General features: G+C 42.6%; 1 protein-coding gene across 1 annotated transcript; it reads left to right on the top strand.

Moving 5' to 3' along the window:
* Nucleotides 1–17,546: 17,546 nt before the first annotated feature.
* CASR (calcium sensing receptor) lies at nt 17,547–51,989 on the top strand. The gene is made up of 7 exons (XM_082839395.1): nt 17,547–17,619; nt 23,191–23,614; nt 25,951–26,257; nt 30,268–31,152; nt 44,333–44,563; nt 48,975–49,098; nt 50,412–51,989. The coding sequence occupies exons 2-7, from the start codon at nt 23,430–23,432 to the stop codon at nt 51,923–51,925; spliced, it is 3,246 nt and encodes a 1,081-aa protein (XP_082695521.1). The 5' UTR covers nt 17,547–17,619; nt 23,191–23,429; the 3' UTR covers nt 51,926–51,989.
* Nucleotides 51,990–72,089: the final 20,100 nt, after the last annotated feature.

Here is a 72,089-nt window from a genome sequence, read left to right on the forward strand (position 1 = left end):
GATCTCCTGATGAATTGGATGGTAGGAAAGGGGAGGGTGAATAGTCTGTTCATTCAGCAAATATTTATTGCACCCGTATTAAATTCCAACATATGCTAAGTACTGAAGATTCAGCTATGAACAAGACAGGCAGGTCCCTGCCCTCAGGGGGTTACAATCTAGGTTTGGAGCTTAGAGAGTTGATAATAAGTAAGTAAACAGATAAACAATTACATACTTGCCTTTGCAAATTACAATTCCGTGTTACAGAGTGTGTGACTACAGATAAGTGCTACGAATTTAAAATATACAGGGATGTCAGAGACTAGGTGAGGGCAACTTTTGATATATTAGTCAGGAAAGACATGTGAGGTCAGACCTGAAGGATGAGAAGGAGGCAGACAGAAGAAGAGCATTTCAGGTAGAGGTAACAGCAAGGCCAAAGAGCTTGGTGTGTTCCAGGAACAGGTAAGAGTCTAGGATGGCTGAATATAATGAGTAAAGGGAGAATTGTACAAAATGGAGCTGGAGAAGCAGGTCATTTAGATTTAGATCGTTTAGGAGTGGCAGATCCGTCGGTATTTAAAAGATTACTCTAATTGCTATGTGAAAAATGGGGGGTGGGGAATGGCTTATTTAGAAGGAAGCGTGAGAGCAGGGAGACCAGTTAGGAAGCTGTCATTCAGGAGATGGAAGATGATGGCTTGGACTAGGTGGGGTGTTGGTGAATCAGAGAGGTAGACGGATATGAGGTGGATAGTTGTGTTTCGTAGATAAATCTAACTGGCTTCACTTAAGATCCAAATGGCCCCTAAAGCAGTGGTGACATGATTCATTTGCAGATTTGCAGAGGTTGACAGCCTGGTGTAACCTACCTATAGAAACAATATAGGGCTCATTTCCTGAGTCCAGGCAAGGATGGGGCTGCAATAGTCCAAGCTCCAGAAGAGCAGGTTGTTGGCATTAGGGAAACCCAGCCTGGATCAGGGATCAGAGACTCAAACCTGGCACCAGGGTAACTGGGAGCAGAGTTCACCAAGACTGGGGTCGCCAAAGTCACACAGTGAAGGGGAAATCTGTTGAGCTAGGTCTCAACAGGAAGAGCTGCCTTCCTGGCACGAGAAGTGGCAAGTGGTTCAAAACCTGGGTCAGGGCTGGGCCAACCATGGAGGTTAGAGTGGCAAAGCTGCCAGTTAAAGGTTAGAAGGATGGAGACGTGCCGCCTATCACACCAGTTTGATGAGACATTTGGAGGATGAGTCAGACATTTGAGATCTATTGTAGAATAGCACATAGTGTGATCTCAATGTTCTTTATTTCTTTGTGCTTTAGACAGGAGGAGTCCCTGCCTCCTAGTCTTGGTTTGATCTAGAGCATAAGACCTTTTGGAACCCTTGCTGGGAACATAATTGGCTTCATGATTCCATTCTGTTTCTCTGCCATTTCAACAGCATTTTGCACATAAGGTAAAATATTCAGAATTCTGTGACAAGTTTCATTCCAGTGCTCCCATGCTGGTATATCTGCCCGCACATAGGTGTATACACACGTTGTGTCAACCATGATGAACACATGTGGCAGCTGGGGTGTGAGTAATGGCTACACTAAGGTGCATTAACCTGCAGGGTAACAAGCATCACCATGCTCTGAGTTACATATGAAGTTAAAGATAAGCAAAACTAATCTCAAGTAATAGAAAACAGAACAGTAGTTGGGGATGTAATTGACTAGGAGGGGGGATGAGGGAGTCTTCCGGGGTGCTGGGAATGCTCTATGTCTTGATCTGATTGGTGGTTACATGGATGTTATACATTTGTAAAAGTTCATCAAGTTGTACTTTTATGATTTGTGAACTTTGTTGTATGTTAGTTTTACTTCAGTAAAAATGCTTTTATAAAAGAAAGAAAAGTGACACCTGATTCCAAGGCAGACGACAAATAAGGATGGTCCATTCTGGTGTCAATCACAAGGATCAGCAATTACCTCCTCCCAGAGCTTGGCTGCATCTGACCACTCCTTCCTGTTCTTCTCCCAATCTCAATCCCAGCCAACGTTAAATACCAAACAACACACAGAAAGTTTGGCAACTTACGACAATAAGCCAGAAGCCAGTGACATGTCAGATAGTACTGATTATTTCAAACTAATCCAGTGTGACATAGACTGAAAATTTCTAGAGAAACACAGAGCAGCATCCCTGTTCATCATCATCAGGGAATCACAGTTAACCACAAATGAATTAAATAAATCATAGAACATCAAGGACTTACAGCACTTTGAACTTGAGATCCAGGGAAGAGAAAGAATAAGAAGAAAATTAACAAAATGACATTAGTTTGTCTTAACTTTCAACTTTATTTACTATGTCCTTTTCTTGGAGATTATACGATGCACATTAGACTGTGTATAAATCCTGCAGTAAAGAGACATGTTTACTTTTATTTGACACTGTGTTTCCATATATATTTGACCAAGAACACTTTGCGAAATTCCACCTTAAGGCTATCGTTCATTTTCTTTTCCCCTTACTGCCTTCCTTGGAGAATCATCACCCCTCACCATTTGGTGCTAAAGTCTTTCTTGTCCCAGCCCCAGCCCCAGCCTCTCCCTGCCCATAGCAGATCTTCACCTGGATGGTCCACAATGGGGTAGAGTAAGGATCTACAGAGGTTTGGAGGAAGCTCTGAATTTATTAATCTTTCATTCAACAGATATTAAGAATGAACCTAATTGGTATGGAAGAGGCTCTAATTCTGCAGTTTTTATTAAGCCATTTAAACTCAAATCTTTTATTAAAGTTGTAGACTCTTTACTGATCTATTACAGCTAGAAAGACTGTAACAATAAAAACAACAACAAAAATCTCCAGTACACCAGTGAAGTCTTCTGGGAACAATCCACCCTAGGTTTAAATTCTTTCTCCATCATTTATTACAGTGTGACTTGGCCACATTACTTCACATATCTGAGTGTCACAAAATTCATCCTGTGAGCGGGGAAAACATCTGTGGAGATCGTTGGGAGGGTTTAATGAACAGCTATGGCAGATACCTTTTACCTTTTACTCACGTCTCTCTTATTTGTCTATTAGCTCTCATCTTCTCCTACTTCCTTTGAGATCCCATTAAGCTAGCACATTCTCCACACAAAATACCTGCATCCACATCTATTAAGCCCCTTCCTCCTGACCCAGGCACATCAACTAAGAATTCTACCAGAAAAGGAGAACTTTCTTTCAGGTTTGAGGTGGGGTTGGTCTTCTTCTGGGATAGCCTCTAAAAGACAACAGCATTATTTCAGAGTAGATTCTACAAAGTGAGATAATGGAGACTGGAAGAGGCCCTCAGGAGTGTCCATTCCCAGCTGGGGGTAAAGACAATTCACTTTGTCTTGACCCTTCATGTTCTCATTTGCTAAGTATTTCCCAGGGTCCCCTCCAGCTCTGATAGCCTAGGGGCAGAGAGTGTGTGCATAACGTGCCTGGCAGCTTGCCCACACGACTTGCCGATGAGCGATTCAGGAAGCAGGGAGGATGTCTTTCTAAAGGCATCTGAATGACCCTGTGACCGTGTCAGTATGGCTACGGTAAAGTAACATGTCCTTCCTGAAATGTTATACCTATGAGGGACACCAGCAATCTGGAGGAATGGCTTAGAATGGTCCAGTGGAAGAACATTGAAAGAGGAATGCGAAATCTGGCTCCAGCTGAGGCTTTGTCAGTTACCAGTTATGTAATATTGGGCAAATAAGTTGCTTAATCCCCGTGAACCTCAAGTAATTTTGCTTTTGCTGTTGTTTGTTTTCAGCATCATGGGACCAACACTAGTAATCTCTTCCCTATTTAGCTCACAGGGATGTTAATATTCCTCCATCTTTTCTTCCTTTGTCTATTCGTATTTTCAGAACAAATTAGTTTCACTGTACATTCTGTTCTGTAAATTTGTTTTTTAAATTTATTTAACAGCATATCATAAGTATTGTCCCATGTCTTTAGGTAGTTTTACCGTGTGTTTTTTAGGACTGCACAGTCTTCTGTTGTGAGACTGTACCATCTTTGCATGCCAGTCCTCACTTGTTGGGCATGGAATTCCATTATTTGCTGTTATGAATAGTGTTGCCAGATGCAGAGAAAAGGAAGGAATCTGAGCTCCTCAGATTGAGGTCACACCTCTTGTGCTCTACTTACATAGACCCCTCTGTCTCTGGCTGGAATCAAGACCCTGAAAACCCGAGGGACTGAAGGGCTGGTAACTTTGAAGAGGGGAAGGGTCTGAGTAGAACAGAGCCAGAGCTGTGTCTGTTTATTGGGGACTAACACTTTTACGTGTGCTAAAACAGCAACACTGTGAGGTAAAGGTTATCCCCTAAGAACAGAACCACCACTGTGCCACCCCCTCCTGTGCTTCCTGTCCCCACCTTCCATCCCCCAACACCCCACTCCTTTCAAATACATCCCTCAGATACTCGCTGATTTATCTTTTCTGCGATTCTTAACCGCATATTTAGCATTTTATTATGAATGACTTAACCCTCAGATTCTTAGGGTTACCACAGTTGATTTACACAGCCCTGCCTGCGTGCAATCACGTCCCTACAAGATAGACAAACTCCTTGAGCTTAAATTTTCGTGATCCCACAACACTATAAAGATACTCTATACTAAGTGTATATTTTATGGTAAACAGTCTTAAATTTTAAATGTACATTTTTAAGTCTGCTAAACACTTCTTACCAGTCTCCATACTTTTCCCTCCCACTCCACCCTACCCTCAAAATCAGGACACACACTAGAAGCAAACTTTTTTCCTTTCTTACTCGATTGTGTGTATGGATTTTATTTGCATTTCTATTAAGATGAGTTTCCTTATTTAATAACAGCTGGAGCAGTGGCAGGGTCTGTGGGAGTCTCTGCTCTTCTCTGCCACTAAGCAGTCCATGACTGAAGTGAGGGAACGAGCCAGAAGACCTCCAATATCCTTTCCAAATTTAAAATTCCGTATCATTTGGACACAATATGTAAATGTTCCAGTGGGATGGATCTTTCTGTCGACAAAAACAAATTAGCCAACAGTCAATCTAAGAAAGAAATAGAAAATTTTATTCAAGCCAAACTGAGGATTATAACCTGGGAGTCAGTCTCTCAGAGGGCTCTGAGAACTGTTCTGAAGAAGTAAGGGTGGGGGGTCAGAATATATGTGCTTTTGATGAGGAGGGTATGTGCAACCAAGCATACGTCTTGGTAGAAGGTTGCTGCTGGTCATGAGGAACAGACATCTTAGTTAACGGTTTTAGTGCTTTTCTAAGTATGGGAAGATGCAAGAATCCAGGCTCATAAAAAATTTCTCCTGAAAATATCTATCTGAGAGCCAGTTCTGTAAGTTTTCCCAGGGCACAGTCCCTCATCCTGATCTTTTGCTCTGAGTTCCTTTTAGGATGTATTGTAGGTCAGCGACTGCAGTGGCGAATGACTTGATTCGTATAGAACAAGAAGTCAGGCAACATTACTTTATAATCCCTTCCCTTTCAGACTTAATTTCGACCAAGATTTGGGAGGCATTTCGCGACCAATTTGTTCCAGGGCACTAGGAATGCTCATTCCCAGGTCAGGTGAGGATTTTGTTGTTAGGCCACTCAATGTGCTGTTATTGGACTAGGCCCCGTTAACAGTAGCCAGAAGCCTCTGGATTGCCTGTCTTATTAGTCTCTCATGGTCCAGGAAATGCTTCCCTCTTATTGCTTCTTCCCATATCTGGAGTTACACTGTTAAAATCATTGATCTTATAGGACTATATATTTGGTCAATTGTTTGTTGTTAATTTTATCGGAGGCTCAGTCACACATTTGGTAATGCAAGAAACAGCAATCTTATAAAATAGGCAGAATACAAGTAATATAACTAGTAACATTAATAAGGTCATAAATAAGTATTTAAGCTAAGAACTTCCATTAGGTGCGGCCCAGTATCTTCCCAGGTCAGCTGACCAGTCTGTACCAACTGATACCTTTAAGGAGATAATACGTTGGCATTTGTGCATAACGTTCACCAAAGATGTCTGCACATGCAAGTCATTGTGACGTTACATTGTGACCTGTAAGGTCAGCCTTACGGGATTGAGAAAGGAATGTTATCTTCTGGGGAGCTACAGGGCTGGCACCAGAAGAAGAAAACTTAACTTTTATAGCTGAGCAGGTATTTCTGCCATTGGGGAGGTCTAGTTAAGACGTAATGCACAATAGAGAGGAGGGGGGAGGCCAAAATGGGCAGAGAAAATTTTTATGTTTACATTTTTCTTGTCATGCCTTAAAATATGAATTATTTCATCATTTCCATTGTTTTATTTTCTTTTGTAAAAAGTTTGTACACTAAAAAATTTTGAAAACCTTCCATTCCTTACCTAAGTAAGCTCTATGGAGTGAGAGACATTCACATCCTACTCCTAGCACTGCTAGAGGCTGGCCATGTGACCTTGGCAAGCTGCCTCCCCTCTCTGAGCCTCAGTTTACCCTTTTGTAAATGGGAGATTTAAGCTAAAAGTATTCCGAGATGACTTCTGGCCCAGGCATTACTGGATTCTAATTACGTATTCATTCTGCTTAGAGTATGTCGCTGATCTTAAGTTATCAATAACCCCTGGAGGAGCTAGGACCCTGGGCCGGGATGCTCCGAGCCCAGTAGAGGCACGCAGGGGCGGCCCTTCGGAGGAATGGCCTGCCTGGACCAGGAAGGCTCAAAGGCAGCATCCCCGCGCCGTGGAGCCGGCGCCCAAGGCCAGAGGGCCCCTCCTCTAGCCCCATGCATCACAAGTCAAAACAATCTCTCTTCCCTGCTGACGCCACGGCCGGGTTGGGGCTGAAAATCGATCTTCAATCTTTCTGCTCCAGCACAGCCAGCCCCGCGGCGGATGTGGGCATGGACGCACAGGCGGAAAGGCCGGCTGGCTGCTGACGGCGGAGAAAGCAGCCCGCGTCCGGGGAGAGCCCTTCTCTCCCCACACGGCGCCCCTAGCCGCAGGACGGTGGCTGAGCCCCCAGGAGATGGGCGGTGGGTAGGAAGGAGGAGGGAGACCCTCTCACCCACGAGCCGAGGGGAGGGGACAGGAAGAGTGGCCACTTCTAAGCCCAGCAGTCACTGAGGCTCCGCCTGCATAGAAGGGTCCTCGCAGGACCCACGAAACCCGCGCTGCTCAACCCCGGCCCACTTACAGATGAAAAGACCAACGCCCAGAAAAGGGCAGCAGCTGGTCCCAAGGGGCAGTGGCAAAGCCGAGCCTAGAACCACGGTCTCCTCCACCAGGTTTCTTCAGCCCGAGGGCTTTCTCTTGGTTTCTTCACTAGCAGGCTTCCAAGTTGTTGCGTTGACCTGTCAGATTGTTGGGTTTGCACGCTGGGAACCTGAAACCCATCCCTCCCTGTGGAATCTACAGCAGTCTTTCCTTGCTTGTTCTGCTTGCCATCAGTTCAGACTTTTTGCAGCTTTCTGAATGTCACCATCTGGCCTGTGTCACCTTAGAGATGTCAGCAAATGTTTTGATCATGATCCCATGTAAGAGTGTGTCACACAGCTAATCTCATCCACCCTGTGGACAGCATGCTAACTGCATCTGGGAGGGTTCCATTTCTCTAATCTAGCTGTCGGGTGACGTGCCTGGCTTTCTGAAGCAGTCCTGTCTCATCGTCATACACTTGCTGTTTGAAGGCAGCCATGCTGCAGGTGAACTAAACCAGGTGTGTTCTAGGACCAGAGGGAGATGGCACACTGACAGTTCTGCTCAATTCAAGTGGGGCATCACTATCCTCATCATATGAAGAACTAAGTTTCTTGAGCATTTACTATGTGCTAGGCTCTCTGCCAAGTTCTTACAAGTATTTTAATATAAGCAAACCTGCTATTGTTCTTCCTGTATTGTTATACAGATGAGGAAACAAAGTCACAGAAATTAAACAACTTGCCCCAAGTCAGCAGCTAGTGGTTGTCGAAGCAGAGATTTGAACCCCAGGTTCATCCAGAGCCCATACCTTCAAAGGTTATGCCCTGTTGCCGCTCGTGATGGGATAAACATTTTGTTGTAAGGGAAAGGATACTACATGAGGAATGAGGAAACAAGCCTTCTAGTCTAGCTCTACCTCTGTGGGCAAGTCACATAACCTTTTTTTCAGGTACATGAAACCCCTGAGACATTTAGAATCATGTGCAGATGTGCATTTTTCTGGGACGAGCCTCCATAGTTCTCATCAGCTGAATCTCAGCTAGATTCATACACCCTCTCTGCCTCCCCCCTGCCCCAGAATACTATATATGTATAAGAACTCTCTGAACTATCTTAGCTTTTATACACTTTTTCATGTCAGTCTTCTCTATATTCTCTTCTAACATTTTAGATAATGATGCAATAGCAGCTTCAGACTCCAGGACCTTTCTCTGGTTTAGGGGTGTGAAGGGCTCCTGGCTGCACTCTGTTCTTTCAAGCACACCCGCATGTCCAGATAGCGATCGCAGGAAAGACGACGTTGGAATAAGCTCATCAAATTAATCCTCCACCTCCTTGCAACACCTCAGCATTTTTACTTTAGCCCGTTGTATTCTTTACTTGCAATCAGACCGTACATTTATATAGAGGCCCCAAGATTTCAGAATCCTTTTTTTACTCTACTATAAAAAAAATTCTAGTGGTAGAGCCTCCAGCAGGCTTGGGGTAAAGCATCCATTCATTAGTGAGCATCTGCTGTGTCCTGAGCATACATCAGTGAACAAGATAGACCAGACCCCCGACTGCATGGAGACTCAGAGGGAAGTGTTAGAAAGATGCACAGAGCACAGGAGAGTGGGGCCTGGGGAATCAGGAGGGGGCCTGCTTAAGAACTGGTGTTTGAGCCAGTCCCTAAGGATGAGGAGGAATGGATTGAGCAAGAGGTGGAGATCATAGGGGTGGAACAGCGTTCCAAGCAGAGGGAACAGCTTGTGGGAAGGGCCTAAAACAGTAAAGAACCTGACCTGTTGGAGGAACTGAAGGGATGGGCAGGCTGGAGCACAGAAAGAGGGAGAGCAAGGTAGTCTCTCCCTGCACCTGTGGATGAGGCTGCTGAGGAGGTACAGCCAGTGTATGCAGGGCTTTCAGAGTCGGCTGTGACATGCCACCTGTGATGCTTACTGGCTGTGTGATATTGGCAAGGCAGGTAACATCTCTGAGCTTTCATCTCCTAAACTTAAACATGAGAGCTTTGAACTAGGTGGGGTTTTTTTTGTTTTTTGCGGTACATGGGCCTCTCACTGTTGTGGCCTCTCCCGTTGCGGAGCACAGGCTCCGGACGCGCAGGCTCAGCGGCCGTGGCTCACGGGCCCAGCCGCTCCGCGGCATGTGGGATCTTCCCGGACCGGGGCACAAACCCATGTCCCCTGCATCGGCAGGCGGACTCTCAACCACTGCGCCACCAGGGAAGCCCTGAACTAGGTGGTTTTTAAAGTCCTCTCTGTTTCCCCTATCCTGTGATTTTGTGACTTTGAAAAAAGTGAAGTGGTTAGTGAAAAAGAGAAAAATGGCCCCTGATAGCCAGGAGCAGGGTTGTACTGTCAGTGAGGCCCTGGCGTTCTCCTGTTGAACATAAGCAATTTCATAGAACATCACTATCAAACACGGCCACTCTTTGACCATGATAAATAAAGACGAAAATAAGGCCACTCCACAATCACATCCGCACATGGACAAAAGCACATTAACATTGTCACCACTCCACAGTCACACCTGAACACACACACACACACAAAATTAACACTGTCCAAACCTCAAAAATGACCAAACATCCCCTCATCCTGGCTCAGATGACTGCTGCTTCTTTACCAATTACAGCTTCTGCATCAGTCTAGTCTTCCTTCTAGACAAGATTTACTAAGATACCCAATCATAGAATGACCCCTGCTTCCTGACAGCATGCAAAGCTCTGCTTCCTTAAACCCTCCCCAGAATCACCGTGCACAAGCCCCAACCCGTAAGTCCTTTCTAACAGTCTACTCTGCAGTGAGTAATGAACCCTCTTGTCCAACCACAGGGGTGTTCCTCAAGCAGGGTGGGACTAGGGCCACTACAGCAAGCAGCGCCTTTTGCATTTTGCACCCTCGCTGTCTGTCTCTCCTTCCTCACCCTAGTTCCAGCCACGTCCTAGTGTTCCTTGGCCAAAGGGCATCCGCTGCTGATGCTCACCCAGCTCTGGGCCTCAGGGTGTTAGGGAGTGGAGCCTTGAAGTGGTGGGGCAGGGGAGTGAGGAAGGGAAATGCAAGATGACGACTTCACACAGGAATTTGCTCCCATCCAGCGATGAGGGAGCGGAATTAAGACTACCTCCAGAGTGAACGTTTCTTCCCTCACTTGAAGCCCTGGGCTTTTTCCTTTGGGCCTACACCCCACCCAGATTATGCCTGGGCTACTTGGGAGGTAGCCGTACTTCTGTTGTACTTCTGTACAGCCACACCACATCAATCATACCCTCCCTCAGAGTCGTCTTCACAGGAAGGTCACTGGCTCCCAGAGAACTGACTCATTTGCCAGTGTTGAAGGGGCAGAAAGCGCTGCTGCTGGTGATTCAGCTTGGACTTCCCATTCTTAGCTAAAGTTTTTTCACTGGCGGGAGAGTCTCACCGCACAACCCACTCTATTCTGTTCATGTGAACGAATGGTAAACAGACACCACGCCTGGTGCCTTCTGAATCAGATGGCAACCAAGGGGAAGAAGTGACCTGTTTGGGCACAAAACAGACTGTTGGACTCACTCCTCTGAGAAAACTACTGGAGTCAGCTCCTTCTTACCTGCAGAAACCAGTGCTCTCACTGGCACATAACTATTTCCAAAGCTGTCAGTATACAGTCATGGCAAAAGTAGAGTTTTCTCTGTGTTCAGTTTAATGCAGGGGTCAACAGACTTTCTCTGTAAAGGACCAAACAGTTAACATTTTAGGCTTTGTGGGCCAAACAGTCTCTGTCATCACTACTCAAATCTGCCCTTCTAGCCCGAAAGCAACCATAGATAATATGCAAATGAATAGACATGCCTATATTTCAGTAAAACTATCTACAGAAACAGGTGGACCAGATTCGGCCCACTGACTTGGTTTGCTGACCCCTGGTCGAATGTAATCCACACATGGGCACAGCTGAATAAGAAAGGAAATCCTTACATGTAACTTTTAAAAGAGCCTTATTTTTCATCAGAAAGATTGGAAGAAGACTTTTTTTTTAAGTTTAGAAACTTCCAGAAGACAAAGGAAAGAAAAGAGGGAGAGAAGAGAGAAGAAAGCAAAAATAAGAGAATAGGATTTTATTTCAAAAAATGAATGGGGACCTGAGATGGGGAAAGCTCTTTTAAGGCCTCTGGTGGCTGCTTCTTACCCCGGCCAGCTCTGCAGGAGCCCCTCACTGGCTCAGGGGCAGGCAGAGAGGCACTGAGAATGCACTGGATGGCCAGGGATTGCAGAGTATTCAGGACTGTTCCAGCTCCTGAGGAAGAGGCCTTTCTAAGCCCTTGGAAGGACTCCCAGAGAGCAGAAGAGACTGGTGGTGCTGAACAGAGGGGATTCGTGAAGGTGACTTCTAATGGCCCCATGTAAACAGGGTCCCAGACCTTCCCAGGCTTCTGGGGCTAATGCACTGGCTGTGAGGAATATTCCCTCAAATTTTGCAAATCTGAAAATGGTTAATAATGAAAGATTTAAGTTTAAAAGTAGAGGTCCCAAGATTCTAACAGGGAAAGGTAGAAGAGAATGGTTACCAGATAGGTAAATCCCCTCCATTTCTCTGGGAGAAAAGGCAAGAAGTGGCTGGTCTATGGTAAATGGGCATTTTCTGTAGTTCACAGAACATGCATACTGATTATAGGTTCAGAAAGTTACCCTAGCAGTGGAGCAATGATTTCTGAATTGTGTTTCCTGGAAAACTAGTGTCATAAAATGTTAGCAATTATTGCATGAGAAAAATTTCAAAGAATCTGAAGAATGAATTGACATTGACAGGAAACTGTTGTGTTGCTGTGCATTTCTGTTTTGCTAGGTTATGCTCAAGGGTGTGGGGGAGGGAGAGTCATAGTATTAGGGAAAAAAAAAAAACACATTCATTTTGAAGATTATTTTTAGGAAACAGATTTTTCAGGGCCAAGACCAGACTACTAACCCGAGCTAGTGCAGTGTTTCTCAAAATTGAGTGTACATTAGATTTATCCAGAGGGCTTGTTAAAACACAGGTTGCTTAGTCCCACCCCCAGAATTTCTAATTCAGTAGGTTGGGGTAGGACCAAGAACTCGCATTTCTAACAAGTTCCCAGGTACTGCTGCTGATCCAGGGACCTCACTTTGCCCTGTACCCAGCCTGACAGATATGACGCTCTTTATACCGTCACATTTCTATCTGAGGGGTACCACATTACAGAAAATCAATTGGTTGGGTTTCTACCATGTGTGAGGGTGTGTTGGATAATCCAGCTTCAAAGTCAGGCTTATAGAAACATCCATGGGATTTATTTGGGGAAAAGGCTTATTACTTTGAGACAGGCTTCCTCCAGAACAGCTGCAGATGTCATTAGCAATGGAGCATCTTCTCATAGGGGCAATGGAAGGGGGCATATTGCAGGATTTATTTTTTAAATGATGGCTCACGATTCTCCTGTGCTAAGCTGGAGAGGCCAGTTGATAAATCCTTAAATTTTTCACTGACATTTTCTGACAGGGAGACATGGTCCTTCAAAAATGGGAACAAAATCCAAAATGAATTTAACAGGGGGCTATAGTTCTTCAGTAATAAAATGCAAATTCAACAATTGCACTGTGATATATTTGGGGATTTAAAAAATATAAGTTCGGATAGGACTGTTCAAGCAAATGTATATTAGAAAAATGAAGAGGACCTAAATGACCAGAATGTGGATGTGAGTCAGCCAAATTATGGAGTTACGGGCAAAAGGCAACAAAACACAGTCATGGAAGGGCTGGGACATGATGCCTCCCAACCTTAGGTCAGTCTCAAACATGGTACCGATTTTTGTTAGCATACTCTAAAAAATGACATAAAGGAGTTAGAGAAAGTCCATGGGATATTAGCATATATCTCTAGAAAATATGAAATAGCCCTAAGCAGAAACATTTGAAAGAAATTTGGGTTGTTAAGCCTGGAAAAAAATGAAGACCACTCTATTCTACCTTTAAATGAATGAGAGTTTTCTGACTCCGGTCTTTCATTGCAGTGGTAAAGTAAGCAAGAGGAAATGGCCCTAATTTTTAAAATATTGGGTTGGCCAAAAAGTTCATTCAGGTTTTTCTGTAAGATGTTATGGAAAAACCTGAAAGAACTTTTTGGCCAACCCAATATATGTGATTTTCACTAACTTTGAGGAAAACAGTGTTCTTTAAAACAGTATGATTAAAACACTGGGGCATGTCATTTTGACCTTGCAAATGTGCAAGAAGCTAATAGCAGTTATCCATTTTTGTGTGTGTGTGGTACGCGGGCCTCTCACTGTTGTGGCCTCTCCTGTTGCGGAGCACAGGCTCCAGACGCGCAGGCTCAGCGGCCATGGCTCACGGGCCCAGCTGCTCTGCGGTATGTGGGATCTTCCCGGACCGGGGCACGAACCCGTGTCCCCTGCATCGGCACAGCAGTGAGAGGCCCGCGTACCGCAAAAAATAATAATAATAACTTAGAAATAGAGAAATAAAAGTGGGCGAAGTTGGTCAAAAGGTACAATCTTTTAGTTATAAAATAAATAAGTCATGGGGATGTAATGTACATCATGGTGACTATAGTTAATAATACTGTATTGTATTGTATTACAATACAATACAATAATATTGTATTGTATAAAGTTGCTAAGAAAGTAGATCTTAAAAGTTTCATCACAAGAAAAAAAAGCTTGTGACTATGTACGGTGTTAACTAAACTTACTGTGTGATCATTTCACAATATATACAAATGTCGAATCATTATGTTGTAAACCTGAAACTAATATAATATTATATGTCAATTATATCTCAATTAAAAAAAATAATATTCCTAGAAAATACTAGAGAATCAATGAACAATAAAGCTAATTTAAATGATAAAAGAACTCAGTAAGGTATCAGGATATATAATTAACATACAAAACTCAATAGCTTTCATAGACACAAACAATGACCAGCTAGAGGAGATAATGGTAAGAAAGCCCCATTTATAATAATAACGAAGGTGATTAAATACTTAGGAATAAACTTGACAAAATGTGCAAAACCTAAAAGATGAAACACTCTCGAAAGACACAAAGTTAGACTTGAACAAAAGGAAAGGAATTTCTGTTCTTAGGAAGATTCCTCATCATAAAGATGTAACACAATTCCAATAAAAATATCTAGGGACCTAGACAAGTTCATGCTCAAGTTCATAAGGAAGAAGAAACCTGCAGGAATAGCCAGGAACACACTAAGAAATAAAAGCTACAAAGGTGGACTAGTCCACCAGGTATTAAACCATACTCTAAGTTCCCATAATGAAAACAGGGTGCTACTGCCACAAGAATAGATGTACAGACCAGTAGAATAGAATAGAAAGACCTGAACTAGATCTGGGTAAATATGGAAATAATAAACGTGGCATCTTAAATCATGGAAGCAAAGATGGGCTTTTTAATAAACGTTGCTGGCACAACGAGGCAGCCACTTGGAAAAAAGATAAAATTGGATCCATACCTCACACCATACACAAAAGTAAACTCCACACTGATTAGGAAACTAAATGTAAAAAAAAAAAAGATAGAAAATAATTTAATAAGCTAGAAAGTATGGTGAGTTCCTCTATAAACTCAGTGTAAGGAAAAGCTTTCTAACACTGACTCAAAATCCAGTGGCAATAAAAGAAATAATTCATAAATTTGACTACATAATAATGTTTTTAAAAATTGCATAGTAAGGTAAAGTCAAAGAAGAGCTGCTAAATTAGAAGAAAACGTTTACAGCATGTATCACAGATAAAGGGCTGATCCATAATATATAAAGAAGTCTTAAAATTTGAGGGGAAAAGGACCAAAACTCTGATGAAAAAATGGGAAAGATATAAGAACAGAAAAAACTTTTAATAATAATAATAAAGAAATAAAAAAGGACCAGGCATGGGCCAATGATAAAGATATGTCACCAACCAAGGATTATGATTAATCCAATTTTGTGCACCTGAGGTCCATTAAAACTACGAGAATTCCCAAAGTAGATTTTAGGCTATAATTGAAAGTAAGTTTAATCTTCTGAAGACCTAAAATAATACTAAAACACACTAGGGTGCTCTGACAAATCAGAAAAAAAAGAAAAAAGAAAATGACTTCCTTTTCATCACCAAACCTCACACAGTGTTTTCAATGAGTTCTGAGTTCCAATTCCTACTATGATAAAATTGGCCACCACAGGCCAAACATCAGTGTGTCAGAAGCCTTCAGTGTGAACCAGATAAACTTCCCAGGTCCCTTTTACCTCTAAAATTCTGTATTTTAAACTAATGACCTGGTGTCCCAAATGGTGTGTTTAAATCCACCCACTCAGTTAATGAGGCAAAAGTGACTTTCCCAGGCCCTTTCCTCCTAATTACACAGGGAGTTTCACCTGGGGACACAATTGCCTGCAGCAAAACTCTAGATTTATGCATTTGTTTGTTTCTTTGTGTGTTTATATCCCTATCACTGTTTATAAAAATGAAAGATTTAACATGGTGAGGAAATTGGAGTGAAATAAGAGCAGTAAGAAATAAAAAGTAATACTATAAGTAATATTAGAACACAAAAATGCACACTTTTGGTTTCTATCTTAGCTAGAGCTGGGCCACAAATTTGGCTTGCAGCTTCCTAACAGTTGGAGCAGAAATGGAAACAGGAGGAGATAAAAGATTCACAATGCCTATAAAGTAATTTGGGCAGTTTTTCCAAAGACCAGGATTCCACTTACTTAGAGATGTGTCCCAGTGGTGTGCTGCAATAGGTTCTAACAGTTCACAAGAGGCAGTGGTTAAATATCAAGGATTTTTGCAAGTTGGCTGTTAAACCATTGGTAGCTTGAAATTAGCCATGGTGGGAGTATTCAGCAAACACTACAAATCAGGGCATTTAGGGGTTTGTTTGTTTTTGTTTTTTCTTTTTGCCTTCAGAGAGCCGGTTTGCCAGCACTCCACTGCATGTTCCAATGGTCCTTGTAGGGGGACACAATGCAAGGCCAGAAGAGCTACAAGTAGGAGAGAGAAGGGCTCAGTGTGCAAACTTATTGAGTATAGCAGAAACTCCCTCAGGAAAAGAGAGAGGGCATATATGCCTGAGACCAGAGAATGACGGCAGAATACATCCGCATTCACCTAACCCACCTCAACCCACCTCAGTCCTTCCTTCTTTCTGGTACTACCCTTTGGAATTTCATAGCTGGGGTTACAAAAAAATGTTAGGTCCAGTGAGAGGCAGACATACCTCTCCATTCAAAAATGCATCCAGAGAGACTGGGAGAGGCTCAGGGGAAGGGTTTTATGCTTTCCACTAGGTGAGCACTTCCCAAGCCTGTATTTCACAGCATTGTAACAAGTGTCCTGCAGGGAGAAAAGTGTCCCAGGCCGAAATAAATTTGGGAATGAGTGGGTTAAAGTTAAGCAGTTTTCTTTACTGCAGGTCTTACAAGAGCCTTTGGGAGGTGAATGTGCCCTTTGGCACAGAGTACACATCAATTCCCAAACTTATCTTACACGAGAATACCTTGCGGTGGCACGTCTTGGGACACCAGGCTGAAAAACGCCAGCCTGGGTAGTCAGGGTTCCTTGCGATTTTGAAAGGCAATACTGAGGATGTTATCCCACAGAAACATTACTTTCACATAGGACTTGAAGCTCTGGCATTTTTCTATATAAAAACATGACTTGCATGTCTTTGCTTTTCACCTGAACCGTTTCATTAAGTCTGTGGGTATCCACATATCCGTCAGCAGAGCTTACTTAAGGGAAATGTTTCAGGCCAAGGAATTTCGTAACTCGTGTCCCATGTCCCGAGGAACTCACTCAGTCCTGGACGACCCTGCATTAGTAATGTTAATGCCCAAAGCCAGTGTCCACTTACTTTCAACTCACCAGATTCTGGACCGGAGAAATGAGCATTTCTTGTCATTTTTTAACCTTAATTGTTCACCCCCCTCAACACCCATTCTATTTCTTTTTTCTTCTTCTGTCACTTTCTTTCTTCTTGCGATAGTTTCATAAACTTCTAAGACAGTGTATCATGCCATGGGCACTCCACACATATTCAGTCCTTTACGGAGCCCCTCCAGGTCCCCAGGCCACGAAAGGGACAGACCAGGCCCTGCGTCAAGGAGCTCATAGTACAACATTAATGAATGTTCGTTTCCTCTCCTATTTGTCTTCTTTATTTGCTTTGTCTCCGCTCTTTGCCCCACTTTGCTCGGCGCCCCCCCCCCCCGTGCTGCTCCTCCCCATTCTCGTTCATCTTTTCACCTCCCTCCCCTGATAGCTTTTTCCAATGACTAACGGGGACCCAACTCAGCTGGTTTTTATCACGCTCCTGTCCTTGCATTTTTCCGACTCAGTTAAGCCATTACCAGAGCTAAATGAGGCATGGACTCTCCAAAAGTCACACCTGTCGTCGGGGAGATGGAGGGTAAGACCCTGTGCAGCTGGCGGGCGGGCAGCAAGCAGGGCTGGAGGGAGGCAGCCAAGTGTGACCTGGTAGTTTGTGTTCCCCCAGTGCTGAAAGAGGGCCCTCATTGTGAAACAAGATGCCCCTTGCTTTAATATAGAAAGCATGGAGTCTGACACAGAACTGAGGATGGTCACGTTTGTGATGACAGATGAGATGTCTCTAATTCTTTGGCAAATGTGTACCAGGTGCATAGAATAACCCACGTTGTGGATGTGTCCTCAGCAAGAGGTAAAGAAAGCTGTAACCAGAGCCAGCTACCTGGGGTTTCGTGATTATTAGTTGAACTTCCTCAGGTTTTTCCCTGTTCACCCTCATTAAAACACACACGTTTCACCTTTCTGCAGTGGTGGCTTCACGCCCTACTGTTAGTATTCTTTACGATCAGAGTGACGAAAGAGGGCAAAGATCACAGTACAGTAAACCGGAGACAAATCAGTGTACTCACCCTACGAAGATAAATGATAAACGATCTCCACTGGAAATCAATTTTGGTTTCCACCTTATTTCTAGGCAACCTAGAATGTTTATTTCTGCAGCCTAGGAGTTGAGAAATTGTAGCTTCTGAGCTTGTTGTGCTTCTAATTTACAAGCGTTGTTTTATGTTCAGAAGATCTATGCCTCTCTTTTCTCTAGTTGAAATGTGGGCAAAATCACTCTGCTCTAGAGTTACACAATTTCCAGAAATGTTAAAGCCAAGAGGCAAGAGCCAGAGTTTTTACTTTGATGAGTGTTGCTGTGTTGACCCTAACCTTGCCTTGCTATCCTGTGTTAATTTGTCCTTAACTCTGGAACTTGGATGAGCCATCCAGCTTTTTGGACAAATGCAAGGTCAACAGATTTTTTTGAGCATCTATTCAGTACCAGGTTCCTTGTTCCATGCTGGGGATGCAACTGTGATCATGATGAGGCCCCTGCCCTTGGGAACCTTCAGTCTTGTGGGGTGACCCCTTCCCTGTTCTGTCCTAGAATTGCCCAACCAGCCCCTGGTTTTTACTGGTTATGCTTTATTCATTCATTCAGCAAATATCTGTGGAGAATCTACTAAGCTCTAGGCACTGTGCTTGGTACCAGGCTACAATGAGAAAAAGAGACGGGCCCTACCCTCATGAAGCTTCCAGTCCCCACCCTGAGTTAATTCACTGTCCTGGCAGTCACCAGAAAGAGTGTCACTCCTCCCTTTGTACTTTCTCAGTGCTTAGTTTATGCCTCTTCCTAGGTTTTGTATCACTGTAATTATAATACATCTTCCTGTCTCCTTTTAAACCATGAGCACATTGAAGGCAACTGTCTCAACTTTCTTTCCTCAGTACCTTGTACTCCCTAGTGTCTAGCAAATAGAGGAGCTCAATCAATGTTTCTTGAGTGAATAAATAGTTGCATGAATTTAGAAGTTCATGAACCTGTGGAACCATAGACCAGTCTGCTCCGACCTCCCATTCCAAGTCTCTTGGACGAGGAGCTCAATGATCAATCAATCACCTGTCAGTACTGAAACACTCCTCGTGATTTCAAGGACATTCTAAATGTAAAACCAGCTGTTCCACGGGTCATTTCTTCTTCCAAACATATCTGCCATTGAGATAAAGAACAAATACTAGCTTCAGCTTGTATTTGCGATACTTTTTGCAGGAGGGTAAACATGATTATATATGATTTAAATGAAATGAACTTACAATAAAGAGAACGAATGGGTTTATTTGTGACTCTTGGATAGACACTGTTAATATATCTGCAGTGAGAAAAATATAACAGTGGCTTAAACAAGCTAGAAGCTTTTTTCCTCTGTCATGTCAAAGTCCAGGAACAGTCTGACATAGAGCTTCTGCTCCATGAAATCCTCAGCTCATGGCACCATCATTCCCTGGGATAGGCTTATGGTTCAATATGGGCTCCAGCTGTCACACCCACCTCCATGCAGCAGAATGGAGGAAGGCAGATGAAAGAGCAAACGCCAGCTGTCTCTTAAGCAAAGTTTCCTAGAAGCTGCCTCAGGGCCCTTCAGCTTACATCCTACTGGCCAAAACATAGTCATATAACCACATATAATTATAAAAGAAGTTGAGAGAAAGTAGTCTTTATTCTGGACAACCTTGTCCAGCTAAAAGCTATTTTACTGCGCCATAAAAGGAGTACGGTACAAGGGATACAATTTAAAATCTCTACCGTAGATCCTAAAACTGAAATGTTAGTGATTATTCAAGAACTTTTGTATTCTAATTGCTGCAAACTGAAGTCACAATGATGAACCCAATAATTAATCCATTGTGCTAGGGTCATGCTTGGTACTGCTGTGATTGTCGATATCTAGTGGGTAGGAGGAGTGAGGTAGAAAGAAAAGAAAGCTTTTGCGATAAGGAAGTTGGTGGGGGGCGATGGGAGTCTGGCAAAGGCAGTGGCAACAAGAATGGAAAAGGGAAGGCAGAGTGGAGAGAGATGGTAGAATTAACAAGACAATGTAATCGGAGATGGGAGGAAAGGGGCAGGGAGGATCTAGAGTGATTCTCATCTTTGAAAGCAAATTAGACCCTGGTAATTGGACTAAAAAGGGTGGTTTGGAGACTACATTAGACTCGAGGAGTTAATTGCTACAAATTGACCTGAAATCTCTCCTTCATCTATTACTTCTTGCCATGAATTTTCTCTTGAATGGACTAATGAAGTTAATAAACTTCTCCAAGTAGTTAATCTTTCACAGGAAAAATCTAACAGGTCTCAGTGACTTCCCCTAGCCAGTTATAATGTTCCCTTTCCTAATTCAGTACACCACACAGGACTCCTTAATATTCTGAGTTCTTGAGGCCTTCTTAATTCAAGTGCCAGAATTTCTCACTTGAGTAATCCAGTCCCCCGTCTCAAAAGTGGAGTTTGTATGGCCCTCTTTACCACTGTGAAATTTAAAATACATTGGATGTTTAAAGGACCTGACACTCTGCTTGGTTCAATAAATGCTAGTTTCTGTCTCCTCCCAAAGTATTTTCTTTTCTTGTGCATGCATTCAACCAGCATTTATTCAACAGTTACTATTTCAGACATTGTGCTAAGTACTGGGGAGCAAAGTTGAATTTAGTCATTGGAAACAAAGTTACTATATATATTTTTTTGACTTCTGAATGTTGAGGTAAATTCTGCCCACTGGCTGGGGAGCTCCTGAGGGCAGGGAACATGATGTGTGTGGTACCTTTATATTTCCAGTCCTTAGCACGTGTACTTGTTAAATGTATGAATGAATATATGACCAAGGTTAAGAAATGAAGCCAAAAATCTAAGAGCAGGACTGGAGTCAGAGAACTAGGATGGTCATGGATGTTCAGATGTTATTTCAGACAGTTCTGTGACTGTTGAGTGTCTGCTGGGGTGCTCCTTCCATTTGGGGCCCAGCACCCTCTACTTGTAACTCTGTAGGAGAAAGAGCCCCCTTCCTAAGGGGCAGGGGCAGCATATGACAATGGTTAAGAGCTTGGGGTCTGGAATCAGACATTTATGCATCTAATTATAACAAAGTATGATCAATCTTCCAAGAGAGGAACTCCAAAATCCAAGATATAAAAGACTATAACAGGTGGACCTACCTAATCTGAGAGTCCAGGGCAGGCCTCCTTAAGGAGTCCTCAAAGTTGCTCACTGCACAACTGAAGGGTTAGTGTGGGTAGAAATCCAACCTGTGCTCCACTCCCCAAGCTGGACATCTTGGTACAAGATTGTATCTGGCCCATAGGAGTTCTTTTCTCCATTCACACAACGACCCCACAGTTGACCAAGCCATGCTCCAATAGTTATGGACGTCTGAAAGCTAAAAGACAAGTAGATGTTTTCCAGAGGGACCAAGGAGGTGGCACAGCATGTGTGAGGTCTGAGAATTTTTTAAAAGGCCTAACTTGAGGATCTAAAGGAAATTCAGTGTGCATGCAGTATGGAGTTCAAAGGGAAGACTAGCAAGAGTGAGGCTGGAAAGGTATTCATTACAGCTGGCATTTCCTGTGAGTTTACTAGTTACACTGTGCTAATGGCTCTCCATGCATTATTTTATTGAGATCAGAGGTTAAGTGACTTTCCCAAAGTCATATGTTAGGAAATAGTGGAACTGTGATTCAAAGTCAGGTTTAACTCCAGAGCCTGTGCTTCAAACCACTTGTTCCATGGCATCCAAAGACTTGCAGAGGTGGGTTGCAAAGGGACAAGACTGAAGGCAGGAAGACCAGTTAGGAAATAGTTGCATAAACCCAAATAAGAAATGCCAGGGTACTTAAGATGGCCTTGGAAATGGGAAGGTGTGTATGGATTCCAAAGAGATTTAGGAAGTAGAGCCTACAGGACGTGGTGGTTGTTTGAATATGAAGGATGATGATGAGAAGAGGGAGGGGGTAAGGAGGATTCCTTATTTTGTGTCTTTGTGGATGGCATGTCGTTTGCTGAGGAAGAAGACAGTGAAGGAGGAACAAGGTTGGGAGGAAGGTGAGTTTAGAGTCTGTCAAGTTGGAAGCACCTGTGGGACATCCAGGTGGCGATGTCCAGTTGACAGTTCAGTGCTTGGGCCTGAACCTCAGGAGAGGCTGTAGTTAGTCAACATTGGCATGTAACTGGTAATTAGTAATTGACCCACAGAGTGGGTGAGATAGTGTGTGGAGCGAGAAGAGTAGAGAGTTCCTACTAGGATAATGATGCTGAAGCAGAAGGACCATTCCCTAGATCCAGCTGTAGAGTTTGGTAGAACATAATCCAACCCTTGATTTATCTGCAGCCTTTCCAAGAACTATTCTTCAAAGGTTTATGGAGTATCATATTATAAATGGAACCAGAAATCTGGGATGAGGAGGCCCCGAAAGCAGCGGGGGGGGGTGGGGGGTGGGGGGTGGGGGGAGTACAATAATAAATAAAAATAAGTGGCCTTCTCTGACATTTTTATTTGATTTGGAGTCAGATTTAAACTTAACTATGACTCATTCTGTATTTTCCATACAAACATATATGGTGAGTAAAATAGCATTACTAGTAGTATAATACAAGGAACTGCTACCACTAGGCCAATTCTGTGCATTATTCACAGAAGAATGAAGGGATTAAAATCCAGTGGCAACATCAGTGAAGGCCTCAGCTTATCAATGCCCTCTTTAAAATGAACATGGTCCTTCTCTGATATGGGCAATTGAAATGTTCTGTATCTTATGTGAAGTGCTATAAAAATGAGGCTCAGGGCTTCCCTGGTGGCGCAGTGGTTGAGAGTCCGCCTGCCGATGCAGGGGATGCGAGTTCATGAGCCGGTCCGAGAAGATCCCACGTGCCGCTCCGCGTGAGCCATGGCTGCTGAGCCTGTGCGTCTGGAGCCTGTGCTCTGCAACGGGAGAGGCCACAACAGTGAGAGACCCGCGTACCGCAAAAAGAAAAAAAAAATGAGGCTCAAAGCCATGCCCTCCCCACCTGCTACCCCTCAGCCTCTCTAAATGGAAATTCTGAGCCACTTCTGTTTCAGTCATCATAACAACATGGGATTTAGGCTTAGTTGAATTCATTTTGTTTCTCTTTTGTTTTTAGAAAGTACTACCCGCGGTCTCTGCATGATGTGGCTTCTGAAGACTCAGGAACCACCCGCCTCACTAGCCTGCAATGGAGAGGGCAGAAGTGGAAATTCATACACCACGGTTCCATTCTGTTACTAATTCTGTAGACATGTGCCTCCACCGCAGGGAGTAAGTCACACCAAGGGGGAAAGTTCTCAGGGGCCCCCAGACCACCAGCACCCTTGTCCCTCCCCCTGGAGAGAAAGCAGAACTATGGCATTTTATAGCTGCTGTTGGATCTTCTTGGCTTTTACCTGGTGTACTTCTGCCTATGGGCCTGACCAGCGAGCCCAGAAGAAAGGGGACATTATCCTCGGGGGGCTCTTTCCTATTCATTTTGGAGTAGCAGCCAAAGATCAAGATCTAAAGTCGAGGCCGGAGTCTGTGGAATGTATCAGGTAAGGTCAGGAGCCACCTTGGAGAGTCTTTTCTCCTCCTGGTGGTTGGAGAAAAGCTGTACCAAACCCGAAATAATTTTTTCAAAGTTGGTTCTCTCTTTTCAAAAATGGTGATTGGTAACCATGCTGAAGCTTATTATTCCCCCCCACCTCATTTTTTTAAAAGAAATTTTTCCAAAAATAAAATGTCAAAGATACTGAATAGAAAAATCCATGGCCTGTTGGAGCCGTGCTTGGTCACTTGGTAACTCAGTCATCATTGTTCACCTGGAGGCTGTGTTACTTAATGGAAGACCAAGTACCTAGAAAGAAATTTATTGTAGGTTTTGCAAACCTGAGTAGTAAAATCTCCTAATGACCTTAAGTGCCCCAGTGGTCATAATACCTGAGTGTTGGCTGCCTCACTCTTATTTTTTTTAAGGATTTTAAAGCTGAAAGAAACTTCAGTGGCTGGCATGACCTGGGCGTCTTCAAAATGCAGCCCGTAGCATTTGGAATCACTCCCATTAGAATTCTTATAGAAAGCTGAAATCCCCCTGCTAACACAGAATCCATCTACATAGATAGAGAAACACAGAATCCATCTTAGCTCTCTCACTGGACTCTCTCTTCGGCCATTTGAAGACAGCTAACATGCCCCCTTGATCATTTCTTTTCCAGACCAAATAGTTTTCTAAATAGTTGTCTCATGACACGATTTTCAGACCCTCACCATTCTGGATGCCCTCTCTCTGATGTTCCCTAATTTATCATGACTCTTAGAATATGGCGTCTAACACTAGGTACAATTCCTTCAAATAGTATCTGACTTCTGCAGAGTACAGAGGGCTGTATATCACCTGCCTTAATCTGGACATCAGAGACCATTACTGCACCTCAAGTCTTGACCCATCTTGTGAGAGAGAAGAGCACTTTCTCTTGAGATTTGCAACTTCCAGAAGGGATCCAGCACTTTCCCTTGGTCTTCCTGATACCTAGAAAATGAAAATGAAAACTAGAATCGTTCCAACAAAACTGGATTTCTGCTCGTGTTCTAATGAGGGCTCACAAATTAGATAACATTTTCACATTTTTTTATGAGTGCAGAAAAACTAAGTGTAGAATTTCACTGATGCTGTTTATATCCTTCACGTAACCCATGTGGACAAATATCCTTTTTGTTGTTCCCTTGCTGGACAGAGTTGTGCAGGTGCCACATACATACCTAAGATCAAGCAAGAGCTTGTTCTGAAATTTATATATATATATATATATATATATATATATATATATATAGTATTAAAGAAAGATAGGAAAATCAGTTTAGCAGTATAGATGTTTTAGGTAATGAAAAATTCAGTAATAGATCTTCATAACTTTGCAGGTTTAAAAAAATAAATAAATGAAGGAAACATGAAGAAAATGACTAAGAGAAAATGTCACATTAAAAGTTAGACCAGGACATTTAGGAACCTAACTGATACAGTGAAGTATAACAGCTTGTATTTCTTTCCCCCTGCCTTTGAGTTCAAGTCAGGAAACCCACGATACAAAGAGAGAAACTGCAGACTTGTTAGCTTTTCTTCTCTGGGTGCTGATACACTGATTCAGAACATTTATCAAGCTCTCACTATGTGCTGTGTCCTGGAAGAGTGAAAACTATGTCACTGACCCTGTTTCTCTTTGTTAATTTGCTTGATTTTTATTTAAAATAATGTTCTTTGAAAAGCAATGCATGCTTATTTTTTAAAATAGAAAGTATAAAGACAAAAGCACACAATTTTAAAACTCATCATTCTACCACCCAGAAGTGACCACTGTTTGTGAATAGCCTTCCGATGCATAATATTTGTTTGCTTGTTTGTTTATGAAGATATCACTCATTTCCCTTTCCTCTTCTACCTCCAGGAATGTCAGTTTAAATTTGTGACTCTGCAAATCTGAAGTTATTTTTAGCTTCTTATGTATTCAAATCCTAATCTATTTATATTTTCCCTGGTCCTTTTTATATCTCTGTATTACTTTTACTAAAGTACTTCATATCAGTTATTTCAAATTCTTTGTTGGATAAGGCAGATACAAATGATTCATTCTATTACTAACCACAATCCTTGTTATTATTAGTCCCTAACTCTGTGTGAGGCACCATGCTGAGAATTGTGCATAATTATCTCATGCTCACAGCCACCCTCTGAAGTAGGTGTTATCCCCATTTTACAGAGAGGACTTTGAGTCTCAAAAAACACAACGTCATGAAACCAGAGTAATGGAACGAGGTTCAAACCAGCTTTGCCCAGTCTGTACTCTAAAGAAGTTGACCAGAAAGCCTCTTGCTTTCTTCCATTTCTTTCTTCCAGGTATAATTTCCGAGGATTTCGCTGGCTACAAGCTATGATATTTGCCATAGAGGAAATAAACAGCAGCCCAGCCCTTCTTCCCAACATGACCCTGGGATACAGGATATTCGACACTTGCAACACTGTTTCTAAAGCCCTGGAAGCCACCCTGAGTTTTGTGGCCCAGAACAAAATCGATTCTTTGAACCTTGATGAGTTCTGCAACTGCTCAGAGCACATCCCCTCTACTATCGCGGTGGTGGGAGCAACTGGCTCAGGCATCTCCACAGCGGTGGCAAACCTGCTGGGGCTCTTCTACATCCCCCAGGTGCGCGTGCCATCTCAGATGGGGCAATGTGGGCAGGGGCCAGGAAAGCAGGCTGGGAGGATGCCACACCCAGTGTCCATACAGTTTGCTATTTTCCCTTCTCTGGCTTTACTTTGGCACAAAAGATCTTTTAATTATCTGTATCGTGACCACTGGGGATTTTTGAGACCCCGGAGTCAACAATGTCAACTGAGCCTTCACAATTCTTCCAAAATTCTTTTAAACATACCTTGTATAAAACTTTGTCTTTTATTCCAAAGGGTTCAGTTATTTATTTTCCACTCCATTCCATCAGTAAATGGCCGTTCTTCTGCCTTTACTGAAAGGAATGAGACCAAATGATGTAAATCCCACCTTTCAAACCCAAAATATCTGCCCCAAATCCTAGTCCCTTAAAAGTCTCTGCCTCTCTCTCCTCTGGTTGAAAGTTTAGCTCGGAGGAAAGCAGAGTATATTTTCTCACAAAATCGGAACTTAATCATTATCTTGCACATTCTAGAAATGGAAAATATTCTGTTTCATTCAACAAATACTTGTAGAGTGTATATGAATAAGCAGTTTCCACCCTGCAGGAACTCAGCCTAGACAGGGAAATAGACGTCTACATTTTCAGATACTAACAATTCACTGAAATAAGTGCTTTAACAAACATTTGTTCAAAGTTGCATATTTTTTCACCAAAAAAAGACAGCAAACTCTAAATGCCATCTTATAACCTGATTTTTTCCCATTAACACTATAGAGCAAACCTTTTTTTCATATTAATATTTATAGGGCTGTGACATCATTTTATAATAGTGAAAAATTGGAAAAAACCTAAATGTCCATGGGTGGGAGAATCAGCTCAATTGTGTTGCATCTCATATATCAATTTTCTAATTTAATTATATATCACACTTTAAATTATTTTCTTCAGTGTCTAGTATTTAAAATTTTTAAGACTACCTTTGATAAATTCACATTTCTATGCTGGGAGGTCTCTGTTTCCTTGGTGATAGCCATTATCCCTTTTTATACATGTGGCAACTGAGAAAGTCTTGTCATCATTTCCCGAATCCTTACTTCAGGGAATTAAAGGTGTTTCCCATGGGGAAACCCTGGCTCTATAATCTTTGTGCCAAAATGATCTGACAAAGCCCACAAGAGTAAATGTGTTGGGCAAGATGCAAATATGCATCTTTATATTTGGCGTATTGCGTAGTAGTATTTTAGATACACAGTTAAAGCAGGTTGTCATAGCCAACAGACATAAGATGTAATTGCCACCAAGTAAATAAAGAACACGAAGGGGAGGGTTTTAATTCATTGTGGTTTGGATGAAATATAAGGTTAAGTTGAGCTTGAATTATAAAAGTGCTGAGAAGACTATAATGATTATCAGTCAAACCAATGTAAGTGTATCCGCAGCAGTGGTTCTCTGTCATGGCTGCCTGTTGGAATCACTTCAAGAGCTTTAAAAATACTGATGCCTGGGACTCACCCCCCAGAGATCCTGGTTTAACTGATATGAGATGCAGCCTGGGCGTCAGGAGTTCTGAAAGCTCCCTAGATGAGTCTAATGTGCAGCAGAGCTGGGAACCACGCCCTGTTGGGTGAAGGCAGAGGCCCCAGTTGAACTTCTTTTGCCACTCACGCCACCTAGTGGATGGAACAAGCAGACCAGCTAGAACAAGTTGTGGTTAGAAGTTTTCTGAATCATTCATGAAACTCTCCCCTCTTACAATAAAAAAATTTTGTGTGTTTTTAAGGGGTTTTTTGGGAGGGAGTGGGTAATGAATTGGTATTTATCCCCACTTTTATAGTGTTCCTTTTAAAAAGTGGACAAATATTATAAATGCATTCTTTAAGAGAAACATATCCATGGAGGATATGTTTATTTGTAATTTTTATATCTTTAAAACCCTTTTGGCCCATTTTTCAAAAAAGTATCAAGAAGTAAGCAATACTGAATGAATTTACAAAAGGCCTGAGTAGACTTTTCATTTGCAAAAACCTGATCAAGAAGCCTGTTGTTTGGATCTGCAAATAGAGCTCTCTAAAAACAATAACATCTCAACAATTACTTAATCTAACTACCTGCCTCATGAGGTGTCACAGTAGAGCAAGAAGGAGCTTATTTTAATAAAAGGAAAAAAATCACTTTCATATTATAACTCTCAAAATCAAAGCTCTTGTCAGAAAAATAATGCCTGCTCATTAGCAAAGTTGGACCAGGTCTTTCATGTATCAATGTCTTTTATGTTTTTGATGTAGAAACTATTCATTAATAAGAAGAAATATATAGAAAGAATTCATTTTAAAGCACTGAACATTGAAGACTAATTGTTTCAATCAGTGAAAAATATTAAAAAGGCATTCCCCCAAATTTCTTCAACATGGTATTCTTAAGAAGTTTTAAATCTCTCTAGAAAACTGGAGAACAAGAGATATTAAATGTTCCTTCATTACCAAGAAGAAATTCCATTCAGTGTAAAAAGGTTTTGTCCTTCATAGGGAACAAATGTATGGACACCAAGGGGGGAAAGTGGCGGGGGGTGGTCCTGGTGGGATGAATTGGGAGATTGGGATTGACATATATACACTAATATGTATAAAATGGATAACTAATAAGAACCTGCTGTATAAAAAAATAAATAAAATTCAAAAAAAAAGAGTTGAAAGACAAGACTGCTAATGGCAAAAATGCTGAAAGAATGCAGGGATGAAATATGAATAAACCTCAAGTTAAATTAAAATAAAAATACTTTGTCCTTCAGAAGAAATGGTTCAATAACTTGGAACTTCCTAATTGGTGAGCCAAGACACACAGGAGCGCTGCAGATAGGCTGAGATACTGACCCTCTCCAGGTCTGGGATGGTGGGTGGGGTCTAGGGTGGTCAGAACACACCCACCAGGGCTGGTCAGCCTCCTCCATTCACCCCACCTTCTATGTTTGCCACAACTTGAAAAGAAATTGGGAAGCTCTGCACTAACGAATGCTTTACATGGTATTTGGATACTTCTTCAGGCAAGAATCTTTTACCACAAAAGGTAAGGCTTTCTACCCTTGGTGACCCACATCCATCCTCAAATATAGTACTGGCTATGTCCTAGAAAGTGGAAACACATCAAGGCAGCTTCTCCAGGGTTCCTTTTCAGCCTCTTTAGGTTTTGGAGACCCACAACAAAAGCCTGTCAAGAGGCCTCGACCACCACTTGAAATCGCACAGAGGAAAGGGCTGCCGGTGGTGGTTGAACTCACTGAGAAGCCAGGAGAGGAAAGGATGTTTTTCTGACTATATTTAATGATGTACATCATCATGATTGTGATGAAGGGGAATTGAGCCTAATGAACCTAAATGGCTAATTGAGCCTAAATAATAAACAGTTCTTGGAAATGACTGCAATTGAGGGTACTTTTATCTAAAGTACTTCTGGCATGGAGGAGGTGGGGAGATGGGGAGGGGAGAGAGGGAATAGCTGGAGACTGGAAGAGAGAAACTAGGCAGAATAAGAAAGGGGAACCCCAGAGGCTTCTCTAAAGAGCCTTAGGTTCATAACCCAAAGGGAACCTGATTCCTTCCAGAAGTCATGGACAAAGTGTTCATTATAGTAAAGGGGAAGCTAAAATGTTCAAATGAGAACCTGGACCCCACAGGCAGAAGATATGTACATGGATATATTGTAGCCAATGAGGCAGCACAGAGGAAGTTAGGAGAAACTATGGAACAGTGCATAAAGGTTAAGTAGATCCTATTGTTGTTGGGTTGACTTTATGATCAGACCCATTTTTGAAGGTAGCATTGTGAAGGATCACCTGCTGGGAATTAGAATGCTCCTTGATAGACTGACAGATGCTTGAGTGCTCACACTGGAGAGGAATAGATTCTGGTTGTCTTCACGCCTTCATCCTGTCTGCAGTGACCAGCATTTGATATATTAGATCAGTGAATGTTCAAAAAGCCTCCTCCACACAGTCTGGAGGCTCACCTGGCACCTCAATCACTCACTCATTCTGTGTTCTTTCCAGGTCAGCTATGCCTCTTCCAGCAGACTCCTCAGCAACAAAAATCAGTTCAAGTCCTTCCTCCGTACCATCCCCAATGATGAACACCAGGCCACCGCCATGGCTGACATCATCGAGTACTTCCGCTGGAACTGGGTGGGCACAATTGCAGCTGATGATGACTATGGTCGGCCAGGGATCGAGAAGTTCCGAGAGGAAGCTGAGGAGAGGGACATCTGCATCGACTTCAGCGAACTCATCTCCCAGTACTCTGATGAGGAAGAGATCCAGCAAGTGGTGGAGGTGATACAGAATTCCACAGCCAAAGTCATCGTCGTCTTCTCCAGTGGCCCAGACCTGGAACCCCTCATCAAGGAAATCGTCCGGCGAAATATCACGGGTAGGATCTGGCTGGCCAGCGAGGCCTGGGCCAGCTCTTCCTTGATCGCCATGCCTGAATACTTCCATGTGGTCGGAGGCACCATTGGATTTGCTTTGAAGGCTGGGCAGATCCCAGGTTTCCGGGAATTCCTGCAGAAAGTCCATCCCAGGAAGTCTGTCCACAACGGTTTTGCTAAGGAGTTTTGGGAAGAAACATTTAACTGCCACCTCCAAGAAGGTGCTAAAGGACCATTACCCATGGACACCTTCCTGAGAGGTCACGAAGAGGGTGGTGGCAGGATAAGCAACAGCTCCACCGCCTTCCGACCTCTCTGTACAGGGGATGAGAACATCAGTAGTGTCGAGACCCCTTACATGGATTATACACATTTACGGATATCCTACAATGTCTACTTAGCCGTCTACTCCATTGCTCATGCCCTGCAAGATATATACACCTGCATACCTGGGAGAGGGCTCTTCACCAACGGTTCCTGTGCAGATATCAAGAAGGTTGAAGCTTGGCAGGTACATCCTTCACTTAGATAGCAGTTCACTGTGTAATAAAGCAGAGTTAGACTGATCCAAGCAAGACAGATTAAAGTGGTTACCTCAAAAAGCCAATATCTAAGTGAGGTCACTAGATGTAGCCTGGGATTCAACTTGCCTTTTCAAACATCTGAGCAACTGACTTCTGCAAAATTGATAGTAATTTAATTTGATTATCTGTTTGAACACTTGAGCTCAACTATTCTTTAGTCTAGTGGTTCAAAATATCAGGAGTATGGTCCCTAAATGTTTTTAAATATCCTGGGACAGATTTAGTACTGAGTGGAGTGTTTTTATAGTGCTTAAATATATTGTTCCCTTGTACTTAACAAGTATTTCTTGAGTACCTATTATATTCCATATACCAAGGGGCATAAAACCATAAAACTAGTGTCACTATGTTTAGCCACCACTTTTGCCATTATATTATTCAAAATATAATGTGCTGGACCCCCCCATAAGTCAACTAAGCTTAGGACACAAGCAAATCAAGGGCACAGAAAAAACTCTTCTTAAAAGGATATTGGATATTTCAAAAAGAAGCACTGAAGTAGTTGTCATAGAAAATAATCAAAACTTAAGTGGATTGGGCTTCCCTGGTGGCGCAGTGGTTGAGAGTCTGCCTGCCGATGCAGGGGACACGGGTTCGTGCCCCGGTCCAGGAAGATCCCACGTGCCGTGGAGCGCTGGGCCCATGAGCCATGGCCACTGAGCCTGCGCGTCCGGAGCCTGTGCTCCGCGGCGGGAGAGGCCACAACAGTGAGAGGCCCGCGTACCGCAAAAAAAAAAAAAAAAAAAAAACTTAAGTGGAATCCCTACACTTTAGTTTAGACTTGTTTTGTATTCTTCAGTTATACGCAGGAGAGACATCATAATCTTTTTTATTTCATAGAGCTTCTGAAGATAAAAGTCTGGCCCAACTTATATCCCGTGGAGCTGTTCATGTCTTGCATATGTACCTTAATTTTTCAATAAGACCGTGTTTTACACTCCTTTTGTATTTTCCTCAGTCCCAGACTGAGCTATCAGAGAGTGCATGATGGGGGGTGGGGCGTGAGGGGAGGGTGTGAATCCCTGAATATGGGTTGAATGACTCAGCCTCCAGCTTCAGCTATGGCTCCCCCACTTACTGGCTACATCATCTCAGGAAAGACACTGCTCTGCTCAAGTCAGTCTCCTCATCGTTAAAATCACCCTAATACCCAGCCTACTTTCCAACCAAGTTTCTTTTGAAGAGGAAATAAGATGATATATGTAAAAGCAATTTGTAAATTTTCAAACTCTTAAACAGGTGGTGATTAAGTAGGATTTCAATATGCCTCAAATTAATCAATCAACTGAGTAAAACATGATAATGAAACCAGCTTTGCATACAGAACCCAACCACCGCAAACCCTTGGGAAAAGATGCCAAGAAACAAAGAACGTACATCTTATGTCAGTCACTCTAGAGATTCTCATGGGATGAGGAGTGACTGTCTAGGCTGGTAGAATGAGCCAAAAGGACCTACAAGTTCTTAGCCCTTCTCGTGCGTGGGACGTGTCACTCAGGCATCATTGTTGGCTAAAGTTTCTAATCTTTAGGAGGGACTGAAAGTTTCCTTCCTCACATTGCACCCCACACACTGCCTGGCAAGAAAAGGGAGCTCTAATGAAGGTCAAAGACCAAAAAGACTTCAGGAGCCATGATGCCATGGAGTGGAGTTTTAAGAAAGAGGAATAAAGGGACAGTCTTTTAGTAAATACTAGTGTCTTTCTCTCTTCCCTTCCATGTCTCCCTCCCCTTCTTCCTCTCCCTCTTGAAAAGCCTATGGGGGAAAAAAAAACTAAAGAAAAATCCCAGGGTGGGATTGAAGGGAAAAGAGGCTTCCAGTAGGTAGTTTGACAGTTCTGCTCTCCAGGGACTCCTCTCCCAGACAAGGAAGTAAAATCCAGATGGCCAAGGTCAAAGCATGGGCATATGAGAAAAAAAGCCAAGAATTAGGCTATAGTCAAGGGTGGGACTCTCCGCTGCATGCAATAGAAAATTCAAACCAAAGTGGCTTAAACAAAAGAAGGAACATTATTAGCTCACAATACTGAAAAATCTCAGAAATACCCCAGGTACAACTAGATGCTCTCATCTTCATCTCTTTGTTCCTTTTCCTTGGGCTTAGCAGTTTTCAGCCTCTGTAACAGCTTCAGGCTCATAAAATCCTTACTGCTAGGCTCTGCTTACTTCCCAGGATTTCTTGGAAAAGTCCCAGAAACCACGTCGATTAGACAGCCTAAGATCACAAGTCCATCCCTGAAGCTAGGAGTGGCATTCTCCCAAAGTACTTAGACTGAGAGTAAGAGGGGGTTGGATCCCCAAAGGGCAATCAGAATGCTCTTACCGAAAGGAGGAGGAAAGAGTAGCAAAGTGGCCAAAATAAAAAGTAGCCACTACACAGACACCTCAGCTGACCCTCGGACAGGTAAATTCGTGTCCTCCTGGCTCACATGCGGTCTGGCGCAATTCATCCAGGAGAGGAGACAGATAGGAAAACAGGGTCAGAGCTCTGGGGAGGAGCAACATGTGGGCATTGCCCAAAGTGTCCTGTGTGCTTGCTGTAAGTCTCCTTTAAACCTTAGGAACCCAGGCGGTTGGGTGGGCATTCTGGAATTTAAGCACTTGGCCATGTCTCTGTCTATCAGGAGATGGACCAACAATTCTTCACTCTCATTACTAACACCTCCATGGAAACCTATCACTCATACAATCTAATCCAAGTATCTCAGCCTGGAATTCCAGCCCCACCTTCTTTCAGTTCTCTTATAAGCCAATCTGCCTGGTACCTCCCCACAAGCACTTATTAGTTTTTGGCACAGTACTTTTACCTGAAGAGCTATCAAGTTCTGTCTCCTCTATCGTTGTCCACCACGAACTTTTAACTCTTTTTCAAAATTCACTTTCTCCTGGAAGTCTTTTCAAATCATACTATCCACACACACTTGCTGACCATGCTTTCTTCCTCGCTTTTGCCATTTATGTATACCCAATTAATCTTCCACAGCTCTTCAGTTAACCAAAATAGATTCTTATCAACTAAACTTCTGATTAAATAAGGTCAATCACAATCTTTTTCTTTTGTTGATCTTTTCTCCCCCTAAAATTTATCAATCAAGTCATATGCCTTTAAAGTAACACCAACCAACAGGTAACTTAAGAGCACACAACACCCAATTCCCTCCTGACCTCCACAGAGACCCCAAGCCCTCCTCACACGGTTCCTCAGCTCTCTCTTCCCTCTGATTCCTCTGCAATACTCTGAGCTTCATACGAGCAGGAACTATGCCTGTATTGTTCCGCGCTGTGTCCAGAACACCTGACACCTGAATATGCGTAGAATAAGTGAATGAATGAATGAATGAGTAGCAATCTAGTTGATTTGACCTGACAACATGACATACAGTCCTTTGCAGAGAATTATTCTACCCGATAACCCAGGCTTGAATCAAATGACTCCGGCCAGGGTATTCTAGACTCTGATAAGATGAGCCTGGGTCACATGCCTAATGATCAAATTTGAATGGAACATCATGTAAATAAGTAGGTAAGGAACCACCGGCTTCCTTCTCTCAGGACAGTTGTGCACAAGGCATGCTTCCTACTTTCCCCCACCTTACACCAACCATTCACTAGTCAAAAAATAGGCATGCATGGGAATTTCCTGGTGGTCCACTGGTTAGGACTTGGTACTTTCACTGCTGGGGCCCAGGTTCAATTCCTGGTTGGGGAACTATGATCCTACAAGCTGTGCAGCGTGACCCCCCTCCAAAAAAAAGGCGTGCATGGTGAAAGAACCATGGTGATAACAGAAGTCAAATGGAATTGATCTGACCAGGAAGTTTGGGGGAAGGGGACGAATTGAGGTGACAGCCAGAGGAGATGGAGGGGAGATAAGAAAATACGACTGAGGTTAGAGAAAGCAATTGGTCCTGGACTTCCCTACACATAGCACAGGAAGTGGCCAAGAAGCAATAGGCTCCTTATCTCTGTGAACTGTCCCTCATTATCTATGTGAATGCGGTGCTTCGTGCATTCCATCCCATTTTCCCTCCGTACTAAAAAGTGATACCATATGTAAGCTCTGGAAATTCTAGTTTCTAGTCTTCGGCTTAATTCAATTGACCTTTAGAGTACATACCAAGAGGTGATTCCCATTTATGCTTATAATGAGCAATAATTTGACTTTAAAACCCTTTAGAGGAAATACCCTAAAAGGCCACAAGATGGAAATATTACCACATAATAGATAATACATGACCATCTAAGTGACACGTGTTACGCGCATCTGTCCCTCTTTTAGTAGCCTTTCTCGGTGTTTGGTTTTCTTTTTGAGGCTGTCAGTCTCTGTCTGTATATTATATTCTATGTTTAAGTCTTTCTTTTAGCTTTTTTCTTTTTTCTTCCCCTTCATTTATTTTTTCTTTCTCCTCATATTTCTCCCCAAATAAAATAACTTAGAAGTGTATTATACAGAATTATAATCTCAAGTATCGACAAAATTGTGTATTTTCTTTTTTAATGGAACTATTAGTTCCTTCTTTGAAAATTCTCAAAAAAAAAAGCAAAGGGAGTTCCTTGGCGGTCCAGTGGTTAGGACTCTGCACTTTCACTGCTGAGGGCCCAGGTTCAGTCCCTGGTTGGCGAACTAAGATCCCACAAGCCTCACAGTGCAGCCCAAAATAAAAAAATAAAAATAAATAAAATTCTAAAAGAAGAGTGTTTTCTCTGGAGGAGATATCTAAATTATTTTTTAGCTTATGTTGCTTTTTTGTGGTTCAGTGGTTTTCAATTTAAAGATTCCCTATCATTGCTTTTAAGGGTGAAATTGTTCCCATCTCCACCTTCCCTGTTATGCAAGGTATGATGCAGAAAATTAGGTGCTCGAGTGCAAAACATGCAAGTCAACATGCCAAAAGAAATATTAAAGATGCCTAAAGAGATGACTTAAAGACATGACTTAGTAAACAGATAAGTGATTATTAATGGACAAGGTGCAAATTTTGACTAGAAAAATGCAACACTCGTGTGATCTTGCTTGCGTACCTGCTGTGAGGATGAAACACTACAGTACTATGCAGGTTAGGATTTGAAGTAAGGAAGAAAGTAAAAGATATCATCTGAATCGGCCTTTAAGGATGAATCAGATGTGTGAAAGGGATCTATTCCTTGAAGGAAATATCAAATGCAAAGGCAATTACACACAACAACACAGGCAAATCACAAAAACATCATGCTGAGTGAAAAAATCTGGACTGAAAAAAAAAAGGTACAGACAGTATTGTGCAATTTATATGATATTCTATCTCTAATGGTAGAAAGAAAACAAGCAGCGGCCTAGGGCTGCAAATGGGGTGAGGATTGACTTGAAAGGGACATTAGGGAACCTTTTGGGGTGACAGTAGTGGTGGTTACACAGGCAAATACATTTGCCAAGACTCAGAGCTACACTCTTAAAATGGGTGCATTTTATCCTATGTAAACTGTACCTCAATAAAACTGATTAAAAATGGAAAACAATGGAAAGCCCCCAGGGAAGGGGGCTTGCACGGGGATCTGAATGCCATTCAGTTTGGACCACTTTTCCTATTACTGCCTCTTGGGTTGCCTCAAGCATTATATATGTCTCTACCATCCCATTTTTAAAATATGTCTATCTTCTCAACCTAACTTTTATACTGTTCAACCTGTTGTAACTAGAGATAGGCAGCCTAGTAGATGGGCTATATAATCTAAGTATATAGTGTCATGGTTGAGAGTTTGGACTCTAGAGCCAGACCAACTGGATTCAAATCCGTTACTACCTAACGTAACAGCTTTATGGCCTTGAGCAGTCACTTAGTGTGCCTGGGCCTCACTTTCCTCACCTGAAGAATAGATATCTCTATCTGAAACTTACGAGGTTTTTATGAGGATGACATTAGTTAATATGCATACAGTGCTTAGGATACTGCCTATACATAATAAACTATTTTTAAGTAATATTTTGGTCTTTTTTATAAAAAGAAAAAAAAGGAAGCCTCATCCCTCATGCAATTAGTCTGAATTACTTTATCATAGCTAATTGAATAATTCTGGTTCTCTCTATATTAAGAGACTTCCAGTCCTACATTTTAGGTGTTGGTTGCTCTCTTCGTCCTTCATCTGGCATCCTCCTGTCACATTCTTATATGGAACAGTTGTGTTTGGGACTTACCCTTCTCCTCAAGCAACTCCCAGCTGTTACTCCAACACTATGACACTATGGTGATTCCAACTCTCTTTTCCCTCAAGAAAGTGGTGGAGGTTTTATAATCAGTTTATTCTATGTTTTGAATGGTTACTGAGAATTAAATTATGCCTATAACCGAAAACATGACATGCAAAATATAATATTTAGCTCAAGCCTTCTAAAAAGACCACAAAGGAAATATTTCCTCAGAAAAACCCAAGATGCCTCTTTTTCCTTCGTGAAGAGAAAGTTATTTTATCCTATGAAAACTGTAATTTACTTAAGTGTGATAGGATGTATCTACCCTATCACACTTAAGTAAAATCTTCTAGCACATTTTAAAGCAAATTCTAGTATTTCCCTGTTTGCTTGTTTGCCTGCTTGTTTGTTTGGATCTAGAAGTTTGATTTTTCTTTTTAAATCAGAAACCAAGAACTTAGGTTACATTTATACCTCAAAAGGAGAAACTGTGTTGGCCCTTAATCCCATAGTATAATTGTAAGTATTCTGCTTTTTAATATATAGGTTTAAATTGCAACCAATTATATAAAAGCCTTAATTTTTATGGTCCTTCTTCCTATTTACTCTTTAACGAATACAGATCTCACGTTGACCTTGTTTTTCTCATCTATCCTCAGACTGGTGAAAACCTCATTCTGGGCACCATTTGACAAACCTAACAGTGTTGATTTAATGTTTACTCTATTAACCAAAACCTTTAACACACATAGTTTGAGTAGCCATTAAAATTCAGGCCCTCTACAAATCATTAGGAATACAAAAAGGAATAAGAAAACATCTGCTTTAGAGGAGCTTGGTCTAATAAACTGTAGGAATAAATTTTCTAGCCACAAAGATTCCAGGGTGCTTTCTTTTCTGGATAAGATGTTTGCACTACTAACTCTTACCTTCTGCCTGTCTTTATCTCCTGTCCTATTTGTGGCTAGAGTTACCAGGTCTCATTAGTAAACTCTCAGCACCAAGTATCCTAGAGGTCACCTTGGTATCAAGGTCTCTACCTGCAGCTGAACGTCAGCTCCACCAATGAAGTCATATTTGTATATTTTAAATCCCTTTCTATACTTTCTTTTTTTGGAACAGCTTTACTGAGATATAATTCATATACTATATACAGTTCACTCATTAAAGTGCACAATTCAATGGTTTTTAGTATATTCACAGAGTTGTGCAGCCACAACCACAATCAATTTTAGGACATTTCGCCATATCAAAGCTGTCACTCCTTACCACCTCATTCCCCCAATTCTTTTTTTAATTTATTTTATTTTTTTAATTGAAGCATAGTTGCTGTACAATATTATTTAAGTTACATGTGTACAACACAGTGATTCACAATTTTTAAAGGTTATATTCCCATTTATAGTTATTATAAAATATTAACTATATTCCCTGTGCTGTACAATATGTCTTTGTAGCTTATTTTATAGCTAATAGTTGGTACCTCTAACTCCCCTACCCCTATACTGCCACTGCCCCCTTCCCTCTCCCCACTGGTAACCACTAGTTCTCTATATCTGTGAATCTGTTTCTTTTTGTTATATTCACTAGTTTGTTGTATATTTTAGATTCCACATATAAGTGATATCATAAGTGTTTGTCTTTCTCTGTCTGACATATTTCACTTAGCATAATGCCTTCCAAGTCCATCCACGTTGCTGCAAATGGCAACATTTTGTTCTTTCATGGCTGTGTAGTATTCCATTGTGTGTGTATACTATATCTTCTTTATCCATTCATCTGTTTTTTAAATTAATTTTTGCTGGAGTATAGTTGCTTTACAATGTTGTCTCAGTTTCTACTGTACAGCAAAGTGAACCAGCTATACGTATACATATATCCCCTCTTTTTTTTGATTTCCTTCTCATTTAGGTCACCACAGAGCACCAAGTAGAGTTCCCTGTACTATACAGTAGGTTCTCATTAGTTACCTATTTTATACATAGTAGTGTATATATGTCAATCCCAATCTCCCAGTTCATCCCATCCCCCCTTTCCCCCTTGGTATCCATATGTTTGTTCTCTACATCTGTGTCTCTATTTCTGCTTTGCAAATAAGATCATCTATACCATTTGTCTAGATTTCACATATAATGTGTTAATATACGATGTTTGTTTTTCTCTTTCTGACTTACTTCACTCTGTATGACAGTCTCTAGGTCCATCCACATCTCTACAAATGACCCAATTTCATTCCTTTTTATGGCTGAGTAATATTCCATTGTATATATGTACCACATCTTCTTTATCCATTCATCTGTCGATGGGCATTTAGGTTGCTTCCATATCCTGGCTATTGTAAATAGTGCTGCAATGAACATTGGGGTGCATGTGTCTTTTTGAATTATGGTTTTTTCTGGGTATATGCCCAATAGTGGGATTGCTGGGTCATATGGTAGTTCTATTTTTAATTTTTTAAGGAACCTCCATACTGTTCTCCATAGTGGCTGTATTGATTTACATTCCCACCAACAGTGCAGGAGTGTTCCCTTTTCTCCACACCCTCTCCAGCATTTATTGTTTGTAGATTTTTTGATGATGGCCATTCTGACTGGTATGACCCAATTCTTAAATAACTACAAATCTACTTTCAGTATCTATATATTTGGACATTTCTGGACATTTCATATAAATGGAATCATAAAGTATGTGGTCTTTTGTGACTGGCTTCTGTCATTTAGCATGTTTTCAAGGCTCATCCGTGTTGTAGAATGTATCAGTACTTCATTTCTTTTTATGGCTGAATAGTGTCCCATTGTATGACACATTTTGTTTATCCATTCATCCAATTGATGGGCTTTTAAGTTGTTTCCACTTTTTGGGTATCATGAATGATGCTGCTATGAACATTCATATACAGTTGTTGTGTGGACTTATGTTTTCATTTTTCTTGGGTATATACATAAGAGTGGAATTGTTGGGTTGAGTGGAAACTCTATGTTTAACTTTTTGAGGAAGTGCCAGACTGTTTTCAGAAATGACTGCACCATTTTACATCTCCACCAGCAGTGTATGTCAGACTCCAATTTCTCTACATTCTTATCAACACTTGCTATTACCTGATCCTATGCCTTTTGACATGAAATCTAGCCTCTTTGCCTTGACTGCTCTTTGCCTCTCAACTTTATTTTCCCTTGTTCTCTAGCACTTACATAAATTTTGAGAAGTTGGTCTCTTCACTGCCTCCATAATATTGATACTTGTTTTCCCATGTTGTGCCCACTGTCTTTAATACATTTCTTCCCCTTGTCCTTTACCACTACAAATTCCTACCATACCTCAAGCCTGTGTTGACCATTTCAGCCCTTTTTAATGTCCATCTCCCCTGAGTTTCTCTGTACTTAGAGTTGATACCCCATAAGTTAGGCATTAACTGTATTTTATCTTGCACTGTTGGCTCTATCATCCAATGTCTTATATCTTATCACCCTAATCCATAGGTAAACTCCATGAGAACTTTATTACTATTACATCCTGTACTACTGCAGCCCAGTTCAGAACACACAGTGGATAACCTATAAATATTTGTTTGTTGATTGATTCTAACAGTATACAAATCTAACCTTGTATTTACAATGAGTTTTTTAATAGAAAAATTTTTAATGATTTTGATTGGTTCCATTTTCTTTCAAGGTAGGTTATGGTAGAAATCGCTAGCCTGTGCCAATAGCAATACAGAAGAATTATAGCCAGCGATGATCTTTGAGACACTTTTCTGTCCAATCAAATGTGGAAGATGACCATTTAATTATGAAATGATCTTATGCCAGTTCCCCTTCCAATTCACCCACTGTTGTCTGGAGAGTTTCACTGCAGAGAAGCTGTAGACTGAGAAAAGGAGAGAGGGAGTTTGTTGCCTGGAGAATAAGAACCTAGGAATTGAAACCTGGATAGGAGGAAGAAAATTTATGCTAACTACTCTAGCTTTACTGCTGCATATGCTTTTTAAAGTATTCTTCAAACAAGAATGATGCTTTTTAAAAATATATTTAATGAGGAACTATTACTAACAAATACCTGCCATCAACACTCTCAACAATTTATATTGGAGGCAGGAGGGTGAAGCAAAAAGCACATGTTTAAATCACAGCTGGAGAACTTTATAGCTTATGACTTTGGCAAGTTTCATGCCTCAGTTTCCTCATCTATAAAATGAAGATACTAATAGTTCCTATCCATAGATTTGTTATGAGGATTAGATGAAATAGTGTGTGCAAAGCATTAGTACAATGTCTGGCACATAGGAAGTGTAAATAAGAGGTAGTCCCCTACCTCTCCACTCTTCTCATCTTTTACACACATCAGGGCAAAGGCAGAGTTAGCATGACATGTGGAAAGGATATGGTGAGGACAAAACATTTGCACTAACAAGTAGTGGTAGTTACATGGGACCAAAGTATGGAAGGCTTGGGAAGCTACCTAGAGAAGGTTGAAGCATATTTCATCTGAACCATGGTAGGTCCCCAGGAGGAAGTAGGAGGGGCATGGGTATGGAATGGAGAAGGGTGGATTGTTCATGTCAGAAAAGTTCCAGAGTAGGTGGGAAGAATGAGGTTCTGAGTACTACAAGAGAGGTCAGCCTTATAGAGAAGGAACGTGTGTTCCTCTAAGAGAAGGAGATGTATCAGGACAGGGATGTGTTAGGGCAGAGACAAAAGGATGTACCCCACTGCATAGGAGGAGATCATCCCAAGAGCAAGGGGACAAAGGGAGGAGAGTTGGAGGTATAAGAAAGGAGTATGTCAGTGGCACCACCTCTCTGAGGAATGTTTTAAGGACTCAGTAAAAATGAAGGGAAAAAAGTAAGATTGATGACCACTGAGGAAGGCTTGGGAGAACATGGGTGGCATGAATCCTTGGTAGGATTCATTCTCCATCTTTTTTGAGGATGACTCAGCAGCTCTGGTTGCAGAACAGAAGAACCAGGCAGCAGGGAGTAAGGGGTCCCCTTTCCCCCACAGGCCTGGGACAAAAATCAGGGCAGCCAGCAACAGCCAGGGCAGCAGTGAGAGCACTAAAGGAGTAACCACACACAGCAGTACTCACACAGGCGCCCTGGGTGCTGTGCCCATGCACACATGTGGCCGGCCACAGACTCTATCCCCAAGCTCATCCCAGGGCTGTTTATGAGCAAATTCAGGTGGCTCCTTTTCTTCATTTGATTTTCCTTACAATAAATGCTTACTTTAAAATAAAGTCAATATGGATAGAAATTGTTTAAAAGCTGTGTCATCTCTGGAGTGGAGTGGAACATGAAAGGTGCCTCCCTTTGTCACACATGTGGATAATAGGTGCTGGGCCCAAAGGTTTCCCAGTGTCAGATCAGATGCTGTTTTTTTAGGCACCTTAAAAGTTATGCTAGGGGGACTTCCCTGGTGGCACAGTAGTTGAGAGTCCGCCTGCCGATGCAGAGGACACGGGTTCGTGCCCCGGTCCGGGAAGATCCCACATGCCGCGGAGCGGCTGGGCCCGTGAGCCATGGCCGCTGAGCCTGCGCATCCGGAGCCTGTGCTCCGCAACAGGAGAGGCCACAACAGTGAGAGGCCCGTGTACCGCAAAAAAAAAAAAAAAAAGTTATGCTAGGGAATTCCCTGGAGGTCCAGCGGTTAGGACTCTGCACTTCCACTGCAGGGGGCACAGGTTCGATCCGTGGTTGGGGAAGTAAGATCCCGCGTAGCGCGGCCAAAAAAAAAAATAAAGCTATGCTAAAAGGGAGAGGGACCTCTAAATGGACTCCTGGGGTACGCCAAACCATAGAACAGCAAGAAATTCATACTAGAACCTGGAGATTCCTGCAGCCGCCCTGGCCCAGTCCTCTCATCCTGCAGGTGAGGAAACGCACTCAGAGCCAGAGAGTGAGAAAGCCCCATGAGTCGTGAGGTACAGTGGACGCGAGCACCCCTACTCTCACAGTCTGGACTGTGTGTGCTTCACTCTCTCTTGGTGCCTCAATGGCCCCCTGGCCCTGGGCAGGTCCCACATGAAAGATAAGCTGCAAAGTGCCCACTGCTCCCTCTTGACCAAAGTCAGGGGCACACAGGAAGCAGAGGCAGGAGCCTAGTGATGCTGCAGTGGAGCAGAGCCACTACAAACGCAGGCTTGGCACCACTTGCTAGCTGTGTGACCCTGACTAGATACTTCTATTTTCTGTGCCTCGGTTTCTCCATCAATAAAGTGGGGGTAATAGTACTATTTATTGTGAAGACTAGATAACGAATATAAAGTATTTAGCATTGTGCCTCAAAGGTAATAAAATGACTAGTAGGGTTTAGTAATTATTATCATTACTTTTTTTGTACAAGGGCTTTGTGACCCATAAAACCCTGTAAAAAGTAAAGGATTGGCCATGATTATTACAACAGTGATGGCCAAGACTCCACTCACAGCCTTGTTTCTTTCTTCCTTCCACCCTCTCTCTGTGATCTTTGGCAACAAGACACTTCTACAGAAGCAGTAGCATAGGGAAAGATGGTGCAGAGCGTAAGAGTACTTACTCTCTCCAAAGCCCATCTCAGAAGACACCAGGGATGGCTCTGGCTTACAAACCCTGCCCCCCTCCTGGACACCGCCAGGTGATGGTGCACCTGCAAAAGTCTTGATTTGGCCAGTGGCCATGGTGAGATATATTCCTTTTCCTTTCCTGACTTCAAGAAAGTGTTTCCTACCCCAGTTGCAACTTGAGTATCAATTGAAGTTGAGTATCAAAGTTCATGGGTTACCAGGGCTGCCATTAACACATATAAGTACCTTAGTGTGAATTGCAAAAAGGCCTCTCTTCTTCAAGTCATGTTCCTTCCACTTTGTTTGAACAAGATAGTTTACTATCCTGTGTAGAGCTCAACCTACATAACCATACATGGCAGCCTGTGGCTTCTATTCAGAATATTCATCTCTATTCTTTAGGTCCTGAAGCACCTACGGCACCTAAACTTTACCAACAATATGGGGGAGCAGGTAACTTTCGATGAATGTGGAGACCTGGCAGGGAACTATTCCATCATCAATTGGCACCTCTCCCCAGAGGATGGCTCCATAGTGTTTAAGGAAGTTGGATATTACAATGTCTATGCCAAGAAAGGAGAAAGGCTCTTCATCAAGGAGGAGAAAATCCTGTGGAGTGGATTCTCAAGGGAGGTACGTGTTGTCCATCAGGATACCAGATGCCTCCACCACAGGCAGAAACTGTGCTGGGCTTTGGGAGGGCCTTGGACTTCACCACTGGACTTCCAGAATCATGAGTCCACTTCCCTCAACTCACTAACTGCATTGCCAGGGCTCCCTGTGAAATCCATGAGTGTTTAGTGTACAGAAGAGAATCTTCAGAACCTGAGCCCCAAACTTATTATATTGAAACAATTTTATTCTTTACAAATCTGACTCCTTGGCTAATAATAGTTTCCTTGGCTAAAACTTTCCCCAACCAGAGCAAAACATCACTCAAAGCAGGGCATGGACAATTCACACAGAGGTAGTTCCCTGTCATCCAGATAGCTCAGGACTGACGTATAAGTCAAAAGCACAATTTATTCTCCTGCTATGGGAGACCTGCAACAAATAGGAGGATGCTTGTGACCATGACCAGGACCCCCTTCCATGAGTATCACTGCATCTAGAAGCTTGATTAATAACCAGAAGCACATTACCCAATGAATATGCCCTTAAGGAAAAGACGCATAATATGCTGAAATAATAACTATTCCATGATGGTTGCGTCCTAGAATATAGTAGGCTGCTGAGGACCCGGATCCTCTCTAGAAACAGACCCTGGACCGGGCATCCTCTTTAACTCTCCCAAGAAACCTGGATGAGACCCACTACATTTCTCTTTGCATTTGCCTTTCTATTATTACCTTTGAGTGTCTTGAACCACTTTTTATAACATGACCAAAAATTCAACTTCATCTTTTTACCAAATGCTTCTTAGGTTGATGGGCTTCTGATGAAATACTACAATTTCACTGTTTCCCAATATATAGGATAAGTTACCCACGAGAAGTTCTCCTATAGATAGCTAATATCATCCACAGTGTGCAAGTCTTTTTTAGCTTCTAACTCAGAGGGTGGATTCTCAATTATAAACATGTCATAACCTTTTCCAGACAGAACTTTTGGGGTTCCAGAGGTTATATCCCTCTGTCCACTATTTATACTCTTGTCTAAATTATCACAAGTTTCAACTGACTGAAGTCTAAATTGATCAGCTATATTATCAAGTCTTCCCTGCTGTTGACTCATCCAGGTTATACTTTACCTCCATTCATGCACATAATTGATTGTCTCTAATTGGTGTAGACTGAACCATTTTTATTTTGTTTTTTTGAGGTTTTTGTCACTCACAGCCTAACAGAAGCCAAGAGGGAAAGCTACTAAACTCATTTTATGAGGCTGATATAATCTTAACACCAGAAACAGACAATAACAGTACAAGAAAAGACAATTATAGGCCACTTTATAAACATAAATGTGCTCACATCCTAAATAAAATATCAACGAACTTGGACCACCAATGTATAAAATATATAATATATCGTGATCCAGTAGAGTTCGCAGTGAATTTACAGGAACATAATGATAGCCAAACATTCCAACGTTGTAGTGTTTGTAGATGTAGTTTATCCTTTCCTTCCCTTTCCTTTCCTTCGAACCAGGGTCCTGAGAATCTTAGCAATCATCAGGTCTGATACTGCCATTTCTATTCCTCTTTCATTAGAAAATAGTGTCAATCATCTTCTGTTCAAGTGTTTTGAAATTCCTTGTTAAGCCAGTTATTTCTTTTTTGCTGGAAGCAATGATAATTATTTTATTGCTTTCCATGTGTTTAACTTTGTAAGACGTCTCCAGTTCAAGCAGTCGTGGGGACGGGGAAGGTCTTATTAAAGAGATATTTTGGAAATAGTATGAGCGCTACCACGTATCCAGCATTATTCAAGGCTTTGTAACTGGGGCTACAAAAATGAGGAAGACTTGCTCCCTACCTTCAAGATGCTTTTGCAAAGTATACTTCATTCTTATGATACATCTATTATCTCTGATACACATAGACTGTTAGGCAGTAAATACCTAATAAATTTCTAGAGTAAGTACTCAGTTACCTGGCATGATCAGAGAACGAGATAGAAGCAGGACTTCTGAAATGGTGAAGCTATGGTAAATTGGGCAAAACTGTCAAAAACAACCCTTTAAGAACCTAAATATCAACCAATAGCATACATCAAAGGTGAAGGATTTTTTTTTTAAGAAAAACTAATGAAACTCAGGTAAGAATAGTGGCAGTCTGGGCATTTTAGCCTGGGGCTGCTCTCCAGTTGTTTCTAATGTGGACAATCATATCATCTGCAGTTTTATTTAAAATAACAGATTTATTTAGCCTTTTCCAATATGTTTGCCCTTATTTTTCTTGTTTTATTCCACCAGCCAAGAACTCCAGTGCAATATATAATAATAGTGGTGATACTGAGCACCGTTGTTTTAAAGTAAATGCTTTTAATATTGTGTATTAGAATAGAATGATTTTTAAGAATTTTGGGGGCTTCCCTGGTGGCGCAGTGGTTGAGAGTCTGCCTGCCGATGCAGGGGACACAGGTTCGTGCCCCGGTCCGGGAGGATCCCACATGCCGCGGAGCAGCTAGGCCCGTGAGCCATGGCCGCTGAGCCTGTGCGTCCGGAGCCTAAGAATTTTGGGGTTTTTTTTCAAGGTAAAGGTATTTCTTCCTACTCTCTTTCATTGTTTTTATCACTAGTTTGTGTTACATTTCATCAAATACTTTTCATCCATTGATGATCATATTTTTCTGTGAATGACACAGATTTTCTAATATTAAACTTGTTTGCATTCCTGGCATAAACTCAGCATGATCATGGTGTATTTTCTTTTTCATATCCTTTGAGTTTTAGTATTTTTCATCTATTTTCAAGTAGTAGAAAGTATTTGTACTCTTTCCAGATCCTTTCAGATTCCTTACACTTTGCATGTATCTCCAGGACTTCTGTACATTTTTACTTCCAATAACCAGAACTTGATGCTCTTTTTCAGAAGACTGCCTGCAGGCTAATGGAACCCATTTTGCTCACAGGCTCAGAGAGGCAAAGGAGAACCTCAGAAGAGCCTAGGAATTTACGTTTCCCTTAACCTATGAGTGGTGTGGAAGTGTGAAAGCCCTCGCCCTTTTCTTCAGATCAGGACAGCTCTGGGGTATAACCTACAGTCCAGAGCTCCCGTGGGGGATCAGGCAGAAGTCTGAGGGATGTTGCTCAGGATCACACCCTTGCTTGTTCTCCTCCCTTCTGTGTCCTACTTCCTCTAGTCTCTTCCTGGTTCCCTTGGGAGAACTTTCTTTATAAATCACTTGGACACAAATCCTCAACTCAGCTCTGCTTCTGAAGACAACTTAATAAGTGAGATGGGCCTGTAATATTTTTTTTTCTTTTTCATGCTGTCCTTGTCTTGTTTTGGAATCAGGGTTATTATACTGGCCTTACACGACTGAGTTGGAGGGTACTCCTTTTAAAAAAAAATTATTTTCCTGATCTCTGATAGAGTTTGTACAAAATTAGTTTGCTCTATTCCTTGAGAGTTTAGTACTACTTGCCTGTGGTGAACACAGGATGACGGTCATCTCAGGTATGACTATGTGCTGAGGAGGAAGTAAGTGGAAAGGGGAGTGTATAGTTAGATGTAGGTTGCTGTCCCAGTCCTAGTTTTTGTCTTGGATGGTAGTCATTAAAAATGACTAACCAAAGTGGTTCAAACATGGACAAGTCATGATGGAAAGAAACAAGGATTATGATTAATCAAATTCTGTGCACATGAAGTCCACTACGGAAATAAATAAATTAAATTAAATCCATGTTATCTGAAGTTAATGTAGCTACTGAAGCTTTCTTTTGGTTAGTAATTACCTGATATATTTTTCTGATCCATTTACTTCCGACTCCTCCATGCCTGTCCTGCCTGCCTCACTGAGCTGTTGCAAGGATCTCAGAAATCACCCTATAAAGCCTAAAAGAAAATTGCAGGAATTGCAATTCGCTACAAAGTTCAAAGTCTCATTTTCAAATAAATTTCCCTTCGTCTCAGCATCTCCCCTTGTGACTCTCCCTCTGTGTGTAGGTCCATGTTCCTGTGTCTTTTAGTTTGTTTCAAACTTTTACTTCTATGGAAAGTAAACAGATGTCTCATTATGGGACTTGGAGACGATGGAAGGGAAGACTGTTTAAGGAGGATTTTGTCACTGTGTAGACTCTCAACAATTAAGCTTTCTAGAATCCCACTGAGGTGTGTGTGTGCACGCGCGCGCGCGCGCGCGCGCGCGTGTGTGTGTGTGTGTGTGTGCTCAAGTGCACGCGCGCCTGCACTTGCCCATAGGCATCCCTCCCTTTCATAGATAACAGGAACAAAGACCTCTGGACTTTCCTATGCCTGGATTGGGCCTGAGTCTGCCTCACTGGTCCTGGTGCCCAGCCCCTCCGTCTTACACGTGTCAGTGGAGCTGCAAGACTGATCCTGCGGCTGCAGCCCCTCACTATTGTGATCTCTGTCCTCCAGGTGCCTTTCTCCAACTGCAGCCGAGACTGCCTAGCAGGGACCAGGAAAGGAATCATTGAGGGGGAACCCACCTGCTGCTTTGAGTGCGTGGAGTGTCCCGACGGGGAGTATAGTGATGAGACAGGTAAAGGAGCAGCCCCTCGTGGACACCATGCAGAGCTCAGTTCACTTTGGGGCCCTGGGATCAGCAAAGTACCTGGAAGGGCTGGGCTGCGATGGTGCTTAGCATGGTTTCTCATTTAACAAGGTGTGTCTGAGCATCACGCTGGGCTGGGCACTGAGGGGGTAAGAAGAGGAATGTTAGTCTCTGTAATACCATAAAAGCTTACAAACACACCTGTTACACATCTTTCTCTTACTTCAATACTGCTCTCCAATATTGTTTTCTTTTCCTTATAGCTCAATGATCCTGAATAGACAAAGTTCTGTCTGTTCCCGTCTCCAGAGTTAATAGGCCATGATAGATGCCCTGCTGAGTGATTGGCACCATACTTACTGTCTTACTTATGTTTTTCCTGTGCCTCAGTTTCTTCATCTATAAAGTAGGAATAATAATAAATCTATCTTATAGAGTTTGGGGGATTCATTGAGTTAGTATTGGTAAAGCACATGGTAAATTATAGATAAATATTTGTTAAATAAAAACCTTGATTAGCATATTGGAAGCACTGTATAAATATGAACTATTATTATTTTATCATTGTTTTTGATTCATTTCGTCCTCACCACAATAATGGGGTTATTATTGCTTACATTTCACAGATGATGAAACTGAGGCTCAGAATGTTTAAGTAGCCTGATGAAAGTCACACAGCTAATAAATGGCAGGGCCAGGATTCCCATCCAGATCTCTGACTGCAAAGCCCATGCTCCTTTCACTCCCCAAAACTGCACACTGCATGAGACATAGCAGAGACTTAATAAACATTTGTTGGTCAAATGAGTCTGTAGACTCCCTCACTAGAAAGCCGTGGATGAGGAAGGTACAGGTCACATGCATGGGAAGCTTTGCCTTGATCTACGAAGAAGTCTGCTCTGGCATGTCTACAAAGCCCATCCTTATGTCCAAAATGACATAAGGCTGAGCGTGAAGCACTGTGAAATTTGGTGGCCAGTGCCAGACCCTTAGCGTGCAGGGCAGCCACCTACCCAGCAAGACTAATCATTCTCTGCTACAAACCATCAGCAAGGAGTGTTAAAGGAAACAAGTAGCCCCCTTATATACAAAGGAAAAATATAATGGAACCATCAAAGACACATGAAATTAAGTATATTATTATTAAGCATAAGTCAGGGTTCAATACATTATTTGATAACGTAAAAATCACAATTATTTCATCAATAAAGAAAATTTAAAGTGCCCTCACCACCACATTCACACTCACAAAGTTCAGTCTTTGCCACACAGTACTAACCCTTTACTGGGACATTTTACAGACGCGAGTGCCTGTGACAAGTGCCCTGATGACTTCTGGTCCAATGAGAACCACACTTCCTGCATTGCCAAGGAGATTGAGTTTCTGTCCTGGACTGAGCCCTTTGGGATCGCACTCACCCTCTTTGCTGTGCTGGGCATTTTCCTCACTGCCTTCGTGCTGGGCGTCTTCATCAAGTTCCGCAACACGCCCATTGTCAAGGCCACCAACCGAGAGCTCTCCTACCTCCTCCTCTTCTCCCTGCTCTGCTGTTTCTCCAGCTCCCTGTTCTTCATTGGGGAGCCCCAGGACTGGACCTGTCGCCTGCGCCAGCCGGCCTTTGGTATCAGCTTCGTGCTCTGCATCTCGTGCATCCTGGTGAAAACCAACCGCGTCCTCCTGGTGTTTGAGGCCAAGATTCCCACCAGCTTCCACCGCAAGTGGTGGGGGCTCAACCTGCAGTTCCTGCTGGTCTTCCTCTGCACCTTCATGCAGATCGTCATCTGTGCCATCTGGCTCAACACCGCGCCCCCCTCGAGCTACCGCAACCACGAGCTGGAGGATGAGATCATCTTCATCACCTGCCACGAAGGCTCGCTCATGGCACTGGGCTTCCTGATCGGCTACACCTGCCTGCTGGCTGCCATCTGCTTCTTCTTCGCCTTCAAGTCCCGGAAGCTGCCGGAGAACTTCAACGAAGCCAAGTTCATCACCTTCAGCATGCTCATCTTCTTCATCGTCTGGATCTCGTTCATTCCCGCCTACGCCAGCACCTACGGCAAGTTTGTCTCTGCCGTGGAGGTGATCGCTATCCTGGCAGCCAGCTTTGGTTTGCTGGCCTGCATCTTCTTCAACAAGGTCTACATCATCCTCTTCAAGCCATCCCGTAACACCATCGAGGAGGTGCGCTGCAGCACCGCGGCTCACGCCTTCAAGGTGGCGGCCCGCGCCACGCTGCGCCGCAGCAATGTCTCCCGCCAGCGGTCCAGCAGCCTTGGGGGCTCCACGGGATCTACCCCCTCCTCCTCCATCAGCAGCAAGAGCAACAGCGAGGACCCCTTCCCGCAGCCCGAGAGGCAGAAGCAGCAGCAGCCGCTGGCCCTGACCCAGTGCGCGCAGCAGCCGCAGCCGCGGCCGCCCTCGACCCTGCAGCTGCAGCAGCAATCGCAGCAGCAACCCAGATGCAAGCAGAAGGTCATTTTCGGCAGTGGCACAGTCACCTTCTCGCTGAGCTTTGACGAGCCTCAGAAGAGCGCCATGGCTCACAGGAATTCCACGCACCAGAACTCCCTGGAGGCCCAGAAAAACAACGACGCCCTGACCAGACACCAGGCGTTACTCCCGCTGCAGTGCGGGGAGACAGACTCGGAACTGACCGCCCAGGAGACAGGCCTGCAGGGGCCTGTGGGTGGGGACCACCAGCCAGAGATGGAGGACCCGGAAGAGATGTCCCCAGCACTTGTAGTGTCTAATTCACGGAGCTTTGTCATCAGCGGTGGAGGCAGCACTGTCACAGAAAACATGCTGCGTTCCTAAAACGGAAGGAGAAGGCCAGTCCAGGGGGAATTCCAGAGAGGTTTCCTGGGATCACGGTCTCTGACAGGGATGAGGAATCGCCCCAGACTCCTTTCCTTCAGGAAGGAGGAATAAGACACCCCAAATGCGTGGAACTTAGTTGCACTGCCACAAACGACAGTGAATTGACTAATGTTCCCTTTAAAATTAAAAAGAGGAGAGCTGTGTGCTTCTGTGGTTGGATTTGTCAGAGCGCTGAGATCCCTGTAGTCAGGTTCGCTGTTCATGTCCCCGCCTCTGTTCTCCTCCTCTGTTCTATCCCGCTCAACAGCCTGGAGATGAAACCACGGCTTTAAACTACCCACCTACTCCCCCTGTTTTATGGGTTCTGGTTTTTGGTTTTTGGTTTTAATACTGAAATGTCTGCCCTGAACTTTGCAGACAGCCTGGTCCAGAGACAAAAGTGTGCAGAGTGACAGGACATCAGATTTGACCACCACTAGAGTTGAGTCTGAAAGACAGAATGTCACCAGCACTGCCCAACACCTTGATGATGGAAAGAACTTGAAATGTCCAAAACTGTAAGGTGAATGTGTCCCCTCCTATTTATGAAAACCATAAAATATTTAGACTCTTACTTGCTGCTGCTATCGTGTGACACTGAGAAGGTTAGCATCCCTCCTGTACCAGGACATCTGGTTTGGTCCAGAATGTGTTAGTGATGTCATGTTTAGATTCCCTGATCACAAGAATCACCTCAGATTGTTGGGAAGGGACTGCATGAATCCAATGATCTGTATCTGTAATTAATATTGCCATATGTAGCTTTATCCTTAAGAAAATACTTCTGTTGTAATAGTCCGTGGACAATATAAACTGGGAAAAAGTGCCCCAGTCTGGTTTATATAAGGCAGTATTATTGAGCTCCATTTTCCTTGCCCATCCCACCACCTGCACCCCCATGAGCTAAAGCCTATGTGAGTCCTTTCAGGGCCCCAGGGGTCCAGAAACTCCCCGCTTCCCTGCCGCAAAGGCTTCCTGAAGCCAAATCCATGCCTTCCCCTGTGAAGAATAAGCTCCCAGTCACTGGCCTCCTACCAGTTGCTGGGGTAAGAAAATGTGATTCTGAGAGAGCTCTCATGGGGAATTACCCTGGCACTCTACCCCCCAAATGCTGTACCTACGTTCCCTCCAGCAGTGGGAGTCTGCCCACGGGTAGTTACAGGATTGAACGTTGAACGGCATGCTGCTGAACGGTCAGACTCTGGAGCTAGAAAGACCTGGATTCAAGCACTGGGTTGGTCACTGACAAGTTGCGTGACCGTAGGCAGGGAACGTTGACCTCACTCAGCCCCGGCTTCTTTGTGTCTAAAATGGGGGTAATAATCATTCTTTTCCCTCAGAGCTCTTATGTGGATTAAATGAGATAAATGTATGTAAAATACTTTAGCATGGTGCCTAGCCCATAGTAAGCAGTCAATAAATATTAGTTAATATTATTCCTGATATTGTAAATTTTTTCACGTGTTTAAAATACAAAACAACACATTTATTTACCATTCAGATTTTAACAACAAGCTCACTGAGCACAATAACTTTCTCCATAATAAGCCCAAGAACTCTAGGGCCCAGTTCAAGGGGTCCTGAGCGACACTGCTCATGGTGAAGCCAGAAGGTCACTCCCCCAAGCGCCCCATGCTACCTCCACCTCTGGTGCCAGAACCCAGATCTCTAGCACCAAGGGGAGACCATTCCATTCTGGCATCAATTTCCCAGATCACTCTACATGCTGCCCTTAGGCCAAGGTCAGGTAGAGCAATGAAATCTGTGGGGTCCTCATGACTTCTTCCTCTGACCATTTTTCTCCAAAGGGCCACCTTTCCACGATTTTTAAAGTGACTTGTGGAAATGATGGTTGTCAATCTGGATGAAAAGGCATCAGGGGGTGCCATGTGGGAGCACCGCTGTGAGACACGGAGAAGGTGTCACACGGGAAGACCTGGTGAGGCACCTGCTCCCTGAAGCCAGGCCCAGCCTGCCGCCCCCACCCTGGTTACGCCTCTGAGCAAGGCCCAGAGCTGAGTGAAGATTTATATTTAACATTTTACTTGGGCTTTTTAAGAAATGGCTGAAAATTTGATGGCTGGGTTTTTGTTTTATTGGTCAAAACAACGATGTGCAAACAGCTACTTTGCTATGCAGAGTGCCACACGCTCAAGCTCACACTTCCCAGGTCCGACGAACAGCTCCCCCTCATGGCTGAGCTGCAGAAGAGGCTCGTCGGGGAAAACACACACCATTTGCAATGAGCCTCACTTCACCAAGTGCTTGCAGATAAAGTCATCTCTCCCCACGTCCTGTCAGAAAGGGAGACGGCATCACTGTTCTCAGTCATACGTAGCAGGCACAACTCTCAGCACACAACCAGGGGTGTCAGATATGAACCCTCATTATTTTTCTGTAACAGCCGAGTTTCTTTCTCAAATTCCCATTCAGCCTAATGACAGAAACTTCATCTTAGTCAAGCTGGGTTTTTTCTCAGTAACTTCAGAGCTTTCTGAACCAATTTAGATTTCTGGGGATCTGTTCAGAGGTTTCTTCCTTCCCGCTTACAGGAAGGTTTTTGTAGGGTAAGGAGGTGGTGTTCCCCAAACATCTGCAGCTCCTGTTGACATCTCTGAGAACATTCTTATCTGACCCTCAGTAATTGTTATGCCTCCACACTGGCATCCTCTGAGGCATCTCATCCCCTTGTATCCCGAGTCATGGGATCCACAGTGATTTTCACTGCTGCATCACTTTGTCCCAACTACGAGGCCCCTCCTGGGCCTGCCAGATCTCTAATGAGACAGCCCTGGGGCCTGGGAATGACCAGGCAGCTCTCAGGCCCCTCCCTCCTGGCCCCTCCACTGCCATGTCTGCTTGACGGGGGCCCCCCCATGACGGTATGGAGAAGTCACAGAGGCTAACAAGCTTCCAAAGCGCCAGAGGAGGAACAGGGCACTTATCGCCAAACCTATACAAGCCTTTGTGGAAGGGTGAATAATGGCCCCCCCAAAGATGCCCACGACCTAATCCCTAGAATCTATCTATGGTTGTGTTAAGTTACATGGCGAGGTGAATTAAGGTTGCAGATTGAATTAAGGTTGCTAATCAGCTGACCTTGAGATAGGGAGATTATTTTGAATTATCCAGGCAGGCCCAATGTAACTACATCTCCGTAAAAGAGGGAAGCAGAAGCAGCGGCGTCTGAGTGATTCTATGTAAGAAAGACTCCACTGACTATTGCTGCCTTTGAATATGGAAGGGAGCCATAAGCCAAGGAATGCAGGTGGCTTCTAGAAGCTGGAAAAGGCCAGAAAACCGGCTCTCCCCCACAGCTTCCAAAAGGAACCAGCCCTGCCAACACCTTGGTTTTAGCCCAGGGAGACCTCTTTTGGACTTCTGATCTCCAGAACTGTAATAAACCTAGATACATAAATAAATAAAACCTAAGAAATAGATGTTGTTTTGAGCCACTAAGTTTGTGGTAATTTTTTACAGGAGCAACAGGAAACTAATATATATAGCATTTTTACTGTCATCTCCTTTCCAGAGGCCACGGCCTTTCTCAGAGAGCAACACCTGCTCCTGCTGTAGTTCTCTCCCCCCCCAGCTAGCTCCCTCTCTCTCCTCCACAGTTCCCTTCCTCCTATCTGCTTGGGGAAGTATAAACCTTGTGTTCCGAGTCTTTCTGGGCTTTGGTTTTAGACAACGAATGGCTGTGTTCTCCCAATCTATTTTCTGTTAGTAGCAGAAACCTGAAAAATAATAGCTACAAAAAAGCAGTTTGTTTTTCTCTTATATAAAAGAAGTCAGAAGTTTTTGGAGGGACTTCCCTGGTGGTCCAGTGGTTAGGAATCCGCCTTCCAATGCAGGGGATGAGGGTTCGATCCCTCTTCAGGGAACTAAGAGCTCACATGCCGCAGGGCAACTAAGCCCGCGCGCCACATCTACTAAGCTCGTGCGCCTCAACTAGAGAGCCTGCCTGCCACAAACTACAGAGCGCACACGCTCTGGAACCCGTGCACAACAACTAGAGAAGAGGAAAAAGACCCGCACGCCACAACTAGAGAGAAGTCCACACTGCAACAAAAGATCCCACATGCCGCAAGGAAGATCCCGCGTGCCGCAATGAAGACTCAACACAGCCAAATAAATAAATTAAATAAATATTTTTTAAAAAGTTTTTGGAAAGATTCTTTAGAGTCCTTTGGCAATGGGAGACAATCTTTCTTTTGAAAATAAAAATGAATTATATAGTTATGAAGGATTTTCACTCAAATGAGTTTCTTAGCAGATTCTAAGAATTTACATTGGAACTTAGGGGTAATGATCACCATATAACATTTTACCCTGAAAGTCCCTATGATCATCAAAACGTGTTGAATTGCATTAGTTTCAATTTGGGGGAAATTAGGCCTGCCCTACCTCTGTCTCAAAAAGTTGCATTTCAGGACAATATTATTTCTCCTCTTGGCCTGGCTAAAGCCATATAATCTGTGGGCTGGCTCTGCGTGGAGCCAGAACTTCCCTCTGCTCATCTTCTGCATTTGAACTCATTAGCGCTGGAAGAGCAAGGGAACATCAGTAAGGGGTGTTGGTTAATCACTGGAGGAGGTGGCCTGCATTGCTCCGAGCCTGGCTAGTCATTTCAGGAGTCCGCTGGAGACAAAGGCATCTCCCAAAGTTGGGCGGAATTTGGGTAAGTGGAAAGGAGTTGTTATAGTGAGATCACTCGTCTCTAGGAGACCCTGTATTTCCTGTCACTAATCATGGAAAAATACTAGGGATTGGTCAAGAACTTTTATATATATATCTTTATTGGACTATAATTGCTTTACAATATTGTGTTAGTTTCTGCTGTACAGCAAAGTGAATCAGCTATATGTGTATATATATCCCCATATCCCCTCCCTCTTGAGCCTCCCTCCCACCCTCCTTATCCCACCCCTCTAGGTCATCACAAAGCATCGGAGCTGATCTTCCTGTGCTATGCAGCAGCTTCCACTAGCCTTCCATTTTACATTTGGTAGTGTATATATGTCCGTGCTACTCTCACTTCGTCCCAGCTTCCCCTTCCTCCCACACCCATGTCCTCAAGTCCGTTCTCTACGTCTGTGTCTTTATTCCTGCCCTGCAGCTAGGTTCATCAGTACTGCTTTTTTAGATTCCATATATATGCGTTAGCATAAGGTCTTTGCTTTTCTCTGACTTTTACTTCACTCTGTATGACAGACTCTAGGTCCATCCACTTCATTACACATAACTCAATTTTGTTCCTTTTTATGGCTGAGTAATATTGCATTGTATATATGTGTCACATCTTCTTTATCCATTCATCTGTTGATGGACATTTAGGTGTCCGTGGACGAGAACTTTGAATGAATTTTGCTGTTATGCAAGAAGTGAGGTAGCAGCTTCCCTGGTGGTGCAGTGGTAAAGAATCTGCCTGCCAATGCAGGGGACATGGGTTCGAGCCCTGGGCCGGGAAGATCCCACATACCACGGAGCAACTAAGCCCGTAAGCCACAACTACTGAGCCTGTGCTCTGGAGCCCATGAACCACAACTACTGAGCCCACGAGGCACAACTACTGAAGCCCATGCACCTAGAGCCCATGCTCCACAATAAGAGAAGCCACCGCAATGAGAAGCCTGCGCACCGCAACTAAGTGTAGGCCCCGCTTACCGCAACTAGAGAGAGCCCGCGCGCAGCAACGAAGACCCAACACAGCCAAAATAAATTAAAGAAAGAAAGGAAGGAAGGAAGGAAGAAAGGAAGAAAGAAAGAGAGGTAGGGATCAGAGATATACATACAGGGTAAGACCAGCCATGGAAATAAAGGTGCATTCCGAGGATACGGAGAATTTTAGCCTTGATGGGAACTGCTCAACTGGTGGTATGAGAAGTGAACTACTCAAAGAAGGCCAAGCAGGGGCAGGAAACTGGGAAGAACCATCATGAAAGTGCATCTAGGAACTGGAGGGACAACTGTGACCCAAGCATCAAGTGGGGCTAAGAGCACCTTCTCTTCTGTTGGAATGACCACCACATCCCTCCCTCCCCCAAGTCCCGCACTGGAGTGGAGGGAGTTTGGAGTGGAGGTAGGGGTACCTGTTTATATAGTAAGAGCTGGATTGGAGGAAGGGAATAGACATAGAAATATATCACAAGCTGCCTCCCTCTGAAATCTGGGTACTGGCTGTCTGAGTAACTAGCTAGGGTAGGAGGCTAGAACTAATATAAGCAATTAACTCTAGGACTGAGTTCCCAGGGCATGGAGGGCAAATGCCTGAGTGTATAGTGAAAATAGGTAAGAGATGAAAGCCAGAGAATAATTCTCAGGGTTGGTACAGGATTTGATTCCTGACAAAAGCATCAGGAAATGTTTTTTGAAGAATGTGGCTGTTCTCCTTGACATCAGCCCAAAGATGTGGTTATTGCTCAAAACTTCCCGATTTTCTTTAACTGTTTTGTTTCTATCTCTGAAAATATTCAAATTATAAGCAGAGATTTCATGGAAAAAGGTATTCTATGCAAGTGGAAATTGAAAGAAAGCTGGAGTAACAATACTTATACCATGTAATGAAGTTTCAAATAGATGAGCATACCATATTAAATAAGAATCACCCTACTAGGTCAGTGGCCACGCCTATAAAGTTTTGCTAGAGCTCTAATTGGTCCCAGGACTTCTACAGAAATATTTTTTGTTTTATTTACTCATGTTTTATTTATTCCACTATATGGAATAGTGTAAAACCAGGAGTGGGATTCTAAGCAGCATAGCAGATAGACTATATGTCCTTGGATGAACTGCTTAATCTTTCTTTCTCTCGGTTTCTTATATAAAGTGGATATAATATTACCTGTCATAATTACCAATTATTGTTACTTTCCAAATAAAATAATTGATGTAAAGTCACTTTCAGGAACATGGGAAAGCTATGGAAAATCATTAACACTACAAGTGACTGAAGTTAAGAGGGTTTGCTTTTGAATACTCAAAAAAAAAAAAATAAAAGAAGTATCATGGAATTCAATGGTTTCATCTGTCAAGTTTCTTAGTTAGAGACAATGGAATCCACTCTAGCTACTTTAAGCAGAAGGGGATTTGTTATAGGGTATAAGAAAACTTATAAACATTTTTTTTTTTTTTGCCTGTGCCATGTGGCTTGCAGGTTCTTAGTTCCCCAACCAGGGATCGAACCCGGGCCCCTGCAGTAGAAGCACAGAGTCCTAACCACTGGACTGCTAGGGAATTCCCAGGAAGCTTATAAACTTCTAATGATCCAAGTCTGGATGCTACACAATCAGGAACAATACAACCAGAAGAAATGCTTAATTCCTCCATGGGGTCATTTTGGCAAAAACCTTACTACCTCCCATGCCTTGCACTCAGCACCTGTGACCCACAGAACCAGACACTAGAACCTTCATTGCAGCTGGAGGAACCAAAGTCCTCTGCCATTGTGCTTGGCCCCATTAATATCAACTTTCCAAGACTCCCATCAGTCACATGCAGAACTCTATGTACAAGAGAGTCTGGAAAAGTGGCCTTTGCTGTCCAGCCTGTGGAGTACAGGAAAATGTGCTGGAAGAAGGTGGATGATGAATGAGCCAGTCTGCAGTATCCACTGCCCACAAACAAAGCATGTTTAACATCAAACACAGGGACTTCCCTGGTGGCGCAGTGGATAAGAACCTGCCTGCCAATGCAGGGGACACAGGTTCCATCCCTGGTCTGGGAAGATCCCACATGCCGCGGAGCAGCTAAGCCCGTGTGCCACAACTACTGAAGCCCTCACGCCTAGAGCCCATGCTCCACAGCAAGAGAAGCCAGCACAATGAGAAGCCCACGCACCGCAACAGAGTATTCCCCTCCCACCTCAGCTAGAGAAAGCCTGCGTGCAGCAACAAAGAACCAACACAGCCAAAAATAAATAAAATTAAATCTTTAAAAAATAAATAAATAAAGGTTAAACACAAAATGAAAAACACACTCTGCTGAGAAAAAATAAGCAAAATTTGATTCCCTTTCATCTTAACAGCTGTGGTAGATAGAACAGAAATGTACTATGCTGAAGACAGAACTGCAGCCGGCATTTTGCCATGAAAGAGAGGCTGCTGGCAGGTAAGAGAGAGCAAGCAGGGGCAAGCACTGCAGGGCGTGGGACTGGAGGGGTGGGAGGATGGGAATTTGATTATAAGGTCATTAGCACTATTGGACTTTTTAAATGATATGCAGAAGTTTGTGTGTCTGTCTGTCTGTGTTTGTTGAATAGCCTGGAGAAAGATACATAATCATTTAATAGTGATTATGTCTGGGTTAGAATTATGAGTGATTCTTATTTCCTTTTTAATATTTTTTCTGGGTTTTTTCCAGGAGTGTGACTTATAGTAAAACAAGAAAAATCTGTTTCTTGGATTATCAAATATGATGATACTATGGTCATATTTTTTGTTTGCTCTTTTTTTTTTTTTTTTACTTTTTATTTAGAAGTCATTTCAAACTTACTTCTACCTAGACTTACTTACTATTAACATTTTACCACATTTGCCTTGTTGCCAACACTATGATCATTTAACAAAATATGATGCACACTGAAGTATTTATGGTTGCGATCATACGATGCTGGAATTTGTTTTAAATACCACAATGGGGGAGGAAATAAGGATGTAGGGAGAAAGATAAGAAAGAACAGCAGAAAGTTAGTTAATGGTTGTTGAAACTGGGTGATAGGTACATAAGGCTTCATTTTTCTACTCCTATTTTTTAAATTTTTTTCAAATTTGCGTAAAAAAATTAATGTTAAAAACCAGCCAAAGGATAAAATGGATTCACCAGTCAAAAAATCACACAAAAGATTTCAGTGATTTGAATGGCCCTATTCATCACATGAGAAGTTAGTCCATCAAACACACAAACAAAAAGAACCTGAAAGTCTGCCAAGCAGCTAAAATTTTAGTTGAAAAGCAAAAAAATTTTAATGTAAGACCTTTACAACAAGGTTCAAAAAGCAATTCTCTGGAGTATATCAGAAAGGCCTTGTTGGAGCTTGATGAAAGACAAGTCTTCCTGGATCTTCACATGATCTATTATGATCCTATCCTTAAATGAACCAGCTGTGGACTGGTTCAAGTTTTCTGGATTGTCCTCGGGCAATAGGTTTAACAGATCCCTCTTAGCTTTAGTGCCAGTAATTTTTCTTTTATGAATATACTCCCAGGGAAATAAGCCAACAGGCAGCAAAATTAATTAGTACCTATGTGTTACAACTACATGAGCCCCTACTGGGGCCACATGCGGGGAGGCCTGAACCCAGGGGAGCACAGTCACACCGCTGAGATCCCGAGATGCAGATAAGAAAGAGTCCAGACACCCAACCCTCAGGAGATGGCTGAGGAAATTATGCTATGATCCCATTGCTGGAGAGCCCAGCCACAAACATCAGATGTGACAGGCATGTGCACTAAGTCAAAGTAGGTAATCAAGCTTAGAAATAATAATAAGGGGGAGGGCAGGACACAGAATAGTTATGTCCACACAGAATAACATGAATAAAGTTTCACTGAAAAGAAGAGGAGGGAATACAGGGGAGGAAAATAGTTTATTGTTTGCTTCTTTCTTTTGTAAAGTTACATAACTTCATTGAAATGAGGGAGGCAGGAAGAGAAGAGGAACAAACACAGCCTTACCTGAGATACTTTAGCTATGATTTAAGGACTAATAAAGCCAAGATACAATGGACAGTAGATTAGAAGAAATCACTTGCAGGCTCAACCCACCAGAATTCTTGATTGGATAGGCTATGGAGAGCATTAACCCATTTCCCAACACCCTGGCCAATATTAAGTGACCTTAGATAAGGTAGAAGATAAAACATTCAAAGAAAAATTTTAAAAATCACTTCGTTATACAGATGCGGTAAGTAAACTTTAAACCAAATATGAAACAAAGAAAAAGTTATTGGCATTCCTCAACGTCTCCTCTTTTTTCAGTCTCTTGACCCTCCTCCCCTCCCCCACGCTAATGAAGGCAAGAGACATCTCTGTCCTGGACTTTCGCAACTGTAACCATCATATTGAACAAGCAAGGCTCCAGAACCTCAACTCTTAGTAAAGTGTTACGCCGTGACACTATACGAGTCTGGGTGTCGACAGCATGACCCACCTCAGATCTGACTTTAACAGATAACCCAGGAAGGGGTGCGTGTGACTCACCCCCCACCCCAAACTTACGGTTTTGGACTCTTACTGTAGCTTGAAGTGATAGAAGAAGATAACTAGAATCTAAGATGTTGAGTTGAAGCAAATTATAGGACTTACGCCACTTGGATTCTCTTATAGTCAAAGAAAACACAACTTCCTTATCAAAATCAAAGAAAACTAGCAAGTGAAACTATCTCACTTCAGATAAATCAGATACACAAACCAGCACTATCCTCCAGAACCAAATTATGGCTCTGCCTGGTTACGAGAATGTAATTTTGTGATAAAAACCTTGTAATGCCTCTTATATTAAATTCTCTTGCATAGGGTTCAACACAGGATCACCTTTTACTAAATTCCAATGCAAAACAAACAAACATATAAGGTTGCAGTGGGACTCCTGTGAGTAAGTAATGAATCTTTATCAAGCCACTTCCTGTCATAGGCAGAACAATGGCCCCCAATGATGTCTATGACCTAATCCACAGAACCTGTGAATATGTTATGTTACATGGCAAGGGAGAATTAAGTTGTATATGCAATTAAAATTGCTAATCAGCTGATCTTGATATAGGGAGAGTATCCTGGATTATTCAGGTGGGCCCAATGTAATCACAAGTCCTTATAAATGGAAGAGAGAAGCAGGAAAGTCAGGGTCAGAGTCAGAGATTTGAAGATACTACTATGTATAACACAGATAAGCTACAAGGACATATTGTACAGCACAGGGAATAAAGACATTATTTTATAATAACTTTAACTGGAGTATAATCTTTAAAGGTATTGAATCACTATGTTGTATACCTAAAACTAATATAATATTGTAAATCAACTATATGCTTCAATTTTTTAAAACTATATATATATATTTTTAAAGAGAGATTTGAAGATGTTATGCTGCTGGCTATGAAGATATAGGAAGAGACCATAAGCCAAGGAATGTAGGTGGCCTCTAGTAAGCTGGGAAAAGCAAGAAAGAGTTTCCCCTAGGGTCTCCAGAAAGGAATGCAACACCTTGATTTTAGCCCTTTTTGGACTTCTGACCTCCAGAATTGGAAGATAACAAATTTGTGTTGTTTGAAGCCACTATACTTGGAGTAACTTGTTACAGCAGCAATAGGAAACTATTACACTTACCTTTTCTACTGCGTCAGTGGCGGGTGGGCTTTCTGGCTTCAACATTCTATGGCTGCAAATCTTCAGGAGCCACGAAAGAATGAGTCAGACCAAAAGATTTTGTGGCTTCAAACCATTGCAGCTTCTGAAAACTTTCACATGGTAATAGGAATTGGTTGTCATAAGATTAATTTGACAGTCTACTCTTAGAGTCAAATGACACTGCGAGGAAAAGTCAGACAAATGTCCTGGTCTCTTCGAAAAGTCAGTATCATTTTTAATGGCCTTTGTAGATTATAAAATTCTAAATAGCAACCAAAAGTAATGTGTGAAATTTGAATTTGAGTGAAATTTGGGAAATGAGAATATGGGCTAGTTATTAGATGAAATTAAGGAAGTATTGTTAATTTTTTTAGGGGTGATGATATAGTTATGTAGGAGAATGTCCTTATTTTTAGGGGATGCTGGCTGAACTGTTTAAGGGTAAACGATCACAGTAGTTGCAACTTACTTTTAAATGTTTCATGAAAAATATAGATACAGGGCTTCCCTTATGGCGCAGTGGTTGAGAGTCTGCCTGCCAATGCAGGGGACACGGGTTCGTGCCCCGGTCCGGGAGGATCCCACATGCCGCACAGCGGCTGGGTCCGTGAGTCATGGCCGCTGAGCCTGCGCGTCCGGAGCCTGTGCTCCGCAACGGGAGAGGCCACAACAGTGAGAGGCCCGTGTACCGCAAAAATATATATAGATAGATAGATACATATTGAAATATATGGCAAAATATTAATAATTGTTTAATCTGAGTGGTGCTGTGGGGTGTTTATTGCACTATTTTTCTGAATGTGTAGAAATTTTATAATAAAAGTTAGGAATTTATTTTTTAAAACTTTATAAATATTTGTCAAGCTACTGCTCAGAAACTTTACATTTTAGCTTAAAGTGCCCTCTATGCATAGAACTTTCTTTCTAAAATTATTTGTAGCAATTCAGATTTGTGGTTAGAATGTGGCAAGATAAGTACCATCATATGTAAAATAGTTTAAATGAGTTTCCAGTTAGAAAGCTGATGGGAAAAAAGTAATGTCATCCTATGAATCAGTGGAAAGTTACTGCTCTCTAATTGAAGAAAGTAACCTGGTGGAATGGGGATTTTGGTCTCAGCAGGTCAGAGATTTTCATTTCTTGATTTTGTCAATAGAAGGAATAAAAGTGAAACCCTGAAAATAAGAAGTGGAAACTATGGACAAGTAAAAGAAAGGCAGGCACAAAAATTATTCCCTGAGCCTCCACAGCCTGGAATCAGAAGCAGAAGGAAATTGCAAGAAATATGTGTTACCCAGTTTCCTATGGACATATTACTACAAGAGAACATCAGAAGGAATTAAAGAATAGGATTCTTGTCAGTCCATAGATAAGAATAGAATTAGTTAGACTTCCAGAACTTATGCTGCCAGTGTCCTTGTCCCCATGGTGAGCCACAGCCACCCCTCCCGCCTCTGCAGGAGACCCTCCAACACTAGCAGTTTCAGGCTCTGGACCAGCTTCTCCAGTGAAAGAAGGCATTGCTTCAGACTGATCTGGCACCCCGTCTGTAACCAGAAAGGAAAAAGTTTTGCCTCTTCCAAAATGTCATTTAAATGGAATCATACAGGGCTTCCCTGTTGGCACAGTGGTTAAGGATCCGCCTGCCAATGCAGGGGACACGAGTTCGAGCCCTGATCTGGGGAGATCCCACATGCCGTGGAGCAACTAAGCCCATGCGCCACAGCTACTGAGCCCATGTGCCACAACTACTGAAGCCCACGTGCCTACAGCCTGTGCTCCACAACAAGAGAAGCCACCGCAATGAGATACCCGCACACCACAACGAAGAGTTGCCCCCGCTCGCCGCAGCTAGAGAAAGCCTGCGCACAGCAACGAAGACCCAACGCAGCCAAAAATAAATAAAATTTAAAATAATAAAAAATAAAGGGCTTCCCTGGTGGTGCGGTGGTTGAGAATCTGCCTGCTAATGCAGGGGACACGGGTTCGAGCCCTGGTCTGGGAGGATCCCACATGCCGCGGAGCAACTAGCCCCATGAGCCACAACTACTGAGCCTGCGCATCTGGAGCCTGTGCTCCATAACAAGAGAGGCCACGATAGTGAGAGGCCCATGCACTGCGATGAAGAGTGGCCCCCGCTTGCCACAACTAGAGAAAGCCCTCGCACAGAAACAAAGACCCAACACAGCAAAAATAAATTAATTAATTAATAAACTCCTACCCCAACATGTTCTTTAAAAAAATTAAAAAATTAAAAAAAAATTAAAATTTCTGGGGCAAATAAATATATGATGGGAGGACAACAAGATAACCATTCCAAAAAAGATCAAATTGGATTATACCTCAAACCATACACAAGACTAACTTCCAAATGCATCAGAAGTTCTAAATGTAAAAAATAAAATTATAAAAATACTAGAAGAAATATATGGTGAATTCTTTTTTTAACCTGAATGCGGGGAAAGGCTTTCTATCTATGACTTGAAATCTAGATTTAGTAAAATACTGATAAAGTTGACTACATAAAAATAAAAAATTGTCACATCACAAAAAAAGAATACCAAAAGTAAAGTCATATTGGTAAATCACTAATTGAGGGGAAAATATTTGCAACATATATCACAGATAATGGGCAGTATCTCTAATATATAAATTATTTTTAGAAATCATAGAAAACAAAGACCAAAAACCCAATATAAAAACAGGCAAAAGATATGAACACACAATTCACCCTAATGTGAGAGAAGGAAAAGGCTGTAAAGATGAGCAGGCTCCTCTCCTGATGGTTTATAAGCAGAGTTAGAGGCCACCAACTTCTCTTTTAATAAAACAATAAATACCAGCTAGCTGCAATGGCTTTCAAAGAATATCAGGTGTTTCAAACACTTCTGAGTGGTACTTAACTGAAAACAACCTAATGAGTTAGAAAGCTAACAACAAGGTCAGTTTTATCAATGATTAATGACAAAATAGCACCAAATTGTATGTGTGATTTTGCATTTCTTTACATCTGGCTTTAAAAGTGAGTAAGGAAGGACTAAGGACAATGCTTTTCTAAAACACAAAACAAAACAGAAAAACAACCCTCTATTTTTATTTCTAACACTTGACTAGACAGCATTATGAACCCTTTAATCAATGTTCACTATTAAGAGGCTGGAATTTAAGGTTGGTTCCAACGATGAAACCCTGTGATACTATGATAATTCTCTGATAGCTCAGCTGGGCAAGCATAACCAAGGTGCCACTGGCCACTTGGTGGCAATAGATCCTAATTGTCTTAACGTCCTTAATGGGTGGATTTGGAAACTAATTTATAACGACATTTCATGCAGGTCACAAGGTGCTTTAGTTGGAAAGGTTAGCACAATCCCAAATATCCTTTAAAAGGGCATTAGAAGGAAAGAAAACATATCCTGTCTTTGTTAAAAACAGTTATGGATACATTCTAGAACATTCCATCAGGAAAGATCTTTGGAGCTAGAAAAGGTTCAAAGGGAGGAGAGAACTGCTGACATAGAATGATAACTAAAAAGATATAGACTGAAAAGAGACGTCATGAATAATATTAAGAGCTCACTTACTGTTTAGCCATCTGAGCTAGCCAGTTACCCTATCAGGGCCTCATGCTCTTCACCTGAACCCTGAGCTACATCAGCGGACAGCAAATTTCCTGTAAAGTGTCAGTTAATAAATATTTTAGGCTTTGTGGGCCACACATTGTCACAACCGCTCAACCACGTCATGGTCGCACAAAAGCAGCAATAGACATTACATTAAAAAATAATCAGGCGGGCTTCCCTTGGTGGCGCAGTGGTTGAGAGTCCGCCTGCCGATGCAGGGGACACGGATTCGTGCCCCGGTCCAGGAAGATCCCACATGCCGCGGAGCGGCTAGGCCCGTGAGCCATGGCCACTGAGCCTGCGCGTCTGGAGCCTGTGCTCCACAATGGGAGAGGCCACAACAGTGAGAGGCCCGCGTACCGCAAAAAATAAATAAATAAGCAGGGCTGTGTCCCTGTAAAACTTTAGTTACGGACAGTGGGAAATCTGAATTTTACATAGTTTTCACATGTCATGAAATATTATTCTTCTTTTAATTTTTTCTTTTTTTACAACTGTAGTTTGCTGACCCTGGGCTGGATGGTCTCTGAGCTCCCTTCCAGCCCCATGTCTCTGTTGATTGAACTGCTGTAGATTCCCTACTTAACTAGCACAGGGGTTACACTTCTTTTACACCTTCTTTTTTTGTGTGTGTGTGGTACGCGGGCCTCTCACTGCTGTGGCCCCTCCCGCCGCGGAGCGCAGGCTCCAGACGCGCAGGCCCAGCGGCCATGGCCCACGGGCCCAGCCGCTCCGCGGCACGCGGGATCCTCCCGGACCGGGGCACGAACCCGCGTCCCCTGCATCGGCAGGTGGACTCCCAACCACTGCGCCACCAGGGAAGCCCTTTTTACACCTTCTTTTACAACTTAAAGCAGTTTCTCAAGCTTTATTTACTCACATCCCATTAGAGAAGATTTAGAAAAATGTCACATCATATGTAGCTCACAATTTTTTTTTGGCTGCGCGGCATGTGGGATCTTAGCTCCGGGATCGGGGATCAAACCAGCGCCTCCTGCATTGGAAGTGCGGAGTCTTAACTACTGGACAATCAGGGAAGTCCCTGTAGTTCACGATATTTTAAAGGCAGCTAACTTTGGTCTCCCAAACATGTACAAATATGGCTTTTCAACTTTACATGTCCTTCCTCTCAACTCACCACAAGGAGAATCCAAGGCTTGTGCTCGTGCATTTCAAAATCAATGCCTTACAGTTGCTTAGACTTGAAAACTCCCAGCGGGAAAGCCCCCCCAAAAGCCTCACTTCTGCTTTCTGCTGGAAAAGAACACCAGTTTTCCACAAAATCCTATGTAAGGGAGGATGGCTAACTTAAGCTTACTCCGTGGACCAGAGAGGGTTCAAGGTAAGACCTGGACTTCACTTCCTCTCAGTCCTTCCTCTCAGTCCTTCCTTTCTTCCACGTGGTCAGAATCCACAGTATGAGAGCGAGCTAGGGTTCCTGCACTTGTCCTTCTCCCCTGTTCGCCTAAGACCATGAGACAAGATCTGATCAGCTTGATGACCACGTAACTGGTTACAATTGCTACAAGAATAAAACGTAGGAAGTTTACAGTTACGGTCCATGTGTATAAAATGTCTTTAAACTGTAGAGGAGAGAAAGAAGTTAGTTGCTTTTAAACCCCTACCTGGTGACAAGCAGCCTTAAAACTTCTCCTGGAAGGATGGGACATTATAAAATGGCCCATCTTCGTAAATAAGTCTTTCCCTGTTAAGGAGCCGCATCAGAAAGATGCCCTGGAGGCGTGAATACTGAGTGCCCAAGGTGAGCCGGCAGAGCAGCACTGGGTCACATCATCTCTTGTGTGAGCCTGTTTATCGTGTGAAGTCCATGCAGACCATTAGCATCCTGGGGCACATGAGGCCTTGAGGTTTAACCCACTCACCCCAGCTCACCTGTACCAAAGAGGAGCTAGGACTCAATTCAGGCCTGCCTAGAAAAGCAGTTATCCATTCATTCTAGTTGTCTGTCTCTCTGTCATATCCATCTGTCCAGTCTAGCTATCTATGTACCTATCTCATCTCAACATCTCCTCCCTGGAAAGCATTAGGTCACTTATGTTTGAATAATTAAAGTCCCCTAGGAGTTATTTGGCCAATCAAACCAGGTTAAAAGACTCCAAAGAGTAGTTGTCCACTGGGAATTTACCAGATAATCTTACCTGCAATGTTCTCTATCCAATCCTTATCACAAACCTGGTTATGAGAAATGTTATTTTTGCAGGATAGCCAGAGAGAGTGGAGCTCAGGCTCTTAATACTCCAAGTTTGACTATTAGATCAAGTCAGAACATTAGAGACCCTGATAAGCCACTCTTTGACTTTACTAAATTATAAAACGTGACATCATTAACATGACTGAAAGTTAATAAAAACTAATGTATACTTTAAAGTTCTAAAGCTTCTTATTTTTTAATATTTATTTATTTGGCTGCACCAGGTCTTAGTTGCGGCACATGGGATCTTCGTTGCAGCATGCGAGATCTATTTCCCAGACCAGGGATCGAACCCGGGCCCCCTGCACTGGAAGCAGAGTCGTAACCACTGGACCAAAAGGGAAGTCCCTAAAGTTTCTGACTATTATAAATTAATTCTTAAAATATCCAAATCACTGCTTCATTCCTTTGAAACAGTGTGAAGGAATGTCAGATATTGTTTAAATAACTCCATGATATTATCAGATGTTGTATGGATTATATCTCACCATTCTGCCCCATAAAGCTTTATGCCCCATAAAAATATGTGCCTGGATTTGAAGCAATGTAGCTGAGAATGACCCTGTTTCTCATTAGTATTTTTGTTAGGATTTTGGAAAATTTTATTAATTTCTACAGAAAGTAGAAAAACAAATGAGTGGATATAAATTTCAAACCATAGTCTAAATATCAAAGAAATATAACTTGATTTTCTGTATTTCTATTCCTATTTTGAGCTCTCATCTCACAGAGAAACAGCTTTAACTCTTTGGGGGTTTCCCTTACTTCCTCTGGGTTGTGCTGTTGTTCCAGAACCTTACATGATGCCGAAGATGGGGAAATACGGGTCACAATCTGGTTCCAAGTCTCAGCAGAGATGTCCACCATTCCAATCAGCCTTCCCCTCTGCTCCCACCCCTCACTTGGGCACAGGGATTTTTGCAAGGCTGCCTAGCATCCCACATGCCTGGATGCACCTTGAAGCTGCTTCCTTTTTAGGGTTTTGCTACCACCCTCCTTTGCTCCAGGCCCCCACGATCTCTATTCATTCATCACTTCCCTTCCCCTTAGCCAGGACAATATTTTCAAGTCTCACTTTGGTTTCAAACACCTTTTCTACCTCTCCCTATTCTAGAACATAACCTCTTAGAAACAGAAGCCAGAAAGTCTAGCAGACTTCTGCTTTCTGACATGCAACATCCCTCCCTTAAGACAATGAGGACAGCGTGACCACTAGCTTGAATGGGCAGGGGAGATGTATAAGAAGAGCAAAAATATAGATAAATATCTGAAATACTATCTGGCCATTCTCTTATTTTTCAGTATTTACATAGGCTCTTAGATGCCTTGCTTGCACAATTTTGTATCTGTCATCAACCCACTTACTGAACTAAGTTGGCAAATTTAATTTCTACGTTTAATCCCATTTTTCTCAGTTGAATATTCTCTCTACTTTGTCCCTGTATTTCTGTAATACCAAGGATCCTGGGACTTGAAAATATAAACTAAACCTAACCCCAAAAATCAGGGCAACTGATCATCTTCACTAAAGAAATTGATATACTAACATCCTCTAATCAATGAACATATGTGGGCAGGAGATTATATTGAATAATGTTTGTGCAGCATTATTTATATTGGCAAAAAATTGAAACAACCTAAATGCTCAATAATGGAGAATTGTTTAAATAGAGTAAGATCACATGATAAAATTCTATGCAGCAGTTAAATGTCAAGTTGTAGAAGAATATGTGATAATATAGGGACCTAGTCACAATAAAAATAATAAAGGCAATATGAACCGTACAGTCAAAATTTTATGAAGGACATACTTCAATAGAGTCTATAGCAAAAGGCTGTAAAGTTAAAAGGGATCTCTGGGCTTCCCTGGTGGCGCAGTGGTTGAGAATCCGCCTGCTGATGCAGGGGACACGGGTTCATGCCCTGGTCCAGGAAGATCCCACCTACCGCGGAGCGGCTAGGCCCGTGAGCTGTGGCCGCTGAGCCTGTGCGTCCGGAGCCTGTGCTCCACAACGGGAGAGGCCACAACAGTGAGAGGCCCACATTCAGCAAAAAAAAAAAAAAAAAAAAAAAAAAGATCTCTGTGTGATGGGATTATTAATGATAATTATTTCCTTTCCATATTTTTAAATATTTCTACAATGCACATATGTTGTTTTCATAATCAGAGAAATAATGTTATTTGAAAAACTAAGCATTTATTGAGCTTATGATTTGTGTACCACATATAAGCTATACCTCAATAAAAAGATTTTTAAAAATAAAAAAGAGCAGAGATCTTTAACAAGGAGAATAAGAAAGAAAAGAAACATCTCCTGAGATGATCTCAGCCCTGACTGGGCTTCCTTGCTCACCAAAGAAATCTTTTGTACTAATTAAATTTCTTGGCTACCCCATGGAAAATGTGCTAATTTTTTTTAATTCTCATATACTACTGTGCCTAAGAAAAGTATTTTGCAAACCATATGTGCACTAATTACTGATCCAAAGAGGAGATTGTACGGCAGTCTCCCCACAGCCGACTGCAGAACCAGGAAGTAATCAGAATATGTCATACAGGTTATGAATGTCCTGGATCACAGGTTAAATGAGTCATCGAGAACCTGGTGGGTAAATCTGGTCTGACTACTTGTCCTGGACTTCCTAGCTCCTGACTCCATCCTCAGAGCTCTGCTCTGGCTGTCTGACATCCCCACCCTCTTGCACAGGCTTGCAGAGCAGATGAGGCCAAACAATGATATGCAGAAGGAGGAACGACGCTTGGCTGAGGCATGTCTAGTGCAGAATGATGGATATGAAGGACAAGAACCCGCTTGCCATTGCTGAATCTGGGCCTGACTTCACCTATAAGCACTTTATTTTTTTTCTTCTATCTGAATCAGTTAGCTCCATTTGGAGATATCAGGTGGTTTGTTTCAATCAACAATATCATCCTCCAGTGT

The sequence above is a fragment of the Leucopleurus acutus genome (assembly GCF_964270905.1).
Source record: "Leucopleurus acutus genome assembly, chromosome: 5".
In the NCBI taxonomy this organism is placed as follows: Eukaryota; Metazoa; Chordata; class Mammalia; order Artiodactyla; family Delphinidae; genus Leucopleurus; species Leucopleurus acutus.

Bases quoted from the DNA above. Each gene is read 5' to 3' on its own strand.
- CASR (XM_082839395.1), top strand. From the start codon at position 23,430: ATGGCATTTTATAGCTGCTGTTGGATCTTCTTGGCTTTTACCTGGTGT. The intron at 31,153-44,332 runs GTACATCCTTCA...TCTATTCTTTAG, and splicing joins AGAAGGTTGAAGCTTGGCAG to GTCCTGAAGCACCTACGGCA. The intron at 44,564-48,974 runs GTACGTGTTGTC...TCTGTCCTCCAG, and splicing joins GGAGTGGATTCTCAAGGGAG to GTGCCTTTCTCCAACTGCAG.